We start from the raw sequence: 71,750 nt of genomic DNA on the forward strand, positions 1-71,750 counted from the left end.
AACATGTAATCTAGTTCAGAGCGAACCTGGCTATTGAACTTAAATTTTTATAGAAATCGTCACGTAGGGGCGATAAATCTTCAATTTCCTTAAATATAAATCATGTCAGAGAGAGTTATAATGCAGGAAATAACTAGTCAGTGACAGAACGTGTACATATTTTGTGCAGAATTTGTATTTCACATATCCAAGAGGTTTCAGTCATTTCCACCATTGATGTGAATCGTGCTTCAGTGCTGTTTTAGTGCTGGAGAACCTGGTTGTTGGACTTCCTATAGTTTCACCAGTGGCTCTGGGCACAGTTCATACCAGACATTGATGGTCTCTCATAGTGGTATTGGAATTTTAATGGCACTGGAGGATCCACCGTGCTGCCACTAATCACAAAGGGCTGGTTACCTGTTTCCAGGTAGGAGTAAGAGGACTTTGCCATTGACTTTTCTTTGTGATCTTTCTTATACTTCATACGACGGTTTTGGAACCAGATTTTAATCTGGCGGTCAGTGAGCTTCAGCAGCGCAGCCATTTCAAGTCTCCGGTTGCGGCACAGGTAAGCGCTGAAGTGAAACTCCTTCTCCAGCTCCAGCAGCTGGGAGGAGGTGAATGCTGCACGTGCCCGTTTGCTATTAGAACAGCTGCTATCCTGTACTTCACCACTGCTGTACCTGGAATCACCTGGAAAATATGCAGATATATAGAAATGTTAAAGTACATCAGGTTTAAGATCTGTCAAGGTTTATATAGTGAACAGAACTCTCTTCCGAAAGTATTAACCATGTTGCATAGCATAATGCGAGAGCAAATCTCTCTGATGCCTAAACTGTGATGATGAAAATGTAGCATGACTTCCTTGAATATGCTCAGCTGCAAGTTTAAACCCCCAGTGATAAATCAGTGTACTGAGAATCCAGCACACTGTCTGTGGGCAGACCACTGTTGGTAGACTAATCACTAAGTTAATTATGCATTTCATATGATTTCTACAGTGGTTAGATTCCTAATGATTGTGTCTGTATTTTTTTTCACCCATTGTTCTTCCTATCAACAAAAGTTCTTCAAGAAGTGACCTCTCAATGCCATAATGTTATTACTGCACATATAAGCTGAAAATCACCAAATATTATATATACCACATATATAACATGTCATTAATTGTTGTATATGTGGAGAATGTTCACTAGTGTACGATTTTGCTTAGGTTAAAACAAGTGAAGCAGTCTTATCTGTGTGACCCAGAAAAGCATAGGCTCAGATAATATAAAAATTTCACTGTAAGCTTTTTTTTTATTATTCCGCTCCTTAGTAAAAGTTTAAACTTAATCAAGTTCACAGAACAACTGGCTGTCTCTAGAAAATATTACTTTTCTTAGAAGTTCTCTTCTTTCTTTTTTTTCCCTTTTATGCAGCTTATGCATATTTAACTTGAGAAGAACATATTTTCTCACAGTGTAAGTGCTGTTAGACAAAAATTACTATACTTAAAATATATACATTGTAATTGTTCAATTATCAATAAGCAAAAAACAAAAAATAATACATCCTTCATCTTTTTTTTTTTTTTTTTTTGTTTTTTTTTTTTCATTTATGTTTCCACATTGATCTTGATGGACTGGACTGATTAAAAAATATATGAATTAATTACCTTAACTGAACACAATAAAACTTTAGTTTGAGACACATTTGGTTTCTTCTTACATGGATGATTACTGGAAATGTGCAGTCTTTTTTAGTCAAGATTGAAATGTTGCCTGTAATTAGGGGTTCATTTTCTATTTAAGAAGGAAGGAAAACACTAGTTATTGATTAATAACTGTAGTAACAAATCACATTAACATAGAACCAAATCTGACCCAGCTGTTATTCATTATCGACTAAAATATGACTAACATTAGATTAAGTGGTTATTTCTAAGCAATACGAATCAATATCCTCATTTAGTCCAAAAACGAGTTCTCTCACCTGATTCCATGACGTTAATGGAGCTGAAGCTTATAGGTGTATGTGTCTCTCTCATCCAAGGGTACTTCTTGGTTGAAAAGCAGGAAGTTGACAGCTTGCACCCCTCGTCTCTTTCCGTCGCATTCGCCCGGTCCAAGGATTTTGTCGTTTCAATCGCGGAGTGGCTGACACCAGCAGAGGATGAATAGGATGTTGAGAGAGTTTTTGAAAGTTCCACATATGGCCTTCATAATGTTTTGATGAATTTTCTTCAGCATGTTGTCTCCACGCAACACTGCTCTCCTGCAGAACACAAGGGGACAAATGTGGCTCCATAGAACAAACATGAGATTTATTGCAACATATCTTGTTCAAGTAAGCATTGTTAATATGAAATTCGTGAAACGAATTATTGTGCATCTCTAACCGCCCTAATCACTCCGGTTGGATAATTGATCACACAAGGTGTAGGAAAGACATTAAAGTACACTCACTGCCGTCTTTAATTGTTTTCCAACAAGGGTAAACAATGTAGTCACGTGATGGCCTCCTCCAATAGCCTCGCGCATTGGCTGTTTGAGTTGTAAAGTGCTGGAAAGCAACCAAACGAGGATTCCGGTTTCCTCCGCATTCTTCAACTATTTTGCAATTTCGAATGATTATCCTGTGGACAGACGAAAAGCCATGAGCAGGGCGCATACATTACCCTGTTACCGTGCTGACAGAGTTGAGAGAGTGATTTGGGAGGTGGGAGGGAGAAAGAGACCCATTTGGACAGAGAAAAGACATGCATGTCTGGGATCGCTTCTCCTTAGTGTTGCCACAATGGATTGCAGAATACAGACTTCATTTCCGTGATAACGTTTTATAATACAATGTTTGAAACCCTGACTGACTTATCAGTCCTCTTGCGGTAGGTATTATATAATAATCGACTTATTTGCCTTATAAATAACTGTTCCTGTAACGCTTTACAGTTGTAACAACAGCTCCATACATGTATTGATTTTTTATATATATATACCTATATTTTAAATCTTCTTAATCCTTCGTAAAACAGCCATGTAGATGTTTTAGCAGTTCTTTTTATTAATAAAATATTTCAGTAACATACATTGTTTGTCTTTCTCCGTCGTCATGTTTTTTGTAAAAAAACAAACAAAAAAAAACGGATAACAAACAACGTTTCTGAGCTGTAAAAGAAAAATTGCTTCACGCGTTAAATGGATCTGTCGAATACTAATGGCGTTTCTGTACAATTTCCGACGTGTGTTGAGATTTCTGCGCATTTTTACCTGCTGAAAAAGACATCAAGAGAATCAATGGGTGTGGTCAAACAAAGGGATTTTGACTGTCAGTGGTGTTCTGACAATGCACGTCAAAAATAATCTTGAAATGATTTTCGTTTTTCAATTAGCTAACTGGCAGTGTAAGGAAACAGTCGCCGAGATGGTTATTTGCTCGTCTCGGGTAACCAAAGAAATACGTTCAAGTTCATCGCCTGTAGTAGCTAAGAATCGCATTGCCTACTATTTACAACAACGTCCCGATGAACAAAGAGCAGGAACAGCCCGGATTTGGCGTATGCACGACATTTTAGGGCAATGGTGAAGTCTTTAGAAACTTGTTGGAGTCGGGTAACTTGTTGTTTTTAAAGTCATTTTAAATAATTGCAGATTGATCACAAAACCATTTTATTCGCAACAGAATTAGCCTTTGTCCTCTGACGTCATGAAGCTTAGCTGGTGGAGGGAAGAGGGTCATTGATACAAAACGTTATTTAGCGCTCAACCTGTCCAGATCGCTGTTTTTCCCAGACACCTATCGACACAGTAGGATTCGTTTTTAGCCAATTGCTAATTATAACGACTTCTTGCCGATAACATTATACATAAAGCAGTCACGCTGAAGTAAGTTAGTATCCTCAGTCTGAAATGAACATAAAAGACATCACCCTTCCTTTAGGCTACATAAGCTGTGGACAGCGGTTGTCTCGCACTAGTGATTAATTGTGCACAAGGACTAGTCCCTTTTCATTTACTCTCCACAGTGTCTTGTTTGAGTATTTACTCAGACACTCAGTACCGTCAATAACATGTCTAAAGTATTTTTGAAGACAAAGACTGATAGCCTCAACGATTCACTCTTTCTCTTGCAGGGATTTATTTATTTATTTACTTTTTTCAGAGAATGCTTATAATACACAGCTCTCAATTAGTTTCTGAAACGCAAAGAAAGGCCTGCCAGTATGGGCAAGTATGTTTTTGAATAATGGTCGTCTCAGTGCTTACACATGTTATGATAACTTTGGACTGCGTTAATACAATCACGTGTAAAATGGTGGTAAAAATGATAGCAATTTAAAAGCCTTGTATTTCATTTCGGATGGTTTAACTAGTCAAATCATAACCATTCATATACTGTTTATTAAAGAAGAATATCAAGGAGCCATGGGGCTATCCTCTTCGGTTGTGAGGCTAAAATCAATCTTTTCCTAAAAACGATTTGTTATTTTGAGTTCAGTGAATTGCTGTCACAAGCCTTGTCAAATAGAAGCATTCACTATGCATATTACAAGTCCGGCTTCTGCCGAGCTGCAGCGCTATTAACATGAAATATTACTGCGCCCGAGTGTGCAAGGAATGCAAGTGTAGGCCCACTCATTCCATAACCACATATGAATTAGATATTCAATAAATGCTATTTAAACAAATTCTATGCATTTCTATTTCTATTTTATTACTATTAATATTTTGGGAAGTGGTGGTGGAGGCTATAGGGAGGGTTTTATTATTCTTCTGCAGGTTTTATGGTCCCCCTTGTACCTTTCATATATTTCAAACTCTTCCCTTATTGTTTGAAAGTCGCCTGTGATCTTGGGAATTTTCTAATTAAAGTAAGTTTGTTCCCTTGTCTCATGCCGCTGGGTCCATTCACTAAATCTGAAAAGGAATCTTTGATGTAGTGGCTCAGCAAGACCATAACTCAGCGCCTCCGCCGGTACACTACAATTCTCTGTGAACTCTGTTTGAACCACGTTGCTGGCAATAAATCATTTTTCTTTCTCTCACAAAAGCGCGCCGGTCGCTCTGGGTGTCAACCCTTTTATAATTCCTCCCTACCTTCTGCGCTCTTGTGGTTGCTGACACAAACAGCTGCATAAAACATCGATAATAACATCGCTTTAACCATTTCATGCAAAAACAGGCTCTCTAAAGAGGATAAAACGGCAATGAGGCAAATGTTGAAAATAGTAAACAAATTAATGCAATGCACAAAGGGCCATTGCATACAGCTGTCTGTTGCTTTCTCTACCATAACTGCAACTCTTGAAGACATAACCTAACGTTTTTGAGAGAAAAAATATTTTAAAACTTTGTATTGGGGGATTAAAGACAAATATTGATACCTTGTGAATAGTTTTTTTTTTTTTTTTTTTTTTTTTTTTTGTATGTAAGATTTGTTATTGAAATCTATAAGCAGACCTTTTGCATTTCATAAAATCATAATCTTTTCATTGTTTCTGCACAACGCTACGGATTAATTTCTTCAATAAACATTAGTAATATCCTAATGGTTTTAGGCATATAGATAGGAGAGTAAATCCAGGAAAGGATTTTAATGAACAGAGGATGTTGTTGGTTATAACGATGCATACAAATGGCTCTGTCTCTGAAGAGCAAAGACTAGATTTATATCTTCGGTGCCCTGCGTTGCTGTAAACAAATCTGAACCGAAATACAACTATTGAAATTTAGAGAGATCTCTCAAGAGTTCCTGAAACTTAGAAATAAGCTCGATTTAGGTTCGACTGCTCTACAATATGGTTTCATTGTTTCCTTTTAAAGTGGACCAGTGTCATGAAAGGTGAATTCAGTCAACTATTAAAAATATATATAATATTAGAAAACCTGAAATAGGAATACAATTCACACGTGGTACAGTTTATATAAAGTTGCCATGTTGGCAGTGATTTTAGTTTAACTTAATAACTTCCTCGCACCTGTGCCACATTTTGCATACTTCTGTATTCTGTACATTCAAGAAAGATAAAAGGCCAAAATAAAACGATACCTGTTACTATATATGTCTAGAAGTTTTGTTTGCATTTATGTTGAAATGCATAGTTTCATATTTTATTTCTAATGTTTTCATTGCGGGTTATCTTTATGAACGATTGTCTGAAAGTGACTGAACTTTCCTCTTTGTTCCTCTTAAGATACAACTGTCCAGTGTTGCAAGGATAGTTTCATGTTTTTTTTTTTTTCAAACGTTTTCATTGCATTTTAGCTAAACACCCTATGACTAATAGTCAAAAATCATTGGACTTCTTTGTTTCTCCTATGCTAAAGTTTTCTGATTTTGCAAGGATTTAAAAGTCATTCTTTAATTTTTCAACAGGATTTAGTACAATAGAAATGATATTCTATGCCAGTAGAACATGCCTAGTTGAACCACTCACCATATTGTACAGAGAACGTTAATCTACGAATGCCATTTCTCTATAGAGAAGATGACATTAATCATTGCGGCGCAGCGGCACGTCTAGTGACCTCCTCATGACCGCATATGTTTAGACACATTGCAGACACCCCGGAGGACTGGACAAAAGCCTCAATACACAATTGCACATCTATACTGTGACACTGGGAACTTCTCAGTTGCAGCAAGAGAGTCTTTCGTTAAGGCTACAAGGGTATCAACCACTGTGACGTGAGAGTTTGTTTGGTAACTTGTGCAAACTGGTAAACTTTAAAAAGGGTTTGCTTTTGGAAACGTGCGTGACCTGTAATGTTTTAGGACTGTTTTGTGGACGAGGAAAGTTTCTGACTTGTGTGCTTAAGCTCTTCGTTAATTTATCCACCTCCTTAGTAACCTTTATAAACGTTTGCTTCAGATAAGTATGGAAGACTGAGAGAGAATAAGAGAGATAGACAGACAGAAAGCGCTTTATAAATGTAAGGAATTATTATAAAGAGAAACAGAGATGCTCACAGGTGGCCCCTCATCCATATGACGACCATTCTCAGTCTTGCATTCTTAACAAACTGCCCCTGTGCCATTATACGCCGAATTCTTCATTGTAATGAGACTTTATAGACAGATACTGGGTAAAAGACTGCAGGTTAATTCGATAAAAACAGGTTACGCATTGTAGCTTCAATCGGTAACTCGGTAAAATCAGGAACTTTAAGAGATAAAGGATGTTCCATTCAGTGAGTGACTCTCTTAGGTTGTTGCCTGGCAACTTGAACCGATCATAAGATAACTTATCTCTTTTATCAGACACTTATCTATCTTGCCTTTAGTAATCCAGGAAGGAAAAAAATAAAATAAAATAATAATAATAATTATATATATATATATATATATATATTCCACGAATAAAAGGTATCCTATTGTTAAAATAATCTAAATTCTAAATAAAGTTAAGCTTTGCGTTTATTTATTTATTTATTTTTTACCGCCAAGCAATGGGTTGAGGACTCTTTTCAAACCAGCAAGCAGATTGTTCTTTGTTACGCAGAACTTACTTGGCAGCCAGATCCAAAGAACTAATGGGCAAAACTTTCACTAGTAACTCAATAATTTAACACGAAAAAGTGCGAGAACACCGGAAATTGCATATTGACGTTAAAAATGTAAACGGGGTTTTCACGTCATTTACACGGTCTTGTGTTAATGTTTAATTAATTAACTAGCTTTTACATGTTGCATAAATCCTGATATGGAAGTCACATTATGGACTGCTAAAGTGTAGTCATTGTAACTTTGTCTAGTTTAGCTGTAATTTTGCCTTCTCCTGCAGGTGACTTCATGTATTTTCACGATGCTAGTGCTCCGATTTCTCCAGAACACTTGTCGATCTACGACGATTTACATGCTACCATTTACAATACTTTAGGGAAATAACCCGTAATATTAAGATGATTTGTAAGATCGTTTTACGATGCATTTATAGGCCTACCGTGATTTCGGGAAAACACAAAACGCGCCCAAGACTTTTATCATTAAAGGGGTTTCTGAATTTACCACTTATGCTTGTTTGTCTAACACTTAACCAGAAGTTAAGGCGTGTTCTCAATTACCACAAGTTTATGGGCTAGCTAATGGATTTCTAGTTCCCAGCATGCTTTGCGTGTGACTGGATTAGGAGCGTTGTTTATGTGTTTTTTTGCGATAAAGAAGTATTATTAGTAGTTTTTTTTAATGCACAGTTCAGGGGGTGTCTTGATGTTGGTGGATGAACTTATTTAACTTAGGGTATTTTTCTTAATATAAATCACAACCTACACGACGGAGCTATGTCTACCTTTCGATGATGTTTTTAGGTTCAATCAATCATATTTCTGACTTGAATAAAAACAGTTAATTTATTGACAATATTTTGTTGCGTCATCAATCTTTTTTTTCAGTTTCTAGCAAAAAAATTGTTTTGTTAAAAAAATGTTTTTTCTCTCTGTCGTGTAACTTCTCTCGGTCTGCTTTAGTTTGGGTGGCCAGCAGGCATTGCATTTGGGGTCATATTGAGTGTAAAGGTTAAGGGGCAAGACATCAGAACAAAGATTATGGAGATTGTTGAGTGCAATGCAGACACTCTTCTTCGCTCATGTTCTCCGTTTATCATAAAATGTGGCAAAAAAGCACGAAAAGTGCAAAAGTCAAAGCCATGGTTAGACTCTCACATATAGGACACTTGTCTCGGGAGCAAGAGCTGTATTTATGTATTTCATGTATCGAGCGGATATTCAGTGTAAGGACTGCGACATTTCTGGAAAATAACATGGTGACCCCCGTTTCAACTCTGAGCCTTTCTGCATCGTTCACCACTGCTCAGTTTACACAGAGGACCTCGTAACAATGCTAAGAATCTACACCTTTCATCACTAACTTAATTGCTTTGAGAAGACACTTATCTTACAAAAAGAGCTGACAAAAATGCATTTTAGAATAAAAAGCCGAAATAACAATGCCGTCAGTACTTCACAACGTGGCACCATCTTGTAATGCTAATTTCTTATTGTTCATTTAAGTATTTTATATTTCTTTTCATTATTATTATTTTTGATTATGAAAGATGCATATTTTAATGTGTATCGTGTTACAGTAAGACATCGTGAGAAATGCTGTACAAGAAAAGCGCCATTGTTATGGAAATTAGAATAGGTAGGCCTAAACCAATGGGCAAGGCAAAATATTTGCTCAAATAGGCATATAAAAAGTGGTGCATTGTAAAAACTTAATTTAAATCCTACAAGTCAACTACAGGATCAATTCACACAGATGACTTGTTACTAGTATTTAACTACTTCTTTGAAAGAAACAATCAGCTGTTCTCATTATAATTTCATCTGTTGTTAATTAACATGGTAGAACGTGTACGTCTTAACTGGTCAGTGTCAGTGTTAGGTTCAGTATAAACACACGCAAAGTGTAGTTCTTCACTTCTCATTTAGGTGAGGAGTTGTTTCTGGGTCGGTTGCTCCAAAGCAGATTTTAAATCCTATGCAAGGGCTAGTCTACTTTAAAATTAAACTGTGCAACTGCAGTAACTAAATCAATATAAAAGCATAAACAACTGTCACTGTATTCAGAAAAAAATAATGATTTGAAAAATACCTGACAATTTAGAACTACAGACGACAAATTACAATATTAGATAATGTGTATATTTCTTAAACAGTGAATTTGCTACCACACTTATGTTTAACAATAAATAAATTAATTTTTGATAAAGTGTTTGGTAAACGCGCGTTTCTGCAGACAGGTGAGGATCTTCTTGCTCTTCCTGCTTGTCTCTTCCTCCTCTTCTTCCTACAAGGGCAGGTTCAAAAACCTAAGCAAGCAAAACAGATTTTGTGCAGCGTGGCACTCACTACTTGTATTGCAGGGCAAACCCTCAATCATCTTTTTGATTTATGGACGCATACAAAGAAATGTCCACCTCCCTATACGGTACAGTTCTGTGTCCTTCTATGATTTTTATGGCTAGCAAATATAGTGTTATAGGTTAACCACTGCCATATCGCATCTGGTATGATGCTCACATTAATTGAATTATATTATAATTATAATCACTGAATTATTTTCTGAATTCTTATATTTATAATTTGTTACAAGTGACGTAACAAATTATTTAAGTAAATATTATACAATATATATATATTTATACAATATTATATAAATACATATATAGCCTATAAATGTACAACTAATAATCACTCTAAATGATCATATAAATATTAAATAAATAATTTTAAATATAGACATTTTTAAAATAATTCATTCAATTTTTTCTTAATTTACAGCAAGTGCACAACTTCTTTAAAAAACTGCAGACATTTCCATTTTTGTAGTTAGGCTTTTGTCATATTGTAAGGTTGTAATTTAAAGTTGTATTTATATTTTATTTTATAACAAACGAACTATGTGCTGGTTTTGGAAACGGTACACCACCATCATTAAATAATGTACGACAGAAGCGAAGACGATCTTTAGAGGATGATTTGTAACTTTATTGGAAAACAGGGCTTAGTGCAACTGCTGGCGCCATGTTGCTCATTCTGCATGAATTAAGTTATTGGGATCAGTTATGAGGTATTGGAAAAAGCCTACTGCTTTTGCAACTATCGGTGCATTTCTTAACTGCCATCAACAAATATTGTGGGAAAATAATTAATATAATACCGTTCTAACAGCTTAAAAAAGTTAGGATATTTGGAATTATTTGTACTTTTCACCTAATTAGACTACATCTTATTTAGCAGCAAAATAAAATAATATGCACTGCAGCACTGAGCACTAAAGTAATGTGCCTGAAGATCATCTTCGTCAAATACCAAAATGATTAAAGTTACAATTAAATAAAATTTTAACGTAACCTTTTTGATATTAGTCAGATAGTGTCTTCTGTAATATATGTTCCAAGGAGCCAACACTCCTTGTAAAAAAAAAAGGTTTAGTAGCTTATATGTCCTTCATGTGGCAACATATAAATTAACTAGTTAAATTGAAGTATATATATATATACATACATACATACATATATATATATATATATATATATATATATATATATATATATATATATATATATATATATATATATATATATATATATATATAATACGACTACGTCAACCACACTAAATTCGGTTAAATGTTAAGGGTCAGATCACGTAGAAGGTGGCTTTTTACAGTGTGTGAATAGCTACTAAATATTGTTTTACATAAAAAAAAAAATTATGCATGTAAAAATGAAACTTATATGAAATCTCCTAAACGTTACAGTTTGTTTGGTTTATGAATGTAAATATTAGTTTAGCAACGCTATCTCACGACCAATTCGTACGTATTTTACAGGGTGGCTAATTCGTACGAATTTGTACGACCTCACTCGTACGATTTCATACGATTTGCCTAGACCCCAGTGAACGGGTAGGTTTAGGGGCGGGGTTGGTGTAGGTAATTCGTACAAATTCATTACGAATGTGCAACTCGTAAAAAACGTACGTTACGATTTGGCAAAAATCGTATGAATTTGTTACGAGTGTGGTCGTACGAATTCGTACGTATCTCCTGTCTCCTAAACGTTACAGTTTGTTTGGTTTATATAGGCTGTATCTCCTGTCTCCTAAACGTTACAGTTTGTTTGGTTTATGAATGTAAATATTAGTTTAGCACATTAGAAGTCAAACGTGATTTATGTGTTATACTCTTTCTTTTAAAATGCTTTTTCGTAACACAAAAGCTGCTTTACATCTGCCGTGGAATGTCAGAAATCTATCAAACAAATGTCAGCAGTATGGCAGCGCTCCCCATGAGTAAAGGATTCTTAAAATTTCACTGCTGTTTGTTTCACGAAAACAGGTTTGTTTTATATGTTTTTAAAAGCTCTCATACCTGTTTGACTAACACAATACCTGCTATTAAATATTTAATAGTCAATAAAAAAAAATCTATTTTTACACGTCTACATGTTCCGGCCATTTTTTTAGATATTTTGTTTAGAACTATATGCCCATTTTGTCTTAATTGTAAAGAATATATATATATATATATATATATATATATATATATATATATATATATATATATATATATATATATATATATATATATAAAGATATATATACTTTTTTTTTCATTTAGGTGAAGGTAGAAACATTACTTAAAGACTGGCCAGCTCTACACAAACAGCTCGAAAATGGATGCACCCTAAAGAAAAAGTTACAAGGTCGCACGCTGCACCGATCTCGTAGGTCATACGGTGCAAAGTAACAAAGGAGAAACACATTCAAATGTCCTTCTTCTTCTGTTTGCACATCAATATAAGCAAAAACCCACAATGAAAGCAAGAGCACCGGTGGAACCCCAGGAAGCCGATGAGGGTGCACACAGAAGGTACACGTTGAGAGAGCCAGTGGGGTCAAGGGGTGGGAGAGGTCGGCCGACCCGGCTGAACCGAACTAATGGGACAGAAAATGTGTCCCCAAATTGAACTCGACTCTTCTTAGTTGCCACAAACTTCAATAAAGTACCTTTTCAGCCTCGCGACACGGAGGCGACAGCATCTCGAAAGAGACTGCCGGGATTCTACAATTTAGGCGTTCACATTCATTTCTCTCTGCTGTTCACTCACATAATGGTCTCTGAATGCAGTTCTGCACCTACTCTTTTCAAGTGCCTTTCCAAAGTCATGGCCAGGCTGAGACGATGGCCAGTGCCTTTCTTCTCATTTAGGTTTGGACAAACTATCCGCTGAAACATATTTTGCAGTGACGCTTTTGTGCACTATTTAGTGCCTGTACAACTTAATACATTAGAAATACAATTGACTATTGCTGCCGGACTTGATTGATGGTCTAAAATGACTCACTCCTTTGTGCTTCTCAGCCCCCCACTTAGAAAGCCGTTGTGTAATCTTCATTCAGGTCAGGCCGATTTACAATTAATCAAACACATTCCTTATTTTCTGTACATGTTTTTTCTTCTTCGAGAATTGATATCAATGGAGACGCTAAGTGTTCTAATATTTAAATTTTAATATATTCTTGTGCATTGAAAAAAACAAAAAACAAAAAAAAAAAAACATCACAATAGAATTTCAACTAATTTGCATGTGGGAGCGTTCTGTGCAGCATTGTAACTGGCAAGATTTTGGCCCTGTGTGTCTAGCTCCTACTATCTGCTTTGGCGATGACGTTGCTTCGAACACGATCTAGCGCCACTTTTTAAAAATAACAATATGGCACACAAAGAGGAGTGGTCTGAATCAGAACTTTCAAAAACCTATGTGGACATAGCTGACCGATATCACATCACATTGGTCTTTTTACACACTAAATACCCAGCTGACCGATATCACAGCCGATGTCTCTTTACATTGGTCTTTTTACACACTAAATACCCATAAAACGAATTTTTGCAATCGTGTTTAGTCACGGATATTTTGTAATAAATCTTATCACACTATATTGCAACTGAACATATCAAGATTAATTAGCTTTTAAATAGTAACGAATTTCGAATTATTTTTATTTAAACTCAACAAAACTAAGCACATTTAATAAATGTTCCATTAAGTCCATAAACTGTTAAACCTATTTTTACATTCTCAATATCTACCAATTCTTCACTGTTTAGTTTATCCACAAAATAAAAAGAATTGCTTGAATTAGTTTCTCAGCTTCATAACGCTTGAAATCAATAGTGGAAAAATAGAAGCAGTGCAGGACAATTTTGAATAGCCTACTGGAATTGATTTTTAGAGACATTTTCAGCCATGTTGAAAACAGTATAATGAATAATAACAAGCCATCCTGTGGAATGAAAAGCAATAAATTCCCTTCTAAAAAGTCCAGAATTATGTGCCACGTTAAAGGCATACGCGAAAAAGTGATGGGTACATAACCCATGCTAACCCACACAAACCAAGCGCTTAAATGTGAGAGACTGCGTTGTAGATATTAGAGGTTGTATTGCAGAAATAAAGTGTCTAATTAATTTTCTGCAAGAACGAATGCTGCAACCCCACTGACACCACGATTTTTTAAATGTACGGATAACACTGTTTTACTTTTGGGCCTACATCTGCATATGCAACTGACTACTAACATGTAAGTCTCTGCATCCGCTGTTAAAATTATAGAGAATTGTTTTCGCTATTTATGCACGGAAATTTAACCTACATTGCATATTAATAAAAGTCACTCAAGTCTAGGTAAAACTAATAGACACTTACGTTTTATTGACCAATATAATTAGCACAAATACACTAAACTGGTTTTATTGCATCTCACAACAATCTGCTGTTAAAAGCCTAAACACAACGCCATCACAACAAAAACTAAATGATAATTTAAAATCTTAACCTCTCCATATGACAGAAAACCCACAGCATGATTTACATTTAAAGAAAACAAAGACGTTTAAGATATTTTTCCCCCTATCGATACCCACGATAGTGTTTTTCATTTACAGTACAAAAAGAAAAAAGAAAAAAAGAAAAAAAACGTACCAGCTCTCTCAAGTGAGAAATAAATAGATTCGTTGTGCACTTCACCTTGGCAGCTGGGCTAAGAAAGGCCCACAAATAACATTTGAATAAAATGTCCATATCCTGCTTCGCCCAAAACATTTCTCTTGGAAAAAAACAAAACAAAACATAAAACAAACAAACATCATATTGATTCAGTTTTAGATAAATTAAACCCTGTTTCGCGTAAAAAATAATCCATAGGTATTCGCAATAATCCATGCTATATAACATGCATTTTATATAACTGTGGACTTAAAGGAACCCCCTTTACGCACAAGATACCTACGAAAACAAAATATATTATATTTTATAAATAATCAGTCATTTGATCTTCCCTTCTCTCCTCGAAATAGTTCTCTTATAACCTTGTAATATCCTCGCCACGCTCGGTTCCGGAGAGGTCCTCGGAGGCTGACATGGTGTTAGTGGTGGAAGCTGCCGCCACAACGCCAGCCGCTGAGCTTGTGTTGGACCCGGAGGAAATGCCCGTGGAGGAAGAGGATCTGACTTTGGTGTTTGGCAGCCTATGGTCTTTTTTCCACTTCATCCTGCGGTTCTGAAACCAAATTTTTATTTGCCTTTCCGAGAGGACCAAGGAATGAGCAATCTCGATACGTCTTCGCCGTGTTAAGTACCGATTATAGTGGAATTCCTTCTCCAATTCTAAGACTTGCTGGCGAGTGTAAGCAGTTCTAGACCGCTTGGGTTCCGCTCCATTGTAACTAGAGTTCACTGGAAAGAGGAGAAGCAAAGGGAAAGAAAGAACAGAATAGAACAGAATAGAAAAGAAAAGAAAAGAAGCAGCGAGGGAAGGATAGGGTAAACAAGCGTGTCTTTCATTGAGAAATGGTGGCGACAGAGGAAATGAGGGTGGGCTAAAATATCTAAAAGTTAGCTTTCTATAATAAGGCTAAACTCACATTGGACTCAGCACTGAATTATTAATGCAACATTATAAAGCTTAGTTTTTCTCTGGTCCCAGATCTCCCTCACTCTCTCGCACACTCATAACAAGAGAAGCCACATGGTGATACGACTGCCCAGAGTATACCTCGGCTATAAAATTTATGGTGGGTGTAATTACCAATGCCTAGTCGTAAATCCGCCTCAATTGTGCCATTTCAAAGGCTTCTATCCTATCGTAGCAGAGGCTGGCCAGGGGATGAGTGTAAAAAGGAGTGAGGCAGACGGAGAGAGAGAGTTAGGATGAGGGGCGAGCTTTATAGTGCTTAAGAGAAATACGCTCAAGTTGCCTACCGGTGCTGACGTGAATTTTCTTCATCCAGGGGTACACTACGGGTTGTTTGGCAGAAGCTGAGCTGTTGGGATGCTCCGGGGTGGCTTGATTGCAGGCGGAGGATGCAGCCGGAGGGGTGGCAGGAGACAGGGGTAACGGAGGGGGCTCACATGAGGCAGATTGCCCTTTTCCGAGCAGGTGCCCCGCGTGAGGCAGTCCATGTCCTCTTTGAGTATCAGGCTCAGGGATGCTTGCACAGTTATACTGACGCTCCTGGTAGCTTGCCCGTGGAGGGTATAACTCCTGGTGGTGATGCTGGTAGCCACTGTCCCTTGCACGGCTGTAATATTCGGGGCTATGTTCGGGAATGTAGCTATTTTGCGAATATTCCTCGCAAGGAGGAAATTTCGGATCGATGTAGTTAGAGTCCATCAAATACGAGCTCATGATCATTAATTTCTGGAGTGGAAAATAATTTTTCTAGCTTTGTCGTTTTTCTGCTCCATAAAGCCCTCCTACTAGCGAGCAACCCTGTAAAGTTACTTTTACCACGTGATACGATGGCCCAATGGCATGGGGCGATGTAGTCCCCGGATAAGGAACCACAGCTTTCGCAAATATACCTTCAATTTTCCGCCATTGTCCGCGAAGTCTTTCAGTCTCTCTGTCCCTCTCTCTCTCTCTCTCTCTCTCTCTCTCTCTCTCTCTCTCTCTCTCTCTCTCTCCTTCTCTCTCCCCCCTTTCTCGCTCTCTCACACACTCATACACAATGGCCAAATCTTCCCGGATCATGCCACAGCACCTAGAGATGTTTCTCAGTTAACTTGTGCATTTGCTGTTACATAAAAGATTTTCGCCAATTACACTGTTTAAAGAATATAACAATTAAATTAAATAAATTTAAACAAAAAAATCCATCACATTTCTACGGCTAAAAATTACAAAACACAAACATATACAAATATATATATATAACTACGGCTAATAATTACACAACACAATCCTGTGCTATTTTACCACGCTTTTTATTACAGCAAGTTAGCCTTAACATGAAGGCAAATAAATATATTAGAATGAGCATATTTTCTCATCTGTATATGCCAGTGCAAAGCAAATTGGCACATAGTCTAATATGTCATTTTCCCTATTATTTATATAGGCTACAGTTAAAAGAAGCAAGTGAAACTTAATTTTTATCCTATACAGTTAACTTATGATTCAACCACTTCAGGCAAAATGTGGAGGTTGAGAGGAGATTTGGTGTTTAATTAAGCTATTAAGGTTTTAAATTAACCGTTTACAGCGATGGTTTATCGTATTTCCGCTTCTGACCTCTACAATTTTGGCTAAGTATGTTTGTCTTCATTCAGTCCTGTTCATTCAAACTACTCTACTTACGATAGTAAGCATGCACACACACGACTTTCATGCAAAGTCACGTGCCTCTGATCGAGATTAATACAAACCCAACTTGGCTTTCGTGGCTTTTACGTCGCCCATGTATTCCTGTAGAGACGTATTTGCGATTTTCATGTTTTGGACACAAATTCGGTTCTACAGGGTACATATAGACGACTACTGACAGGCCTTTCTTCTATTGGAAGTTTTGAAACAGAATTCAACGTAATTGAACAAAAATAAGTCAGGTTAGACTATTAACTCTTCACCATCTTGAATAGGGGCTAAAGCAGTTTCTGTGGAGAGGTTTCTGTTTGGCATCTACAAAATTTGGTCAGAATTAATATCTAGGGAACTGGTACAATAATATATTTTTGGTAATATTCGTTAGTCGTTACTTTATTTTTTTTTAATTGTTTAGTTTTACTTGTTTTAATTTTATTTTTATCTTTTAATTTTTTTTTTTTCAATTGCTCAAAAACAATATGGCAGTAAAACTTGACAATCAGTAGTGAGACCAACAAATTACTTTTTTCTTAAGACGGATTTGGAAATGCTTTTATTTATTTAGAATCACATTTATTTATTTATATTGAACACTTGATTTATAAGCCTTTTCACTTGAAACACATGTACAACTAACACATTCAACAAAAATTGTTTACGTTATGACAGAATTAGTGTCACGACAAATTTATTTATTTATTTTTTCGTTGAGGTTAAATGTGTTTTGACGAGTTCTGATTTTTTCATAGTTTCCATATCACATTTCAACACTCCAATAGGTTAAGTAAATGACATTGAGAACATGAAAGAGTGAGTGGGCATGAGAAGGAAAAACGCGAAATAATTTTACTATCAAATTCTATTAAATCTAGACAACATAGGAGCACCCACTTGAATATTCCGTCTCAAACACGTTGTGCACAAAGCGAACACGTGACAGCACTGATGAAAAATAAGTTTCTTTTGTTCCTTGGGGTTTATTGTGCACGCTCTCACGGCAATTCCTACCGGTAACCTGCAAGACCGTGCCCTGAATTTCTCCCTCCAGTTTAGCTATCTAAAACAGGAACAGATACGAAACAAATAAGGAAACAAACAAATCAAAGAAAAGTAGAATAGCATGAAAGAAATTCTAAACTTTTTAGAATCCATGTAGGCTATATATAAGCAGCAGAGCCCACATTTTCAAATCCAATTTTCAACCCACCAGAGAAAAATAAGTTATTATTTTTTTATTTATATATCTAAACCAAATAAACAGACAGGACATAACTCCTTAACAAATGAAATGCTCGGAAACAGCCGTTTTGTCTTATTTCAAGTATTTTATTTTACTTCGAGACCCTACAGATGTGGTAGGGATTTTTTGTCCACCCCCACCGGCCTGAAAACGCCCACATCCACCCACTCGGCACTGCTCTAGTGTTGCGGACGCATTTTAATATTAGTTAGACAGCCTGACCCGCATTTCACCCCTCTCGTTCGACTCGTTCCAATAGTTCACTGCCAAGGAGTTATTGATGAGCGAAAAGCGATGAATTCCCTCTGCACATAAATGGCCTCAGATCCTGCACCAGCTCAATAACTAGTTACAATGTAGAGGCTTCCAAAAAGCTATAACCGCCGGCAAATTTGCCTGATGATTCATTTGTATATAGGTGATTCCCCCCAGACATAGATAGATAGATAGATAGATAGATAGATAGATAGATAGATAGATAGATAGATAGATAGATAGATAGATAGATAGATTCAGTATGAAATAATTAATTGTAATTCAGTATGAAAATTCTGTATATAAAGAAAGTGTGATTTTAGATGGAAGGATATGCCAGTTGTCCATAACCAGAATCTATTGTGTGTACGCTTGAACGAATGACATTTTAGGCCTATATGATATTTAGTGTATGCCCTTTGCAGTAATTTTGAATGATTCCATTTTTGGGCGCATATTTCTTGTCTTAAATATCGAGTCAATTTTAGTTCAAGTGACCCAAGTTGTTCTACAATATAAAAAGTACAAGGCCTTTTTTATTGTTATAGTTATTATTATTTTTTTAATCTTTTGCACTCTTAAGCATTTAAAGCCTGATTTAAGTTTGTTTTATATGCGTACTCTTCATTATGCAAGTTTTCTTTTTAAGAAATTGTGAATATAATTTTACAGCATTGATTAATTATTGAGGTGGGATGAATTTATGAGTTTGTTTTTCTTCTGTTCTCTGTGAACAAAATAGCCTGGGTCTTTTATTTGTAATTTTTTTTTTTTTACGTTATTTTAAATGACTTTATATTTATATTTTTATATAATTTATTTTTGTTTATTATTATTTTAAGTCTTAACATGCTTAAAACAGGCGAGTCGGATTACACACAGAATTTAGTATTTATATTTTAATGTAGGCTATTTAATAATTTAGTTTTATTTTAATGTAGAAAAAAAATATGGCGTTAGATTACACCATATGTAAATAAATATACAATGTGTATTAACATCTATTGTTATGTCTAGCCTATATATATATATTTTTAAATATTAAAGAGAGCTTATTAGATCACTAACACAAAGCTTAAACTACAGCTCCTTGCCACTGACACATGGGCATATGCTGTAGTTGTTCGCCGCTATTGTCAGGGAACACTGCCCTCTGTGTTTATACGCAGCGAAACAAGACGGGACAAGAATATTATACTAGAGCAAGAAAATAACGGTAAGACTTACCAGTGCAACCACGAGCTCCTCCTTGCCCTCAGGTTCACAATTTCCTCACGCGCTAAAAAGAAAGAAAACAATTTAGAAAATAAAAATATAAAACTTAAATATACTTGTCTTCTCAGCCATGTAAGGATATCCTTTCTAACAGTATAAAGCGTTTGACACAGATTTACAATAATCGAAATGCTGTGATGGAAATCATGCACTCTTTCATTATCCTGGTAAGGATTTAAATTAATATTTGAGTAAATATCTAAAGTTTATTTAATCAGTAAAAAAAAAAAATCATGCATGTACCAAAATTGCAACTCAATACAAAGTTGCATATATTAATCTGACAGCTGCATTTAAATTATTTACTGATAATTATGTTTTCATGTTTTTAGTACAACTTCTCTTTGTCTCTCATTGAGGGTGAACTGTCCAAAGGCATGAACCTTTAAAGTAGGACAAGGCTATGTATTTAGCACAGGTTATTTTCAGAACTATTTCCTTGATGAATGTAGTTATTTTTGCAACAAAAGAAGACCTCAAATGAATTCCAACTTTGTCAGGTTATCATGGCAATGCAGAATATATATATATACATTTTTTATATTTATTTTTATTTTTTTAAGAATGTGCCATGTTTTCTTCTTTCTGGTTTACAGCCTCATAGTATTGAAAAAAATTAACATTATGTAAATGTGGGCATACTCTGAATTCACATACAGTGTTGGGCCACTGTTTGTCATCGAGACGAATGGCAAAAAATAATTAATCTGAATGTTAACCTTAATACTAAAGCAAGGAAAAAAATATAAGAGTAAAGTAATTAATTAACATATGGCAATATTATATACATAGAGAGGAAAATACAGCTGTTTTTATGATGATCAGTATATACTCAATGCTACAATTAACCAAGCTCATAAGGTACACAGAAAGGTACATCTAAACACTATGGTATAATTTCCGCCAAATGTAAACTGTGCATTAAAGTCAAAGTATTTGCTCTAACATACCAATGTTTTATTGTAGCAAATTCAGCTCATGTTGCCATGACCAAAGGTTTCCTCGATAAATCAAAATCTTGACACTGGTTTATTAAGAAAACCACCAGTCCAAGTACCAACTTTAATTTTGTTTTTCATTCATTCACCTCATCCATCACTGAATAAAGAAGAGTTTATCCACAAAGAGAACAAAGGTACTGTTTTCTATTTTTAAAATGCCTGTCCAAACAGGAACTGTCTACAAACAGAATGTGAATTGTTCCAAAATTGAAAGCATTGCCTTGTTTAGATACTCTGCATGCCGTGGCATGATTTCCAACTCTGTCATTTACTCATTCTTTCTGAAGGTATCTATGTATTGAATGAAACTGCTGCCGTTTTCCATGTATGGGTAGTTACATAGTAATCTGGTAGAAATCAAAAGAATATGTTTAACCCAGAGCAACCTGCACTGGGAGAGAGAAAACAGAGGAATATAAAACTATTGCCCCCTATTGGCAGTTAATGTTTTGACACAGTATTCAAAGACTTAATAATAATATAAAAAGTTTATGTTTATCTTTTTCATAACAGTGGACATTTACTGAATGTGTTTGTGATGGTTGGTTGTACCACAGTATACACCACATGACCCATTTATTCTCTGAATAACTCATCATTTTCCAAACCATCACAAAAATGTTGTGTAAAATGCAGTATATTTAACATTATATTGATTGATATTCTAGTTAGTGTACAATAGGGAATATTATCCACCTCAGTCGACCTTTGAGTGAGTAAAACCTGCACTCTGAGCCAAAAATGGTACCAACAGATAACAGCTATACATTTCTGCTTGGATGTGATTGAAACAGTGGAGTACATTCATGTGATGTCATTGTCAGCATGGTTATTCTTAGATAACTGAATAAACACATAAATATGAACACAACATAATCTGAGAAAGGCATCTATGTAAAATAATAATAATAAAGCAACAATTAAAAATGTTTATATTTCTCATATGCAATTGTTTAAATGTTTCTAGATTTCTGATTTATAGGAAATATGGATATTAAAAATTTAAGATATTAATGGAAATGTATACAAATGGACTTTTAAAGTGATGTCTAACATTCTTGAATATATTATAAACATTCATATATGTGTGTATAATTCACAACGATAATGATTGATTACCGCCAATGGATTGGTAAGCATTGATCATTTAATCTATGTCTTTGTTATATCAAATAAGATAGACTTACACTTAGACTAAGCTATTTCTTGCTTATACAAGTAACTTTATCAACTTCAACTTAATACCAACTTTAACTTAATACTAGCTGAAGTTCTATCAAATTCAATATTTTACAAATGACACTTGATATCAGCTAAAACACTCCTACTGCTTTTAATAAATTGGAAAAAAACACAAAACAAAAAGGCATTTCTTTGAGCCTGGAGGAAAGAACTTTGGCAAGCCATGGAATTTACAACTCAGCATTATTTACAACCAGACACAGCCTTACAAGACAGAACTAGGTCTGGTCTTTACACTCTATTGTTTGGATACCACAAAATGCAATCAGTGATTGATAGTGAAACTGTGCAAATAATTTTGTTTTCCCTTATCATATTAAATTTTTTTTTCAAAATAATGTCTCTCTCTCTCTCTCTCTCTGCCTCTCTCTCTGTCTCTCTCTCTCTCTCTCTCTCTCTCTTTCTTTTGATGTTTAAAACAAGGTAAACTGAACTGAAATGGTAAAAGACATAAAATGAGGGTACATTAATTGCGATCCACAGTATCCTTATAACATTTTTTTTTTTCATTTCTCAGCTGCATGGCTACAAAAAAAAAAAAAAAAAAAAAAAACTACATTTCAGACCCTCATAAACCAATCAGTGTTATATCTGTATTTTCAACTCAAATGTCCTTTCCTTAAACATATTTTTTATGTATTGTATTGTACAAGTATAACCCTTGCGCATCAAAATGAGGCATTGGTTCTTTTTATTTAAATTAAGTTTTCAAAATATATCACAGGCCTCCACAGAATAGAAACAGCAGTATGAAGATGGCAGTGGAGTTTCCTCTCAGCAAATGTCACAGTGCACAGATTAAAGAGAACATTGTGGATGAACAGAGCACTCTGACTTCTTCTGTTTCCAAGCACAACATCATAAAGTAAGATATGGCTTAAACTTTTCATACCATGATTATAATGGTCAAGTGGAGCCTCATCTGTCAAATAAAGACCAGAATAATCGGTGTTGAAAACGACAAATAACAGTGGTAAAAAAACGTCACATGCTTTTTATGAAATATACTTTCTCATTGAACAATTTAGACTCATTTCAGTTGTTTTTTGTTTTGTTTTGTTTGGTTAATCATGTGACTCTACTTCACCATCCTCATTGCCCTGTACATGACCCCACCACACAACACCACATCTTCTCTGCCCTGCACATGACCCCACATTATGTCCGATCTAAAGATTCATGTTCTGCCCCTCATCTGCAAACCAATACAAGACCACTTAGCTTCTCACAGTCCTTCACCTTCACTTTTAACACAACATACACATCCTAGGCACAAATTAAGCACTTTTCGACATGCAAAATTGGGGTATTTTTATATACGCACATTCTGTGATACCAGATCGCAAATACTTCCAAGGATCCAAGGAAAAAGTTTTTACACGTGTACAATGCTTTTAAGATAGTTATTTGAGTACATAAGAATCATGATATACAGAATTAGATTTGAAGCTCTTGCCATAACAATAATTCTATATCAATGCCAAATTAACAGTAATATACAAATGCACAAACGTACACTCTAGACCTTTGAAATTGATCAAAACTGAACAGATGAGGACACATTTGCGCATCACTTGACACAATTTCTCCATGAACGATTGAATTACATCCTTGATTAATTCCCGGGGGTGTTGCGGAGGAAAGTACATATTTAATTAAATAGAGGAAAACAAGATTATTAACTTACTGCAACCACCTGGGATCCATTTGGGAGAGTCGAACTTCTACAGACCCTGACGCGAGTAACCCACACTAACAGCCTCTAAGCCGTTCTCTCAGAGATAAGACTAGCCAACAGCTGCGATTACGGACAGTTAACATTATATATGATGTAAATATATTGAGGGTTTGTCAGGTCTTGCAGGCCATAAAACCCACTTTAATGACCCCACGTGCTCTTCCTGCACCACTCACTGGTCCTGCTTTGGGCAATTGGCATAAATAACCTTCAAAACTTCAAAATACGTGGCAAGAGAGCAAAAAAAAAGAGGGGTTTGTGTAAAAAGCAACATAGTAACCACAGTAACTCGCAATGTGGCCCATTCGGTCAAGATAGCGAATGTAGAAATTGAAAGAAGCGTGGAAATTTACATTGAATCTCCAATATAGGTGAGTGAGACGATTCTAAAATGAAAGCACTTTTGCAACTTGACTAGCTGCCTGTTTTTATTTTGAGATTAGTGTGTATATAATGTTAAAAGTCATACATAATCATTAGTAATACATAGATTAAAATGTTCCGTAACATTTCAAATAAGTTACATCGAGCGCGGAGAAGGAATTAGTTAAAAATTAAAATATGTCAAATACACAGGAAAGGAGCCTGAGTGAAGAACGAGCCAGTAGAAAATTTGCATTTTGTACATGCAGGCAATGCTCTCGTGTCCTTTGTTTGACACGGGCCTGGATTACATGATTTCGGCTCATAGGGTGACTGACATCATATGTCTCATTATCTAAATGACAAATTTCAACAATAATGTAGTAGCATGAGCAATTCACTCTTAACGTCTTTAATTATGTGCTTCACACGATGGCCGATTAATAACGCTGTTGTATCATACTGCAAATGCATTTTCGAAAAATATTTCGTGTATTCATAATTAAGTTGGATAATATTTGATTAAGTGTGCAAACGATCTTATTGTTTTTATGAGTTCTGTGTACCAAAACGTCACTTTGAAATGTTTGTGTAAACTTCCGCCGATCTGTTAAAAAAGGAAACAGTTGTCAGTGTCTGATGGGTGAGAGGAAGTGCTGTAAAAGTTTATTGGGGTCATAAAGTTTTATGTGCCTCCGTTTAAGGGCTACTGTAAATAAGTGACCACAGCGTTAAGGTTCAATCATGTCTCATCAGTGGAAGTATACACATTCAGACTTGGTCCTCGATGGACGCACGAATATTTATCAAAATCATATTAAATTCGCGCAGAACGATTTCCTCTCTGAACTCCTTTATCAAATAGGCCTTGAGTGCAAAAATGCATTGTGTAAAGAAGACTCTTTTTTTTGTTCCTGTTGCTTCAACAGACAAAAAATAATGTTAACAATAGGACATTCTTTACGGTTAATCAAGTTTATTTACAATGATACCACATTGGACGCTTTATTGGACACAGATGGCTTTTAACCCAGAACTGAGGAAACTTTCTGATATGTTGCCACTATTGACAATTTAATCTTATTACTGTTATAATACATTACTGACTGGAAAATTATCGATGTGGCTTAGCAGTGAAACTTCGGAAACAAACGGTTGGAATAACAGAAATAATGGATCATAGAATAAATGCGGTTCACACAAAAGTAGGTCGTGTAGCTTGTTTGGCATTAGAGGTATCAATAAGCCACTCCTTACAGTCCTTACAGGATGCCCTATATATGCTCCTCAAATGTAGAGTGTATAGAAACGTCAAGGTAAAAAAAGTCAATGTACCTGTCTGAAAAAAAAGTCCCCAAAAACACAGTAAAAGAGCAAAATGTTCTGATTGCACAGTATTTAAACAGACATAATCGTTAAGAGAAAATGACCATTTGGCTGCTGGCTGACAGACAACATGATACACAGCGGTTAATATGACACTATAGTTGTTGCACTGTCATCACGTGCGGTTTACCATCCTTATTGTGTGGATATTATAGTTGTATAGAATTTACAGAAAGTACAATGAATAAAAGACCCATCGAAATGCAATGGGCAAATTGATGAATGTTCAAGCAAAGCACCACATTATTTGCACTTACATTTAAATCAACGTAACTGCATGCAGGCCTTGGTATATTATGCAGGTTATTGATACAAGTGATTTTAGTAAAGCATATTCAAATAAAGTTTAAGCTCATACATTATTCAAATAAGCACCCCCGCACTCTGGGGAGGGAGCATTATCAATAAATATTGAAAGTATGGACATATTCACATAACAACATGATATTGTAGACAAATGAAAGACATCAACTGCTGTCAGCAAGAAAATCTATTTTAAATCGTTTGTTGCTTCAGTACAACTTTACACTGCCTTTATTTTCAAGCTGAAGCCGTACACCACATTATTATAGTCCTCCTTTCACTTTCAACTTTGAGTCCTTCTTCCACTTCATGCGACGGTTCTGGAACCAAATTTTAATTTGGCGCTCGTTCAAGCAGAGGTTATTGGCAATCTCGATACGTCTGCGACGTGTGAGGTATCGGTTGAAATGGAACTCTTTCTCCAACTCCAGAGTCTGGTACCGGGTGTAACTGGTTCGTGACCTTTTACCATCAGATTCTGAGGTGGCATCAGAAAGATATTAGGTTACCTATTTGTAAAAATTTTATCGAATGTCGTCCTCATGCATATTATAATATAATTAATTTTCATAATAATTGATGAAGTTGCCACCAAACACAGTCCATAGAATGTAATATGAAAACATCAAGCATTATGCAATCCAAAATGAAAACAGTGGACAGGTGTGTATGACGCTAATATTTATTTATTCTGAAATAAGAAAGTATCATGCACAGAAATAACACAAACGTAATGAAACAATCATGACTGTGAGAAGGCCACGAGCATAATGACACAAAATATTGTAAAAGCTAATCAGAAAAGACACTGCGATTGCAATGCCTCACTATTTAGAGAATGCAAATTGACATAATAGTTTTGCTGTACTTTACTACTCCAGCGGTGAAGAGTGCAACTAACCGGAAACAAAATGCATGTGTATGCAAAGATTCGTTTGAAATCCCAACTTCACTTAGACTAAATAAAATGCAAACTCTCTTTTATTCTTAAAGCAAGACATAATACGTAAATTTACATGTTATGATTTTTTTTATCTTTTATTTTTTTTGCTTTTCTTAACCAATTATTTCTCCATAAATTTGACCGGAGATCACCTTTTCACAGTAACAGGACAGGTTTACGAGCAATAGATGCCTTTGTCATAAAATTTACGGCCGCTAGTTTTATTATTTCCTGCGTTTGGCCTATAAAACTCAGGAGGAAAAATATGGAGCGACAAAACAGGGTAGGAAGGAGATGCAATGACGAGGATGAGATGCGTGCAGTTTTCCTCTCTTCTAAAACAAACTTGAAACGTAACTTTACCGTGGCTCATGTGTAGCTTTGTCATCCACGGATATATCTGCGGCTGCGACTGGCTCTGACGCTGAGTCGAATTAGTTTGTTGCTTTATCGCTGAAGTAGTCTCCATTTTGATATCGTCTGTGCGGCTCTTGCCGCTGGGCTTCTCCATAACTTCCATATTCCCCTCGGCTTTTTGGCTCAACAGTCCGTGACTGAGGGGGTTGTACCCGTGAGTGCTTACAAAGCTACGAGAGCCCAGAGCTGAACAGGACTGTGTTCGCTGAACTGCTGCACTGCTCCTTGCACGGTCGGTTGTGTTTATCGCCTCCCGTTTCAAAGAGTTGGAGGGGATTTGAGAACTGAACGATCCACCGAGATCAAGTCCTTCGTACGCGTAATGGGACTCGTGGAACTCCGAGTGAGCTCCATAGTTGCCAAAAGTGTGCATTCTACAAGAGGCGTCTTGCGTTTGATTAGAAAAAGACTTTCCAACGTATGAGCTCATTCTGTTTCCAAAACAATATAACCTTGGAGAGATTCACAAAAAGCACTCGGTCACGGCAGAGACGGAATCAGCTAATAAAGTATACATAAGTTGTTTAGAAGTTTTATTTGTTTATTGGGCTTTATTTGTATTTCTAGAGGACGTTAGGTTTGTCCTAAAAAAAGAGCAGGATTTATAGGTGGAGGAAATCATTTTCTTTTTTTTCTTGATACGACGTGTAATGCCCAAATATGGAATGCTTAAATAGAATCACGTGCAGCTCCTGGCCACTCATAAATTGGCTTGATCCCCAGGAGGTTATTGATAGACAGGGAAACGTGTCCGATAACTTCTCGGTATGGAAATCATCTAAGGGTCTGGGCTAAAAAGGGCGAGACCGTTAGACAAGAGCGTCATCTGGCGTCTAATACTGGACAGAGCGACCTCACACACGCGTGCACGCGCGCACACACACAGACTTGTGCAAACAAGATGATGGACAAGATACGATGCGATACGATGTCATGACACATCAAATGACATGGCAATATGACAATTATGGAGTATACTATTATCACATTAGTTACATATATGACAAATGTGTCTATCTCCAGTTTCACAATAATGTCTTGGGTTTTTGAGTGTTTTGTGTGTGTGTGTGTGTGTGTGTGTGTGTGTGTGAGTGTGTGTTACTTTTTTCATCATAATTTGAGAAGTTATGTCTATTGTGATCACAAGAGAACTTTACACTGCGTCAAAACATGTGCATTTTAGCAGCGGCATCCCAAAACCCACATCATTTTTTATCGCAGAACAACCGATTCAGCGTAATGCCACTATATCCAAAGCAAACGTGGTTAGAAAGGTTTTTGTCAATCAAGCATTGTCTCTGTATCATGAAATAAGCAATGCTTTATTTATTAAATGAAACTTGTTAAGTCGTCACATACATTAATCACTAGGTATATTAACAATAATTAGGTGCATTATTCCATTCATATAATTGGAGTTTGGACAAATTAAATTGTAGTTAAATGAGTACAATTACAGAATAAACCAAACTCCGATGTAACTGTGAATTTTATTTGTTAATGTAGACTTGAACCAAAAACGTACAGAAATATGTGGGCCTAAAAGTTCACAAATAAAAACTTCTTCAAAACGAAAAAGTGTATAAAGCCTTATATTTTTTTACTCAGTTCAGAAACCCTTTATGTGAAGAGCGCAAAGATGGAGTCAAAATTAAAACAATAGTTTTTTGTTTTCAAGAATTTTATTAAATAATACACAGTTTACACAAACAATATAATTGCGTAACAAGGTATATGTTTGTTTTCATATGGGTGTGATTCTCACTTTAAGACAAGTTTATATGCATACAACTACAAATATGATGAAATGTATTTTTTTGAAATTCTCTCAATAGTTAATATGCCAGTACAGCGGCATTTTGAACAACAGAACACTGACAGGGCAAAGGCAATATTAAGGGGGAAAAAAAGAAAAGAAATTGCATTAAGGATTTAGGTAGTATAGTTCATCCCGTCAGTGCTTGTTTCATTGTACAAATATGCATCCACAAAAAAAAAAAAAAAAAACTCCTGAATGTGCATATAAGAAGTTTCCTTCACTTCTGGAATGCTTAGGGTACTGTTTAGAGGCTTAATAGTTGGGGAGACGTAGCCTACTTATTAAATTCGAATACATTTTCATCTAATGTAATTTCTACTAGCCTATAGCAACATGATAATACTAGAACCACACAAATAGTTCATCTGTGGCATTGTCACCACGCAGGAGCTATTTTTAATACAAAGAGAAGTGAATTACATTATGGTGGATAACATGTGCGTCTTTCTCTCTCTTAATCTCTCCATTTGTTTCAACGTGTGTGTATATGTTAGTGGCGTGGTGGTTGTTGTAGAGCTTGTGTATGGTATTCAGGTCGGAGGAGGAGGGGGCAGTCAAAGGAATAGCAGAGTATACAGTCCATGCATTAATATTTGCAAATTCTCAGAGTTTAGGTAGTTACGTTGCAGTTAACAGGCGTTCAAGAACGAGAAATGGATTTCCTAATCTTTTTTTTTAGCTTCCTCGGTTTCCTCCTCGGTCTCCTTCTCGGTCTCTTGAGGAGTACCCGTTGATTCGCTCCCCGGTACGGTAGAAGTTAGATTGCTCTCTTTCTTCCATTTCATGCGCCTATTCTGGAACCAGATTTTGATTTGACGCTCGGTTAGGCACAGAGCGTTGGCGATCTCGATGCGTCTGCGTCTGGTTAGATACCGATTGAAGTGAAATTCTTTTTCCAGTTCCAAGGTTTGGTATCTGGAGTAAATCTGGCGACCTCTCCTTCTGTCTGACCCGTACCCAACTCCTGTTGTGGAGAAAAGTTAAAATAAATTAAATAGTTCACACAGAGAGAAATTCTTAATTATAAATGCTATTTAAAACACACATTTCAAATCCTGTTGGAATATTTTACTTTATGCGTATTTAATTTTTTTTTATTTATTTAATTTATAACATTACTAATATAACAATTTGGCGAAATAATGTATTTACACAGCACTTGACCCATATTACAGTCACAAAGCAACGCGAAACGTTAACATTTCGATTTTCAGTGTTTCTAAAACATTTCTTTCAACTAACTTTGCTATCGTGTTTTTCTTTTCAAACTACATCTGACGAGCAAAGTTACATTTTAACATACTAGTGCATGCTCTTAAAATGGTACAAAATGTACTTTTTGTTGTATATTTTTCTAACGCACTCACACTTATTGCACAAGTTTTTGAAATAATTTTGGCACTCGAGTATTAAAGGAAGTAGCCAAATGGGATTCCCCTCTCTGGAAAAGGGGGCTTTTATAGTCTGATGATTTAGTAGTGGTTTATGAGGCCATAAAATGTAGCTACTCTGTTGATAGGACGTATCGTAAAACAGACCAATTCCAGGAGGGTATGTCCCAAGTCGCAGTAAAAACTCACCGCTGTGCGAGTTCATGCGCTGCATCCACGGGAAAATCTGAATGTTGTTCCCTTTCTGTTCCTGTGTTCCTGCACGAGCTTGTTCCAGGTTGTACTCCTGGGCAACGTGGCTCTGCGCATTGAGTCCCATACTAGTTTGCCTGCAACTGGGAAGCACATCCTTATCTTGTAGAAACACGTTAGATCCATACTCGTACGGTCCTCGACTTGATCCAAACACAACGTTATCTTGAGGTGAATAGAAAGGGGACGCATAAATCCGGTTTTGGGTCACTGTGGTGCCATAAGACGAAAAATGTCTGACTGAATCATATGTGGTCGTGTTCAGTGGCATGTTGGGCAAAACCTCTTGCCCACCAGATAAATGGCACGAGAGCGACGGGTTCGCGAAATACGAATTCATACCTTTCCTATCGCCCTCTCATCAACTCACCCTCCTATCTTATTTCCCCTCTCTTAATCGCACACTTTCTTTCTCTGTGCTTTGGGGTCTGCTTCCTTCTGTCACATACACACGTCTCCCGCCTCCCGCCTGCTTTCCTAACTCTCTTTCAAATGAACTTCAGAATGATTTCAATAATATTAATTTCCAGTCTCCGGTTAAGACGCGCAAAGCAAGTGTTATAGCCAAGGCTTGGCTCATGGAAGGACAATATGACAGCGTCACCTGACCACTTTCAGCCAAATCAAACCGCAATACACACATAAATATCGAGCTTATAGCTTCTTATCCTTGTGGCTTCAGTTGATGATGTTTAAGTAAACACACAAAAATACAGAATAGGCACTCACACGAACAATCAATTATGCCTTTTTGGGCATTAATCACCGAGTTTCCACGTGCTAGTGTGAAGATAAATCTACACTTGCGTTTTACAACGAGTTAAATTTCTTCTCAGTAAATTACATGTAAGATCACATTTACAGTTGATTGTTGTCGGCTGACTTACACAAAGCTGTATATATTTATATTTTATAATACGACAATACTAATCATAACTATATGTAACCTATTTCTTCTCGACAGCAACAACTTTTTTACTTCATTACAACTACTCGATGAATCATGTAACTCAAATTTTAACCTCTAAATAGAACCCTTTGTTTTAAAAAAGAAAATGACCAAGGGCTAATTGCTGCAAGGCTGTTTACGCCTTATCTACACAGATATTGTTTACCCTCCCTTTTCAAGATGAATTTCACAACTTCATTAAAAACAGTTGTGACTAAATCTGCTGATGCACATTTCATATCATATTATTAGAAATATTCGCGGCATTGTCGTCTGTCAACAAGTTAAAGGACTACACTATTCTTTGTGTTATTCAGTAGATATTTCCCTATAACGTTTGTTTCTCTCTCCGATTTCCTCGGGCTTTTATTGCGCTGAAGGGGAAACGTCTGTTCTTTTCCTTTCCCCATTTGTAATGTATTGATAATTTCAATGGTAAAAAGAACCTGAGTAAGGAGGGGGGAAGGGGCATCTTACTAAAGAATGCGTCAAACGCGCCTTGGTGCCATAAAAGTCACAAAACCAACTGAGGACTTCCAGCTCTGAGGCAATTATCCCTTTGAATGTATGGGGGCTGTTCACAAAATCTAATTACTTTTGAACATAAATCTAATCATTTTTTTTAGTATGTAACTTTGTAGGGTATGCAAAATGATTATGAGTAAAAATAATACTATGAGACATCTTTACAAAATTTAAGTACTTTTGACTATTCATTTAATTTATATGGTTTACTTTTTTACAGAATTTCTTACAGTGATCATTTAAGCAAACGATCGTTTGAACAAGAACAAATATAACTGTTCTGCTTTATTAAATACTTGCAGTTACATTAATGGAAAGCTCAATTTATGTTACCATGTTCAGTGGTGGGAAAAGGACTAGTTTTAACCGAATGGTTACGGTATGCTCCATGACCTTAATGCAGGCCACATGACGGAACGTGTGAGGCCAAAAACAGTGGTTTAGAAAGAGGTGCGCAAAACACGAGATTGACAGAACAGTAAAATTTACTTCCAGCAAGACAGAGAGAAAAGGCATTTAGCAGCTATAAAACAGGCTAATCTGCTTAACGACTGATTAAATGCATACAATATTTCTTTATATCCTAACGTAGCCTACCTAAACCCGGGATCAATCAATATCAAGGATTAATGTTTTTGATGGGTTGTCATATTTTGGACAAAATTTAACAGCGACAAAATGTAACCCTTCTAGGCAAATCTCTACTAGGAAAATATCTAAACATCAATATGGTAAGTGCTATTTCATCAGTTTTTGACAGCTGCATACGAATATGATTAAATATCTTCCGAAGTTAATTAATTGACGTTTATACTATATAGCTAGTAGTAGTAGTTGTAATAATAATAATAAGAAGAAGAATTTTAACAGGGCTGCGATAAAAGTAATAAAAAATAAAAATAAATAAATTACTGGCCGCAAAATAAATAGGCTACACTAAATGGCTAGTAGTCATTATGGCGGTGTGGACCATAACGTATTACTATGATTTAATTCATACAATATTACACCATGTATACTGTGGAAAGAAACTAATTAAAGTAATATATAAGTGTAATAAAAATATTTCTTGCGTGAAATACGCGTTTCATTCATAGCCTTTTTAAGACTGTGGAAACTGAACAGTTGCCATTTCAAATATTTGAAATGCTATAAACTTTTTTACAGCAATAATTATATTTGTAATTATTATTATTTTTTTAAATATAATTTAATTAGGCCTACATTTTCATTACGCTAGTACGATATGACATTGCATTTAGACTACAGGAAAGCACGCTGCTAAAAGCAAACTAAAAAAGCATTGTCAATTCGGAAATCATTTAATTGTTTAAGTAAATGACCAGAATACTTCGACGTCTAGTTTTGCGGAATTGAGATCAGATGTAGGTTGTATCTATATATCAGACTCTTTGATGTTCAATATTGGTTCAACGGCTTTGATCTGAAAGCCTTTGATGGGGAGATTTTTAATATTGTGATCTATTTTACAGCATCAGTCTTGTGAATGAAGTAGCGAGTAAAACACACCACACTTAGTCTGCAGTTGCTATGTTGATGTGACTGAGAGAAAGAGCTTTAAGTGTTTTATTGCAGCCCTTAAGACAAATCGCACGGTTGTGTTTTAGCGTTTGAAGAGGCAATAAATAGACATCCCGTTTGGCCTGTATTCTCTTTACACTCGACGAAACTACGCACTAATGTGCGCCAAAATCGTACTTACTTCTAATGCGTAATATACTGATATGATGATCTGGAAAAAAGCAAGCAATGCACATCCTAACTGTGCTCGGTAATGGCCTAGTCTGCACATTCTCGAGAGTTAAATGAATGTTATCATTGTCTTATTTATTTGTAACGGATTTTCACAATTGCAAATTCCATCGATGAGTCTTATAGCTTTCTTTTCCAAGCCCAACTTTCCTACCCTGTCATCTATGTCGATGTATCTATGCAAAAACAAAATCCATAATAGTAACGTGACAGCTGTAACAGAGCTTCATGTGCAGCTAAGCACTTATAACAACACACGATCCGAAGGGGCATGGTTTTTAACTAGCACAAGATAATTCTGTGAAATTATGTGGCCGCGTAATGACCTCCATGAATAAGATGTTTTGAAGTATAGAGCGAACTCGCATTGCCCTGCGGTTCTTGTAAGGAAATGTTTGGAATTGAAAGTTCGCCTGGAATTTGTTTTAATTTTTCGTGGCAACTCTGAATTATGCCATACTATGATTCAAATTCAATAGCGGTGGCAGACACGAGACTGGCTCAAAGTTTACACAAATGATAGTCAGATGGTAATAAATGTGTCAATTTCATAAACCTGTTTAGAACATTGCTATTAACCTTAAGAATAACTGTAATACACAAGTGAATAAATCTTATGCACCTTATATACGTACAAGCACAAGGATTAGTTAAATAGACTCCATTTTAATGGCAAACAAAAGACAGTCATTATTTCGAGGTAAAGAGGAGACTCAGTAGAAAAACCCCGCCCTCCACTCGCTCTCTCTCTCACTTACACACATGCACATCGACGAACCATATGCAAGCCCACACAGAAACATTCTGCCTTAATAAATTACATCTCAAGCTTAAAAAAAAGAGAAAATGAGTGCACACACACTTAGCATTAAATGAGACGATCTTTCTTTACTATTAAAAAAAATTGCCGTTCTTAACACTTCTAATGTTACAAATACACAGAACACACACACACACACAGAAGTTATTTTTAACAATTCCATTACTAAAAAATGTCTTTACCAGCAGCAGATGCATGTCCATAATAACTGGTTTTATTGCTGACATTTTTTTGTTTCCCCCCATTGCAGCCTCATATGTGGATTTCAAGAGGCCCATGATGGAAGATCGCAGCTCTAATTTTTTGATTCAGCGGAGTACCAACGGATTTTAGTAACATTCAATCCCATACTAACATAGCTCATTGGCTATTCAATCTAAAGCTTCATGTTTATCAGTATTGTTTTATTATCATGACATAAGATGGCAATAAAACTTATTAAAAAAGTAAATGGACTGTGTTTCTGTAATTGTGTTTTGAAATTGTATTATTTAATAATAATTAATTTATCAATAATATTAATTAAGTAAAAAGCCACCATACTCACATAAGAAATAATATCAATATTTTCTTTAAATATTTTTTCAAATGAACATATTAATATTGATCTACATGATGAGAACTCTATTAAAGCAAAGCTTTTGATACAAATGTATGATGCAGTTTCTATTAAAGACACCTTTTGCATACATAGCCATACCAGCAAATGCCAAACACATTCCAACATGAAAATTAAGATCTGAATTCAGCCTCTTCCTGACTTTAGGCTCTGTATAATGCTTTGCATATGGAGCAGGCACAAAGTTTCATTTTTCTTTTATTTATTCCTCAAAGAAAGACAGAGATAGATAAATAAACACATATGCGTGTGTGTGTGTGTGTGAGAGAGAGAGAGAGAGAGAGAGAGAGAGAGAGAGAGAGACAGAGAGTGGGAGAGAGAGATTGTTGATCCTGATTGCGTAAAAATTAAGATACGTCTATATCGTTTAATGAGTTGTTTGGTATGTACCACAAGGTCTTAATGCTTTATAGGTATGTGAGTAGGTGATCAAGTGTAAATTATTCACTCTTTTGTCATTAAAACTCGGACACAACCATGATACATCATTCTGAATAAAAGTCAACTAGAATAGTTACAGTTTTGTCCTGTCTTTCAACATATAACTCACTCATTAATATCTCACTCATAAATAATTAACATTTTCCAATTACTTATAGCGATGAATTATGACTACACTAAAATGTAATCTAGAAAGAAAAAAGTCTATGACAGAATACCCATAGCCCGACGAGTGCAAGCCATAGTCCCATTAAATGGGCTGAACACAGTTTTTGGTAAAAGGCCCGATATTCATCAGTGTATTCTGTGTATCTAATTTGCACATATTTATAAAGATATACCCTACTATTAAGTCATGCAGAGTAAACAAATGCAAGCTCAAGTATCCAGTAGCCTACACCCGTATAACCACAATCAAATACAAAACCTGACCAAGCTATATTTGACTATTTAAAATCAAGCTCACAACCACACCCGTTTGGACAACTTCACTTAAAAATATTATATTCATTGTCGCCGAGACAAATAAAAGTCAACAATAGGACCAGAGAGCAACAACACAAGTCGCTTGTCAACGAGACTGTCCGTTCACAAGCAATAAAGTATCAAGGGAAACGCCACATTATAAGTACGTTTACATATATTGCATGCCACTCTTGCACATCTCTTTTGACTAGAACACAGTGCTGTCAAATCTTCGTATTCTGTAGCTGCGGGTCTGTAAGAAGCCAATAAGGAGCGTAGAATCATTTACTTACCAGCTTCGCTGTTGTCTGTGTGACGCACGTTCGGTGGTGTACAGAAACAGATCACACTAGGCAACGGCACTAGGATCCCATTCTCCTGCGCTAAGGAAAAATGTAATCTTTCGAGGAGAAATTGTCATATTTACGCACTAACCCCTCGCGCTCCTGCTATCAGGGCTGTTTTTCCCTCTAGGGAATGAGATAGGAAGAAAGCAGACTGGAGAGGAGGCGACGTCTGAGGACAGTCAGTCATTGCTAGCGATGAAACAGACGAGACAAGATGGTGTTACAGAGCGTTTTAAAAATCCGCCTGAGCTAGCGAGTAAACAGAAAACGGGTAAAATGTCTGGTGCTAAGATCATTTCAACACCACCGCGAGCTCGCAAGTCGATAGATGGGGAGATCCAGGGGAAGACAACAGCACAAAGTTCATGTTCATAGAGTGAGTACCACGTGGTCTGACGCAACCAATGACCGCGTGTATTCAGTCGTAAACTTTTATTACTTAGCTGTAAATTCCCCCTCTAAACAACTAGGAATGTGTTACGTTTCACCCTCTCTCAAAGATCGCACTTCCCATTTTCTTCTTCCTTTTTCCTTTTACTGTCTGCTAGGTTAATGGCACTGATATTATACGTCATATAGCCTATTGTGAATAATTATTTATTAGTCTAATGCTATTAAAGCTTAATGATAAAATTAACATTTTGTAACAGTGGATATTCAGAAATTTGTGGAACAGTACTATAATGGAAAAAAGTATAATGGAAAAAAGTGTAGGCCTATTAGTTGTGTTAACAACTTGTTCAAGCCCTATTTTGAAAATGTGTTAATAAAAAAAGGAAATACACAGTGCCTTGTATACTCATAACTCAATTTTGCTAAAATAAATAAATAATTAAGATTACTATTCAAAATTAAACGTCTAAAAATCGAATACAGCAAATATTTAATTTATTTATTTATTTTTAACCATGGGGATGTTTCCTTATTTACCCCATTTGACCCTTTAGAGATTTTGTTTTGGGCTCATCGTTCCCAGAAGCTGGCTGAGTTTATGTCTCTCGGAGCACATTAAAGCATGACTCAGAATCACTGGGATACAGATAATTCTCATAATAGGCACTTGTTTAAGATACAAATGAAAATAATCACATAATTTCAAAAAGCATTTATAAGAACATGATAATTATAAAGATCACACCGATTACGTTTATTACATTTCACAAAATTATCATTTAGCCTACAACCGGATGTATTCATTGTGTATAGAAGCACTTGTAAAAGAGAACAAAATAAAGTTAAAATAGTTGCTCAGTATTGCAGTTCTTTTTTATTTTATGTATTTACAAAAATACTTTTGACATGTTTAAAAGAACCGCAAAGGTTTGACTGCTCTTGTGCTGTCAAATATACACTCTTAAAAATAAAGGTGCTTTAAAGGTTCTTCACAGCGATGCCACAGAAGAACCATTTTTGGTTCCACAAAGAACCATTCAGTCAAAGATTCTTTATAGAACCATCTCTTTCTTACCTTTTTATAATCTAAAGAACATTCTTTCGTCACAAAGAACCTTTTGTGTAACAGAAAGGTTCATCAGATGTTAAAGGTTCTTTAATGGAATAACCATTTAGACAAAAATGGGCTTCTATGGCATCTTGAAGCACCTTTATTTTGTGTATGCACTGAACAAATAATGCTATTAATTTTAAAAAATACGCCTGTGCGTCAGACAGCAGTGCTATATTATCATTGTTGTCAAATCATATATATATATATATATATATATATATATATATATATATATATATATATATATATATATATATATATATATACAGCTTCAGCATAGGTTCAGTTTAGTTTAATTATATGAATTAATGAATTATATTTAAAAAAGAATATTAACAGGTTCAAGACTGTAATAGTTCTGAAATTGACATGTCTGACCATTTTAAAGTTCAGAAATGCACACTGAACTATGGTGCAGGCAAATCAGACACATTGTTTTGCTGAGGCTTTACCTTATTTTTCAGTGACTAACGCTATTTATCAACGTAGTTGCTGGTCATTTGCTTTCCATAAACGAAATTCGTTAGATGATCTTGAGTGGTTCATTGAATGGTATTAGAATCATTAATTGCAAGTTGGTAGCATTTAAAAAAATATCTTCGCCTTAAACATTCTTCAAGTAGTTAATTGTAACATGTAATGCATTGTAACCGAGCAAAAACAATAGCAAAACAAAACGCCAAGTCTATTTTATGACATTGATAGCTTTAACTTAGAGATTTCAAAGCTTAACCAGTCGACAAAAGTTAATAAAGTCCATGTAAGCCATATAAGTTTCTCCTCAAATTAATTTCTTTTCACTACTTTATTTCACCCTATGTCTTTTTAGTTTTAAATAATAAAATAAAAAAAAAAAACAAAAAAATAAAAAATAATAAAAAAAATAATGAACAATAATAAAAAATAATAATAATAATAATAATAATAATAATAATAATAATAATGGGGGAAAAAATAGCACAATTATTTAACTGAAGAGCATGACCAAGAGCCGGGCAAGTTTCCCTTTAATTAATCCATTTTCACTATTAGTTTCCTATTTTTATGGCACAACAACCACAAACAGAGTAAATATGCGTACATATGGCAACTTTCACTATTACAAAAGTTAAATAAATAATAAAATACATGGCAAACATATACATGCACCCATGCATACATACACTTAAAGCAGTCCCACGTCCACGTTGCTTTCCTTGTGTCTTGTTCTAGCCTGTCTGCACTGCACAGAAATCAAAAGGCAAAAACGTCTGCCCGGATGCGACACTGTCGGGTTTACACCACCAATAAAGTTTACTGCAGGTATAGTAAAGCCCTCATTTGGAATGTAACAGCAGTGCAATACAAAGGCAAGGCGGATGGACAATGACCACTACAATTGTCACTACCACAGGAACTTCCTGAAAAGGTCTACGCCTGAACTAAAAATACTTTTTTTTTTTTTTTTTTTTTTTTTACAACAGGGGACAATCCAACACTATAACAACAAAAGGAGAGCGAAATGAACAATTACACTCAAAATGGTACCTTACAATTGTTAATATCCCTGTTAACTTGTTTTATTCAAGTAAAAAATATTATTTAACATAACTGAATCAACCTAAATACGTTAATTTTTACCACCAAAAGTCATTTTATGGATTAAACGAAGTAGAAAAAGTTCTTTAATGTAACAATTGCAGGTTACCACTTTTTACAGCGTACGTTATTTATTACTATCAGTATTAGATTATTGCATACATGCAAATCTGCACTTAAAAAAATGTAAAAGTATCGTTGTATCAGTATTTGCAGATGTCGCTTATATCGAGATTTTAAGCGATGTAGCTACACTTCAATCATTCGTATCGATTTATGTTTTGAGATACAGAATTGTAATATTCGTTTGTAAATATCTCCCATTTGAGTACCTTACTTGGCTGTGCTTTGGCACTTTGCAAGCTATTTGCTTATAATACCCAGTAAATCTCACTGGTATTAAAAATGAATTCTGATATTCTATTATTATATCCATATTCTGTTTATATTAGCCTCGTCTTTGTTATGTCATCGACTGGCCTAATTGTGGCTGCTTTATTGCGCACTACACTTCTGTTATGACCTGCCATTAAAAGTTGTAAAAGAGACAACACGTTTCAACACTCACGCGTAAGGTATAGGCCACACCAGGATTTTCTAATATTTGAATATATTTATGAACATTTAAATGTCAACACATTACCATGAACGTGGATTAAAGACATGTTCGTAGCTATTGGAAATCTCCTGTTCCCACGGCACATTCTGTCATATTTTTGTTGTCTGATAAATAAATGCAATGTTAGGCAAATGCAAATATTGCTTATGGGTCCTCTCGTCTTTGAATATGACAGGCATTGACATTGACAATATTCTAGCTCATCTGTCCTTTAGAAGGCGCCTTCAGTAAACATCCAAACTTGCGCTAAATAAGTATTTCAATTCTGCGTTTTTGTATATAAACATGTGTAAAGCGTTCCACGGCCATGGAACGTGAAGTTTATGCTTTGTTAGACAACAGTTTGGTCTGTATGCTGGACAAGAGACATGTAAAAAGAGTAGCCTGTATTTGTGAGAATATTTACAGGATTTTAGTAACATTCATCAGTTATCCATTATAGAAGACCAGCACAGGTGAAGAACAATGAGATTCCTTCAATGTCTCCTAGCAAGGCCGAGACCTGCGACCTGTCCGTTCATATGTTTCCCAGTGCTGTTATTTTACTTCGAGTAAAGCCTCTTACGAGAGAAGCCAAAGTGTACTTACGAAAAAGATTATTCACATTTGACACATTTTTATATTACTTTTTTATATTTAAGTGTTATTATTTTGTGCTATTATTTGGAACTGTTACTGGTACTGACGTAACGATTTTTGTTATATAAATATATACGTTGTCGCGTGATTGTGATTGAAATTAAAATAATTGAGAGAAAATTAATTTTATGCATTATTATGTTGAAATTGTGTGTACTAAGTACTTGAAACCAAAACTGAATACTAAAAGCATGATATTCTGCACAATTTGATCTGTTTTAAATTATGTATTTCATCTTACTGGAATTGATCACGCCATTTTGCTTTAATAATATTTGTCATTAAACGGGGAATTCAAATGTCATCCCTTGAAACCCCTAATAATAGCAGTTGACTAGGCTATTTGTAATTGTATTATTATTTTTTTCTTTTGTAATGTGGAGACAAACTTTCAAAGCTACAAATAATACTCTAATAATGCCCAGCGTAGTTTTTAATTATAAAAACATCATAATGTTTAATTATTTTTGGCTGCATTTGCCATTTCACTACACTACACAGACATGGAATATAGGCTATAGCTACTAGAAAAAGATCTTGAGATTTTGAGTCGTGCATTTGTAGTAGCCTATTTAACATTAATTTAAACGAAGAAATGCAGCTTTGGGGTATTTTGTAACCAGTGTCTTGTCAACAAGTGCAACAAAAAAAGAGACGTGAGAGAATGAGCCATCTTGTTTATTCTTCTGTTGATTTCAACAACAATGGCGTGGACACACACGAATTTGTCTATATTCACACGAGGAACACAATTAAAACGAGCATATTGATAACAGCAAGATATTACAAGACGTACATGAAGGTTATACTCAGTGCAATTCAAAATCTACGCTATAACACCAGCACGATAAATGACTCTCTTTCCTTAGGTAAGGTAGGGTAGTAATTAGCGTGTTTATTCATCTACACATAAATGTGCATTTCCTATAGGCAGTTTAAGTTGTTGGGGGAAATGTCTAAATATTTTCAACAAAGCAGCATGTAGAATAAATTAATTCATTCTTGCTAGCAAAACTTTGTTTTTAGGTAGTGCCGTACAATCTTTTAAAATAGTTAAGATTGGCTTCGAGCTATTCATGTCTTCCGCAGACTTCGAAGAGCTCGATAATCATAATAAGTGTTTAAAGGGTAAATTACATAATTTATGTGTAATATACAAAACAAGAGTCTATGAAATCTCTAGGTAGAAATGTATATTGCAAATTTCCCATGATTAGGTAGCTTCTTTCGAGATTTTCTTACGATTGCAATCTCTAGTGAGTCCGATAAAATAATCGAAAAAATACCAACTGTAACCTCGCCCACTCACATAGAATAACAATAAAGAACAGTTAAGTAATCGATAAAGTATGTAATACAGAACGCGTTCTCTACACTTGCCATCCCATTTCTCCATACACATGGCACTAATGCAATATTGCCATATTCGGATCGCAGAAATAGTGTTAAACTGAACACATAATCTATTCTTCTGTCAATTTGATTCGTAATGTCAGCATGTTGTGGCCTGATTTTATATACAAGACCAATCGTTTTTAAAAGTGTCAAGCTGATGCAATTATTTCGGTATTTCAATTGGTTGCATCTTGGTCAATTTTATCCCCCAAACATCCTCATCAAGTATGAAATAAATGTTTAATTCCGTTAAATGCTTCTCATGCTGATTACATTTCCCTAAGTAAAACGATGGGTTATTGTGTTGCTGTTAATCTTTCTCTTTGAGCAATTTGTCAAATACACAGATCCACTTTTCGCTAATGGTAAAAGTCCTCGCGTGTTGGTAAAAAAACGTTTTTCTTTTGGCAGGTTTTAGGGTACTTTTGTATAGAGGGGGATTTTCTCACTTTTTGACCCAACTGTTTGTAATAAAATTGGCGCGTCTTCTCTTTCATTGCCCATTCAATATCTGCCATATAACCATAAAAAAGACCATAAAATCACTCCTTGCTTTCCTCTTTCTCTTCCGTTTCCTTGTCTTCTCCTTCCTCCACCTCGCCGTCCTCGTTGCCCTCTTCTTCGGCCTCGGCCTCAGCCTCAGCCTCTCCTCTCTGCCCCGGAAATTTGTCTTTGTTATTTTCTTTTTTCCACTTCATTCGACGATTCTGAAACCAGATCTTCACCTGCCGTTCAGTTAAGCTCAGCGCATGGGACACTTCAATGCGGCGCTTGCGTGTGAGGTATGGGTTGAAGAGGAACTCTTTCTCCAGCTCAAGGGTCTGGTAACGGCTGTATGTCTGCCTTCCATTGCGTCTCCCAGGAGCTTTGGAGTGAAACAAAAATATCTGTCAATTACATGTCTTCATTGCTTCTTTCTCTTTCCATTTACATATTCTGGGAGACAGTTACAAAAACATTAAGGAAACATCAGCAGAAAGCTGCTAGCTACGTCTGTTCACATGTGCAAACAAAAATTATTAAATATTTTAATTTTAGAATTCTTTAAAATTCGAACTTTCTTTCCCCCCCAAAAAATACACACCCACCTCAACTCATTGCTCATTAAAGACAAATACTGGAACAAAATAGAATTTGTTTGCGTCACAGTGTGCCTTATAGTACTATTTGCACCAGAACATATTCAAATATATCAGTTGGTGGCAGACACTGTATTTAGCTAGGGGATATATCCAATATGCTTATATACAGTGGCTTTCCTGTTAGTAGATCTATGTCACATAATTTGATTACTCCAATAAATGTGCCGTTTCTATAACTGACTTAGACCTCAGCTTTATTTCAGATCAGTAACGCACAGAATTTCACTTAACCTGGCGCTAGCGAGCGAGTACGCGCGCGCGCGACACACACACACACACACACACACACACACACACAGACAGACAGACAGACAGACAGACAGACAGACAGACAGACACACACACACACACACACACACACACACACACACACACACAGGTTTTCGTAGTATCCGTCACTCAAACAAAATAAATAGATGGAACACATTTATGTAGCCTACTCATTCAGGTTCATTACGAGTTTGTTTTAAATAAAAGTAGGCTAATACATCTCAGTGAGACTCAAATACACTTGACATTAGTAGGTGTTAAAAAGTTTTCTTTTAGAATATAAATTGATCGGCAGACCGTTTTTTTTTTCTAGATTTTTCGTTTTTTCCCCCTCAACAAGAAGGAAACGCAGACCAATGGAAACAGTCGAACAATGTCAATTTAAATCACACAAACTGAAACGAACTTTTTTCCATTACTGTTTACCACCACACATAACAATCACAAAGCTCTCGACTTTACTTTTAGTCGTTACAAATTTGATAAAACAAGAAAAAATAAGTGGTCATTTAAAACTATGACGAGAATATTCTGAGTTCATCCAGCTCAGTGTCTACACAATCTAGCCAATATCAAAACTAATACATTCGTTTTTACAAATTTTCAATGATCGTCCAGTGAGGTAAACAAATACAAAACTCTGCAATATCTATTAATAGGTACAGTTTCGCAATCTGAAAAGCATAACCCACCTATGTTTTGATCTCTGTTTATGGAAACTGAACGCTACACAAGAATAAGGCTCTTGACACACTGACGCAGTGACACAGACACAGTAAATGGACAGAATGTGAAATAGTAAGAGCTCTAACCGTGAGGCCGCATCCATGGGAACATGAGGCTCGGAGAGGAGTTCTGACTTAAGTGGCCTTGTCCTTCTCCAGGGTTAGTGCTATTGGACGATTTACAGTCTGGGTATTGCGCTAAGCTGGCCTCTTGCTGGGTACCATAAAGCGGTTGCCTCGGAAGAGCTTCATATCCATAAAATTTCGTAGCGTCTCCATGACATGCCAATGCACAAGGGTTCTGCTGATAGCCGGGGTTGGAGATACCTGTGGTTCCGTGATGGAAAAAGTCCTGTACGTGATGCGACGGGTGTTGAAAACCCGGCGCAGCTGCTCCATGTCCGTATACAAGCGTGTGGCTTCGGGCAACGCTCTGTGGAAACCTGCAGTCGTAGTAAGTTGGCTCTAATGTTTCGCCGCCTTTGTACTTGGAAAAAAGAGGGTTAACAAAATAAGAGCTCATGTTTATCTAGCATTAAAAAGAGACAGTCTGTTTGAAAAACAAAAATAATTTCACCTCCCTAGATGGTGGCAACCTATTGTTGCAGTTCCAAATGGCATGCAACGCAGACAGAGCAACCGGAACTAGATGGAGAAATGCTGCCCCTTCGGACAATCTGAGGCAGCTCCCACTTCAAATCCACTCGCTTAGTCTCTCTCTCTCTTCCTATCGCCAGCCTTTTCCTTTTGCAGCCTCAAATCATGGCGTGCACGGTGGATGTGTGTTAAGGTTAAAGCTGGCTAGCTCCGACGGCTCAGTCACAAGCTCGTACTTTTTTTGCCTCCCACCAGCCACCCCCACTACAATGAACCCCCCCCCCCAACCCCTTGTCCCCTACTACCCCACCCTTTGGCTCCTCATCTTTCCAGAGCGTCCTTGAAGGGGGAAACGCAGTTGTCTGTTTTTATTTTTATTTTTATTTTTATTATCATTGAATAACATCGGCTGCACGTATTAAATGAAGCAATCATTTAAGTTTTTAATGTCTGCTTTAGAACATAACCGCAGGTTGCGGCGGCTTCATAATGGTCGTACTGGTCATTTTAGACCTGCGGTCACGTTGAAACAATTTGTCTGGTAATTTCATTTATGATATAACTAGGTATCATTTTCTTTTAAAAGACCATATACGCTCCGGCCATTACACATCCATTCTGAAGCGTTTATAAGGTTGTGTATCGAGCCATAACCCACAGGGTCAACACTGGGCTATTCAAGTTTACGAACATTACGAAGAAACTGCTACAACGATTGACACAGCATACCAGCTAACTAAAAACAAATTACAATAATAATGCCAATGGAAAATATGTAACATTTTAAGCCTGTTATTAATTAATATTATGATTTATTATTGCTGCCGCCGCTGCTGCTGCTATTATTAAAGTTGTGACAATTAATTGTGACGCCTACTTTGATTATTTTTGTTAGACTGCTAACACACACACAAAGAAAGCTGAACACGCAAGCCTCTCTTGGCCCTCCTAAACCATACTAAAAAGTTGTAAATCTGCCGCACTGACACAATAAAATTGCGCAATATATGCCTCGTTATTTTACTAGACACATTAATGGCATGTTGTTTATTTCAGCTTTGCTCATTTAAAGTCCTTCCCAAAATATGAGCATGTGGTTTTGTGTCGTTACTTGACCATTTTTACACTTCGTTGTTAAACGAGAAAGGCACACACAGGAAATTTATAGACATCTCACAGTCTATAAAGATGCAGATTCTGTGTCATTGTCTCAGTTACAGGAACATAGCTACCATGGAGTATTTAATTTTGTTTGCAACGAAAAAAAAAAAAAGTAATTGGGTAAATAATTTTAATTAAAAAAATGAATGCGTTTTAGTTTAATAATCAATATTATTATTGTTGTTATGTATTTTGTTTTTTATGACAATAATTTATTTACGAATTTTAGTAGGCCCATGTATCACACTGTTGTCTAAAATGGACAATTAAACTAAAATTTAAAGGCCCTGATTAAAAATCAGTGTCATCTTTAAATCATCAAATATGGGAGTGTTGTACAAACATGTGGCACAGACTAACATGCCTTCAAAAATGAAAACAATATCCAAAATAAGCAATAAAGCAAAATAATTTAAAATAAATAAAAAGCATACCCTGTGACATTTGTAAACAAGATCTCGTATGAAACAAAATGGTACGTTTTCCCAGCGCCTTTAATAAATTATGTCAGTAATATACTGAAGCATTAAAACAGAAATGGTGCTTTCTAAAAGCATCTTCGGATTTTGACAAAACAAAAAAAATCATAGCATCATAGCCTCAACATTCGAGACATAAAAACTACATTTAAAAAATAATAAAGCAAACAATTGTTTCAAGAATATGATAAAGATGGTGTGACTGTGAAGTTTATTACTTTAGCGTGTCGACATTTGTTTTTTTTAAAGCCAAAATTGTGATTAATAACAGAGAAGGCCATTCTTTCAGCACTCTTCTTGTAGCACACTCCCAGGCATCAGCGGCCCTAAATGCCCTAACTGTGAGTCAATAGCGCCATCTAGTGTGCTTGGGGGTAACTTTTACAAATGATCATTGACTGGAGGCCAAGGCCACTCAATGTGTACCGCAAAACAGTTATCCAAATAAATTAGGACAATGACAGAAAGCGTATTTGAATGCACCTTTATAGGAAACTTTGGACTGTGAAAACATATAAAAATTTTAGCAGTACCGAATACATGATTTAAAGGTTGCATCACCAGTATGGACACTGTAAATTAGCCTTACAAGCATGTGTTAAGTGAAAACTAAGCTTTTTCGGTTTAGCGTCGTTTAAAGTCTTGGAGTGACTTCTAAATGGATCTTGTGGTGTTGGTGGATTGCTTTTGCCTCTAGTTAGCCCAATGGACTAAATGGCTTTGCAGAGCTCTTTGAGAGGGTCCACCACCAACATCCATTAAACCATAAAGTAATTTAGCCCAGACGTCTAGCCAGTTAGCCAGGTTGGCTTTGTTCGTCTGCATCTGAGACAAACAACACCAAGCTCCAACAGGGTTGTAAAACCAGCATTTTTGTTCTGGGGCGGAAACGTGTTCGATCGGGCTTTTTGAAATAGCCGCATCCTGTTCGTATTGTTAAGGTCCACAAAAAGGCAATTTCAACCCAGTGTAAGGCTAGTGCTAAACATATGAACTTTAATTATATCTATAGCACAGATGCTACTCTTATATAAATGTGCAAAATATTAACATCAGACGATTTTACAATTATGCATGTTGCAGTTACCATGGTGACTTGAAGAGTTTAGTCATAAATTAAAAAAAAAAAAAAAAAAAGCCACAGGCCTCTTTAAAATAATTTAAGTTCAAACAGGCGGATCTTACATGGCTTTCAAACCTCTTTCATTTTACTAAGCCCTCCTCTAATTAAAGCAAGACATTGTTGTTGTAGTTAATGCTTTTGATTTATTTTGAATTTATTTATTTGCTCAAGGTTGTTGACATTTCTGTATTTTGTGGCTCTGACATATCGGTACCACAGATTTAAACAGCGGTTTACTGGCTACTTTTTTTCCCTTTGAAAACTTGTCATATTAATTCTCATAAAACTACAATTACAAACAACAACAACAACAATAATAATAACCTATTTATGTGTTGTATTTAAATGTCAAAATAAAATCGAATTTAAATGAGGAAAAGGGGTTTCAGTGCTTGGAAACTGGCTTGCAATAAATACCAAAATATGTCAATAAATAAGGCACGGGAGTGAATGAGGCCTACCACAGGCGTTTCGGTATTTGATCTTTGTGGGATGAGCAAATTTGATATTTCGACGGTCACACTAACAGCCTCTTTACAATGACCTTGCCATCGTGCACTTACTCCAACCTCGATACTTTCCACATGAAAACATTGTAAGTGTAGGCCAAACACTGCTATAACTGGATAGCACACATTTAACTCGTTCTTGAAAACTGGATGCCTTCCTTGTGCGGTAAAAATAAATGGAATGAGACACAAAAGTCATATTAACATGGTTGTATATATTTGGATATATCTACAATCTATAATGAAACTCATTTACAGTTTAAAGAATGTAAAATACACAAACAGGTACATCAGAAACAAACTAAGCACATCGACGCAAACATTTTTAACTACAGAATTGTTATTCTTTATAAAACATTCGGCTTTCAAACCTACAAATAATAGAAGCATAGAAAAAAAAACACGTAGAGAGCATAAATTAGGAATTTGAAAATAAAGTAGTTCAAGTATTTTCTCTCTGAAACTTCGGGGCAGCCTCTCTGCAGAGTCCACTTTTGTTTTTGTGAGTAAAGAAATGTTATGTAAATCCAAACTACGTATAGTATTAATATGATTTACATCAGGATGGTAAAATTACACTTACATTAAATCATACTTATATCATCACGTTTTGAAGGACATCCATATATGATAGCCTTTTCGTTTTCTCTGTTCCTGTTATGGGCCGGAGGTGCAAGTGTTAAGACTGATAACGATACTAAATGATGATTTTCCTTCAGTCTTTTTCTAATGAGTGACTTTTGGTCTATTTTTCTTTACTGTCGTTTTTTTCTTTGTTCATTTTCTTCATCTTCATCCGTCGGTTCTGGAACCAGATTTTGACTTGTCGCTCCGTCAGGTTCAGCACCCTTGCTACCTCATACCGCCGGTCTCTTGTGAGGTACATATTGAATAAAAATTCCTTTTCGAGTTCGAGTGTTTGATACTTGGTGTATGGACAACGCTTCTTTCGAGTTGAGCGCGCATGGATCCAGTTTGCCACAGGATTATCTGAAAAACAATGTATAAAAAGTGTGATTAGCTGCTGCTGTAAACAAACACGCTATCCACAATAGACGACTGTCGCATTTTAATGTATTATAGATCCAAGTTTTTTCTTTCTTGCTTATGATAGCCATGTGTATAAAGCTATATATATATATACGTACGAATATAGCGTATATAGACGACTGTCGCATTTTAATGTATTATAGATCCAAAGTTTTTTCTTTCTTGCTTATGATATATATATATATATATATATATATATATATATATATATATATATATATATTATATATTTATTATTTTTTATAAACTGTAGTACCTAACAACACTTCTCATTTTTGATTAGTCTTCAATTAAATGTGCAGGCTTAATACGTGTAAATAGCAGGTAATTTCAAAGGAGGTCCCACTATCTCTGTCTATTTCAAATAGCTTTGCAAACTCTTAAGAGCGAAATGGCGCTGTAAACTGGTGAATGTACCTATTTGCTTTATAGGTCCATAAAAAGCAAAGGCTTGTGACTCAAGCCTTCACAAGTCTACGCTCAAAGTTCTGCTATGCAGTGAATCCCCTGTGAACTTTCCACTAGCTGTTTTTTGATGTAAATGCAATGTTTTATTTATATGTAAATTATATTTAACTGAACATTTTAAAACAACAGCTCCCGGTTTTTACATTTTTAATTTGACACTTCAGTAGTTATGTTGTAATACAGTACACGACAAGTAGCCTATAATTCAAAAAACTAAGTAAATACATAATTTGAAATGTTAATACGCATCCTCCCTTTACAACGGCATGTACTGCTACTGAGCCACAGGTTTTTCTGACATCCTTCTACTGCAGTGCGTTTATCTTATTTTAGTTCACAAAATCTGATTGTAAGTGGTCATACGCAACATTTGTACCCTTTACAACGGCATGTACTGCTACTGAAAATGTTAATACGCATCCTCCCTTTACAACGGCATGTACTGCTACTGAGCCACAGGCTAAATTTATAAATTTGCACATTAAATAAAGCACACTAATATAAGTAGCCTATATCGTACAAAAAATAATTTAAAAAAATACCGATAATGATAATGGAACGGCTATTTGTAAACATCACATGCAGCCTTCTTTGCCATACTTGGCTTTTTAGGAGACCATTTTTATAGCTCACAACCCGTTTTACAACCCAATCCTATGGCGTTTGTCATCAATGGATAGCCCCAAAGCAGACTCAAGTCGGCCGAGAACAGCACAGAGGATGAAAGGGTATAGAACTTGGTTTTACGACGGACAACAGCCAACCAACAAGTGAACGCAATAAACTGGGAAGTATCCCATTCTCGGTTGTAAACAAGAATAGCTCTAACTTACTTGGGTCTAATTCAGCCTTGTCTCTGTGCTTCCCGGAAGACAGACTCTCCGTCTCAGGCGATGGTGTGTTCTGTTGCTTTTCTCGAATGTCGACGGCGGAGCAGTAGAGATAATCCGTGTAAGTGCGTCCGTTCGAGCCCAAACAGTCTCCAGCACGGGGATCCTGGAAGGTGTCGGGCTTCAGCCCGTAGTGCCTGCTATTCCCTGCGTATCCTGGAAAAGACACGGTACCGGGGATAGGCTCCAGCCAAGAGCGAACGTACCTCGAGTCTGTGCCTAGGTGAGGTTGGTGAGTGTATGGATGGTAAACCACTGACGACTGAGAGTGAACAGGGGCCCACGAGGTAGTAAAGACTGGTGGTTTCGGGGCAAAGCTGCAAGACGGGTAATCCGCGCATTCCGGTACCAGGGGCGTCGGGCGTGAACTGGAGGATATCGGACCAGTGGCTGTGAAACGACTCGCCAGAACCTCCTCGCTCTCATGGTTGATCAAGGAATCCACATAATAATTACTTATGGGACCCGTAGCCGACATGGCGATGTTTCCCTTCTCTTTTACATGCATCCGACTATTATATGGAGTGTATGTGTACTTTTTTATCTGACCGTAGAACAATCAAGACAGGTAATTATTTCAGAAAGCTTCCCCAGCTGGGATTGGACGCCTATGGAACACGTGATTGTATTTACCCCCTAAAAAACTGCACAGCAGATCAATGCGCGCGTTCTCCTGGAACAGCAATGCACTTCGATCTTGCAGTAGGTTGCTTAATACTAATATTGTCTTTTTTTGCATCGAGCCTAAATATATGAAGATGGTGTGTTTCTAGTATATTGTGATGCAACTGATTAAGGTTAATAGTTATTTGTAGCTTTACGAAGCAACAGGGTGTGTGTGTTAACGGGCTTAAAAAGGGCACTATTTGTTGGTGTAATCAATCACTGTCGAGAGAATGCTACTGTGCTGTGGCTAGTCTTGTGCGCATCCCTCACTGCACAATGTTATTTATTAAAACAGTTAGAAAAAAAGAATACACTGTTGTATATTTCTTTGTCGGTTTCACTATTAATTCTATATAACTGGAAAGGACCCAATGGAATAATTTTGACAAATATACGGCTCTTGTGTTGTCTAGAGGGCTGCTTTTACGCACTGAAGTCCTATTTTCCACGAGTTTCAAATAAATACAATTGGAATATCCCTCATAAAATGGAGTTTTAAACAAATCGGGGCGGTGGGAATAGTAAGACGCCTGAAAACGCACCACAACTGCAGCTATATTCGTCAAGTAGTCGTACATGCTTTTATGTCCTTCAATAAATTTTTACGAGGACAATTTGATTGTTCATAAACGTGTCGTTAATAAAACTGCAGTTGAGTTCCTGATATAACATAAAACCAACACTAGGCTAGTGAAAGAAGTCTCATCAAACCTTTGTCAAATATAGACCTACGAGAAAACAGACGAGTGACCTATCACATAGCTCTTAAAATTGTATATATGAGATAAAGCTAGGAAAAGGCGTTGTTAGCTTTATCAATTTTATAGCGATATTTTTTTTTAAAAAATGCATCTGCATAACACAATCTACACAAGTTTTGGAAATTCTTTGTACTTCCCGTTCCTTTGCATTTTCTTTTCAATATTTATGTAATTGACCATTTTTGCGATTCTATCGAATTTAATTCCAGTTGTTGTAATACGAGGCAAACACTCTTGTTAACTGAAAATAAAATTCTATAAAACTAAAAATAAAACTATTAATTAAACTTAATTATTGAACTATTTTCTTAATTTTGAATTATTAATGCTGGCTCACACATGAAAATATTTTTTTTCCTACAAATGTTTTAAATAGGCTAATTTAACGCCATGCCATTGTGTAAAAAAATGACACCGCTTGAACATTTTTCACTTAATATGTGACTAACTGTATTTTAGATTACATTTTTATTCTAAGCGTATTGCGATCCTTGGTAATATGTTGATTTTGGTCTGCAGTCATTGTCAGTGTTAGGCCCAGTATGAAATCGGCCACATGAGGTCAGGCTTTTTTCCCCCTTCTGTTTTCTGAGGGAACACTAGACATTATCAAAATATAGACACACCAAATAACAATACGTGGGCAATTCAGACTCTTAATATTACTTTTGTACGGCAAAAAGTTATTAAAACGGTTACAATGTTTAATTAGTTAAATAGTTTACAGTTTACAGAGACTCGACTCAAAGTATGAGTGCCATTATGCCTCTCTTTTCAGTTGTAAAACAGTTTGTTACACAGCTATTTCAAGTTTTTGATTCAGCAAAACAACTAAAAGCAAAAGGAAACAAAGGACACTATATTTGTGCTTTTATGCCGTTTCATTAACTCATTATGTGTTTTAAAGGAAGGCATTACAGCTTTTTGATTGTGGCGTGGGTCTGATTTATCCTTGTAATAGGCCTACAGCGGAAGCAATATAATTTAGATTCTCTGAACAACAGTGAAAACAAAATCTTATCTTACAGTATAAATAATTGATAGCTTTGGTGGGAGGCTGTGGCATACTGTGGGGATCAAATACATCTAATCAAATTGTTAGAATAACTGTGGTATACACAGAACAAACATGTATAACCTTGTTTAATGTTACACATTCCTCAGCAACATCTGTAAATAACTAACACATATACAAAAAAAAAAAAAAAAAAAAAAAAAAAAAAAATAGGCTAAGTGCAGCTAAAGAGCCTTTATCTCTGCTTTTCCGAGGGCGTGGTACCTTGATGCTGAAGTTGTTTCCACCGTCACTGGTTTTCACTTACGTTTATTATTTTTTTTCTATTATTTTTTCTTATTGTTGAGTTCTAATGTTGTTAATGTTAACATGACACATGTACAAATGCAATTTGTTTGATGATATAATGTTGTTATGAAATAAACGACGCATTATTAAAATAAAAAAAAACTGTTAAAGAAAATAAAAATAAAAAATTGTTTGACTGTTTTATGATTGTCTTTGAAAATTCTAACTAAAATTGTAGTCTTTGTCCAGCCTCATTTAATATTTCAGTTTTGTGTGCTATAAAATAAACTATATAGAAATTAAAATTAATTCGGTGACTAGCAAGGATATTTTTCACACCTGATATAAATTTTATAGATAGACAGAATACCAATTTTGTTATGCTCTGTCCCTTGAACAGGGAAGATATAACTTATAATTCGCTATGTGGTCGCATTCATTTATAGGATAACGATCTTGTGCTTAAACTGTACAAATCTATGGCATATAGTACTCGCTGCAGTCTTGGCAGTTAAGCTGTGTAGGGTGACTCAGGATAAAAATGAGACTGCGGTGCACACTGCACATTTACGAGTGCACTGGTGCGAGCTCACTGTTCTGTCCATCCCAACATTATAGCTTCTAGAACATCACACAGTTTATACACATTAGCCTATAACAGACTTTTTTTTTATAAAATACAGAGATTTAAATGTACTTATTATATCTAATGCACATCACTTTCCTCTGTGTGGCTAAAATACAGCAATTTCTTGTTTATACGGTACAAGGAGCTGCTTATTCACCCATGATCCCACTTATGCATTTCTTAGTCTCGTGTGACTAATAAACAATGGAGTTTTATATTATAGCTACACATACCTTTTTTCTTGTATTAGCATACATGAATCCGGCAAATGGGTTTTAAGTTGTCATTAAGAAACATCAGAGTACATTCCATTCTGAGACAACAACAGCATGGCAGTATCATTGCTAATGCACTTTGATTTACGGGAATATATCAACAATAATCTCCAGCGTCTATTACATAAAGTTAGGCTACTCTTTGATCGAAGTATTTGCTTTAATAGTTTAGTACTTTAATACTTTAATAACAAGGAGCAGGTTAAAATTAATATTTTCTTCAATATTTTATTTTTTCTTAATTTATTTCAAGCAATAGCATTTTTATTTGTTTATTTATTTTTGCTTTGAAATATAATGAGGAATGTTTACATCTTGCAGTAAACCTAGACCCATTTTATAGCGCCGTGTTAAAAGACAGATGTCGTACGTGTATCAAGCCAGTATATTGGACTCCAAAATTATTCCACAATTTCATTATGTTATGTGTTAAAAATATAAGGTCCTGTACTTTACTACGTTTTATATTTTATTGTACTTTCAGAAAAATAGCTTTCAGTGTGCCATGGTCAACATGAACATAATGCGCTATACCGTTTCCTTTAATGCATTCTGCTGAATATATAGTAAATTAAAACAAACATTTCTGTTTTTAGCCAATTTGTAATACTGATTTCATATATTTAATTAAAACAAACGATATAAATATGTTGTCTTTGTGTGTGTGTGTGTGTGTGTGTGTTTAGATGTCTTTGTAGCCTATTTATTTACGGAGAGAACAAAAAATGTTCAGAGTTCAATTATATTGTTATAGACAGTCTCATATTATTGCTTGTGGCCTTGGGCGACATTAAGAGAAATACAGCAACAGCGCAAAGGTTCAACCTTTCAGTCAAACAAGTAAGCTGAATTAATATAGCCTAATCAGTTACTTGTAATATCCAATAAAGACACCAGTTAAGATAAAATAATAATAATAATAATAATAATAATAATAATAATAATAATAATAATAATAATAATAATAATAAATACTATTACATTAAATTCATACATGGTGTTGAAAAGCAGCACTGAGCTGACGACAGAGTAAAAATACTTTATAGCAATGTAACTTGCTTTAGATAACAAACCCTTTCATTTAGGTCTAGCTGCAAACAAACTTACTTCCATACAAATGCGTAACTAAATTCAGTGTAAATGGAGAGCAAAATGGGATCCTGTATGAAAGCCCTATAGCTACATAACAAAACGTGATTAATCTGAAAAAATTAATTCGTTTAAAATAACCATGTGTGCTAAAATTGCCTTCAGGTTTGTTCACTAAAAATACAAAGTAAAACAGTGAAGCAAAAGAGCTTAAATTAAAGAACATAAAAAAAATCTTGCCAAATCTACAGTCAAATTATCCTCATTCAAAGCCTTTGAAAACTAACCAGCAATGATAATCTGTGTTAAATTCTCGTCCAGTGTCTGATAGTGAACGTCAGTTCAAATGATTGCATACAAAGGTCTGCACCAAATAGGCCATTGCTAATGCTATTACAGATAGGCCTAAAGCGCCACACATTTGGAAATAGTACTCTATACTTCCGAACGCAAGCAATCATTTCAACCTATATATATATATATATATATATATATATATATATATATATATATATATATATATATATATATATATATATATATATATATATATATACTAAGCAGTAGAAGGTGTTTTGATGTCCACCAATCCTTAGGCTATTTGAGGATATTGCCGCTATATCCGCATGCTAGGCGGCAGTGTCCTGTGGGCTTTTTACGCGTGCTGTAAACTCTTTGTTGGTGACGCATTCCAGAGGAGAACCCCATTCACTCAACTGAATGAAAATGACTTTGGATTCCAGACTGTCTCCTCCCGTCGCAAAACAGCTGAAGGGAGGGGAGGGGTTAAGAAAACATGCATATATGGTTAAATCCAAAGACTTCTCTCCCAGGAAATAAAAGACAAGTCGCTGATGAGGCCCTTTACAACAAACAACTTTACCAATAACATTACCTTAACTAAATTAGCTTATTATTTCCACATATTATACAGCAGATATGGCTTTAGAAGGCATTGTTGTCTCCTTACTACTGTACAGTGTACAGTACACATCTAGACTGATTTGAAATAAACAAATGTATATATATTTAGAAATATTTAACTTAAAAAAATCTGAAGCCACATGTTCTGCAATGCAGAACTAATCAACAAACAAATGAAACAAAATAAACAAAGGCACTATAACTAGAACAAAAAGAACTCTAACTATAACATAAACATATTGTTCCCTATCTCTGCTTTTCTGTATAAGTATATACTAAAAGGTATTACTAATTAATAAATGTAAGTATAGAAAGGACTGTAGAATTTAGAATAGTTTAACATGCTTAGTAGAAATTACAGAAAAAAACAGTATATAAAATTATCTAAAGCTAAAACGTTTCAAGTCGACATTATTGTGTTGATATAAAGAATAGTATATGGAATAAATATACATTAGATTACACTAACGAATTTTTTAAGGTCTGATCCCCCCGAGGAAGCCATACAGGTTCCCTCTTTATAGTGTACAGAAGGTCAAACATTGTCTGCCATGGATACTAGCCACAGTAAGTCTGTTGTGGCAAAGCATTTTTAATGTGGTTTTGCATGTGCTGTTACCTCTAACCACTGCTACTGTTCATGTTGCTGTTATGCAAATATAATTAGTGTTTAAACGGCCATTTACAAATGCAGTTTTACTATTCGAGCCTGACAGGTTAAACAAGTGTGTGGTTGGCCCACATCAATAAAAAGTAGTGTAGCTTTTCAAAATAAAATATGAAGAGTTTAATTTTGTATTTTGTTAGGTCAGGTTTCTAAGAGTAGCCTACAACATCAAAGCCAGACAAGATTTATCAAATTTGTAAAAGTGTTTAGCCTCATACACACGCAAACGCATATGGATTTGACTTATATGGAAAGAATGAATTAATAGCTAATTAATTTTCAATTTATATATATATATATATATATTTATATATATATATATATATATATATATATATATATATATATATATATAAGAAACTACGATTTCTTGCTACCACCCAAGTAACTATCATTTCTAATGTTAAAAAGTGGCTAAAACACTGGAATAAAAGAATGGGCCATAATAAGGAACGGTCTAAGTTTGCCCCATGATGTTAGCAGTCCTTTCCCCCTTTGAGAGTCTAAATTCTCTTTTACAGCCCGACACATAAAGGCGAGCAAAGGAGGAAAAAGAGCCCGCTGTGGCTATAATCGTTCAGTTCATTTACAATGCCATTTGCGGAAACTTCATTGCACAGGGTGTAATTTAACGGCAATTGTCGCCCTTGATGAAGACGAACTGACGTAATCAAGGCAGTTTCTTGTTGTCGAGCCAGGAAGCCAATCCCAACAACATGAAACTACCTAAACCACGCACCAGCCGCGCGTAACGGCGTTATCCACAGGAGGAGACAAACAACAAACTCTGCACAGATAAGTATTTTATTCCATTCCTCAGAGTCTCTAGCGTTAATTTAATCAAACATCGTGTGTGATAGTTCTATTATAATAGATAGATAGTTCTGCTATGCCTGAAAGGCCATAGATTTGGGTAGTTTCGAGAACTGACACAAATTGAACACCAACTGACACTTCTATCAACCAGCATTGCTATTTCAATTCCAACACAAAAAGTCTACGATTCAGGGAGATACACTGACAAATTAGTAACATGCAAATGAGTATAGACCTTCAACAAGAACGACAGTCGAACGTGTTTTCTGTGGCTTTTTGCAGACCAGGAAAGTGATCAATTTATAAAATTTAATTGAAGTAAAAAGAGAATTGTTGTCCTGCAGTGGGACTTCAAATAGCTGATGTTTATTTATAACACAAGTCAGTGTAATTAGATCTCCACAACTTTAACTTGGAAGATGCGGCGCAATTACCACAATAACACTCTCTTATCAACAACTGTCAGAAGCACAAGTCCACATCTCAAGAAATTCGTTCAAATCAAAGCTGTTATCCATGTCAGCGCTTGAGGGTATCCAGAATAGCCTCCCTCGAGCTCAATCGATAAAAAAATAAGGAAAACGTTATCCTACCTTGAACGTTCTGCACACGGTCTGATTAACGGAACTCACGGGATCCACTCATTCATTCACTGCCGCTGTAGGTCCTTCATTCTTCCGTGTTCAGTCCATCGTATCATAGCGTCCCATTACTCCACATTGAAAGCCTACTATTTCAAAAACACCCACTCAAACCACATATCAATTCATCTAGGCCAGCACATTGCAGTTCCGAGTATGTGAATTAGCCCTCCTCCACTCACCTTTTAATGCATCTTTACTGCAGCAGCACATTATATTTGCAGATCATAAAATCCACCCCCAGCGCTTTCCAGGACCGTCATGACATTACAATTTTATGACCTTGACTTACTGTGGTCACCTGGATAATATTTAAATCAACGTTATGGGTCTCCCACTCATACTAAAAGTGCTATGCACTTTCTCCTTCTGCCCCTCTTCCCTGTCTTCACCCAACATTTCTCTGTCAACAGAATACAGGAGAAAATATGCAAGGGGAAGGACATACCAGGACATTATATTTTCCCACCCCCTGTTTTATTTATCACCCGCTTTGAGTTAAACATTAAATTGACAAATACAAGTCAAAGAACAAAGCATGCAAAATACAGAGCGCGCATTGTAGGGCAAGCGCACTGACAGCAAACAAACTAATCTAAGACATCAAACGGACATCTCATTTTTTAAAATTACAAATCTGCCACGAATATTTGCACCAAGCATCCTTTTCTTACTTTACTGGCATAATTACAATTATTATTCTGATCTGTTCAACAATGATAAATTAGGTTCGAATGTAAACTCGATATTGTTTTCAGGATTTTTCAGTCCCTTTGCATTAAAAGTCATGGGCCAGAGCTTTGCTATTCTGTGTTTGTATGTGTGCGTGAGTCTGAGAATGCAAAATGAGAAATCAGAAAAAAGAGAGATTCGATAACAGAGAAGGACTGAACGTGGGAAACGCGAAAGAGCATTCAATTTCTTATTTCTTCCTTTGTCCGTCTAAAGCGCTTAGTTGAAACTATAGCCGGTTAGCTCTCGGACGCGACTTTCTCTGTTGAGCTTCTTTAGCTTCATCCTTCTGTTTTGGAACCAGATCTTGACCTGTCTGTCTGTGAGGTTGATACTCTTGCTGATCTCCAGACGGCGCTCTCGAGTCAAGTACATGTTGAACAAGAACTCCTTCTCTAGCTCAAGTGTCTGATGCTTTGTGTAAGGACATCTCTTCTTTCGTCCACTTTTTGCTTTTAGCCAGTTCCCCGTGGTTTTTTGCAATTTAGCCTCATCTGCAGAAGTAAACAAGAGAGAGAAAAAACTGTTATACCGGAGTATGACTGCAAGATAGAACTGCCTGTGACGTTACAAATGCTCGCTTTACTAAATTATTTAGTTTCTTCCCCACAAAATATTCATATACTTTTTTTTTGTTCATCAGAATAAACATTATGCCGAATTTATCGCACTTAAGAGTCTACAGTATATGATCGAACGGTTTAATTTAAAAATGATATTATTCTTTGTAATATCAAAGCTATGCAGTGATGCCGATTCCCTTTTTTGCTCATTTAACATATCTGATATTTTATTTTACGAATTTCAAATTATTATCTGCACATGTATTATTGTACTTAAAAAATTTCACAATTTTAATTGTGTTATTTTAGTCTCTATTGGTCATCGGCCTGGAATTACTTTTAATTAAAACCGTCATCAACCAAAACAGAAAATAATTTTCTTAAACTAAATAATGATTAATATGCAAATAACATAAAGCTATACGAAACATTTATTCTTTTCATGTTTGACTAATTTGTCATGTTAAATAAAAAAAAAATCGTCCGAGACTTCAAAACAAAGGACGCAACAATTTCAGATGAAACAACTTGTGTATTAATACTGCAGATTTCAGAAAATTTCATACTTAGCCTACCCAACATGTTAAAAACGGGAATTAAACAAGAAAATTAAATTAGAATGATACATTTTAAAAGACAGAATTTAACTACTTAATAATAATAATAGAGCTTAAGCTAAATAAAGACGCCAGAATTGTTTGTATATCCCTCAGTTATATCAGTTACACATTTAGTAAACCACAGGTATTTATTTAATTATTTTAGGACCACACACTGATTTCAAATTTCCTTTATAAGATTTGAATGGAATGGTTTACATTTTAGAAGGACAGATTACAAAAACAATATTACAATATAAGAGCAAAAATGCCTTTTAAATTTTTAAATACACTTTATTTTTTTAAACGCCAATTGTTTTTTCGTTCAATGTCTACAAAATTCTATACAAATATTTACCAATACCATTAAGTAATTATGCAAACTAATGGAATTTCCAATTCCTTATTTAAACTTGTATGAAAAAATAAACAAAACAAAATACTTTGAATTACATATATTTACATGCATTTGTGCGGGTGATGCGGTGAAGACGTCATTTTTATTTCCTTACATGATTGCGGGTATAACTGAATGTGCCTGTAAACAACCAACTGGAGTGCAATAAAAAAAAATAATTCAATAGAATTTAACGGAATAGCGTGTACTGTTTTGTTTTGTTATGCTTGCGTGGATGTTTTAAGAGCGTACTTTAACAGCGTGTTAATCCTATGGTGATCCTGTTAATATCAGTGCCAAGACCTATTTTTATTTTGGTAACGGTGTTAAACGCCGTTTCATTTTTAAGCAGTCCTGATATTGTTTAATTGACTGCTGTTCTGTAAAAACAGACGAACAGCCCATGTGGGCTTGTAAGACATAGTTATGATGCACACAGGGCCCGAATACCGTCGGTTTAACAAGCTAAAAGGTCTTCTATTTTGACGTGCAACTTGCTTGTCATTTCACATGTTGTTGCCTGCATAGAAGGGAGCGCGCTGTTATTGTGTGTGTGTAGTAGTAGTAGCCTAGTAGTAGAGGGAGAGAGAGAAGGAATTAGTTATCACCTTTCAATTCGCTCTCGGAATCATCAGTACAACTGTCTGTTTTTGTGACACTCTCCTCTTTTCTAGTCTGTCTCTGATCCATGTCGTCTTCCTGCGTATTCCCTCCCTTTTCTTCTGGGTCCTGCCTTGCTTTGCTGCTTTTGACATAGGAATCTGCTGCTAGTGCTTCAACAGGCGTTGATATTCTGGCTATTGGGTTAAAGTCCGAACCGAACTCATCTCCATGGTGGCCCCTTTCACTGGCGTACACCTGGCTCCGTCGGAAATAATCGGGGGTGGAGACGGCGCTTTGATTCGGGTGGCTGTTATTGTCTCCCAGACGGATGTAGGTGGATTTCTCGGCGGACTCCTTAGCGCTGTCGATATCAGGCTGGTAAAGACAAGGAATCGCTTCCTCTTTCACATTACTGGCTGGAAACGAACATGGATGCAAAGGCTGGGCAACAGGTTGTGAACCTCTGTAAGTTTTAGAGCCTGCGATCCAAGTGTCCCGCTGCGACAGGTAATGTGAATGCTGGTAACTGCTGAGATGCATCCCAGTCGGTTGCAGATCGTCCCGTTTGGAGAGAGGGCTACCAACAAATCCAAAACTACCCATCATGGAGCAACCATATTCTGCAGACGTTTGCATATACATTCCAGTGTTAGTGGAATAGCTCTCACCTCTGTAAGGAGACGTTCCTCCCACCAGCGAGTCCATCAGGAATGTGTTGGCTGCCACGTTGTTCGGGCATGACATTTTGCTACTTGACTTGTTTTTCTTTTGATTCAAAACAATCTCCTTTATTCCGAAGTGGATAAGGACAGTAGGACGCTGACATCTTTTGGGGGGGCGAAAAATATCAGCAACATAATTATGGATTCAAGGCGCTTTGTCATGTGATTTTCAGACCAATAGGGTTTTGAAAGTGGCCTTGATGCGCCAGACCGTCTTGACGTCACTGGGGTCAAGTTGTTGAATTTATGTGGTACAGCATGGAGCAATGGCGCCATCTAGCCGATTTTCACGGACAAGGAAAGCAACAACAGAACAAAGAACAATTTCTGTCTTCAGATATAGCCTACAGTTACGTGGCTTATGCGTCTGCAAAAGAAAGAGAGAGGCAAGTAAATTAAACACTTCATGGAAATTAAAGAAATTGATTACAAAGTTAATCAAAATAAAGAATGGGGAATACTATACACTTTTATAAGAGTACATGTAGCCTCTGTTTTAAAGTGGACATGCAATTTTATCGAATAAGGACGATGTTGACACATTCTGTCTATTTTCCTCTCACGACACACTATTTAATCAGTTTTTAGTTAATATCGCTATATTGCAAATTCCATTAAGTGGATTAATTACAAATGTGTATATTAAATATATTATACATTGCTGCTTTGCTTTCTTTTTTCTTTGTAAAATGATATTATTGTGTATTATGTTTTCTCATCTTTTTCTGCATAATAAACTGACGTGCTTGATTTTTTTAAATATTTAGGAAAAACATATAAAAAGAGAAAGGTTTATTTATTCTGTCCAAACTGAAACGATAGCTTAATGTTTTATTTTTGATTGTACAGAAATTGTCAAAAAGAACATACATTTAGTTGCGTTTGCAGTGTTTTGATCATTAGCTGTTCATAAATGCATGAAAAGCAAAATGAAAACTTTAAAATAAACTTTAAAATAATTCAGAGTGAATTACATGTAACTGCGTATTCCATAGCCTTCACTTTATTTTCCTTGTTGTTAGCGATTCCTTTCTGAGTATTAAGTTAGTATGTAGAATTTTATTATACATTTTTGATTATATAATATATATAAACCCGGCTGCGTGTGAAACAATTTCAATTAGGAAGTTTTCGTCAAACGGATGGAATTTATTTTTCTGGTTCCTACGGTAGCCTATTCCCTTGTATGCGCTCTACATAAATGTGGTTTTCGATTTTAGTAGGCCTACAGATTTCAAAATTGTGAAAGGTAAAATGACACGCTTCGTCTTCAATTAGGTTTCATATTATGAAATATGTTCATATTTTCCCAAGTTGCATTGATTAGCTAGATGAATGGCAATACACAATGTACAAGAGGAAAAAAAAAACGTAGCCTAAAGCTTACGTATTTTCATGTACTATGCTTGGGTCATTTTTGCTATTGCTTACAATAATTTATATAATTTGTATTTGTATTACCCCTTGGACTTGAATGATCTTTTCTGTGTTTGCTGGCCAATCCATTTCTCAACGAGGTCAGCGCCTGTGACCCAGCTTGAGACATGGGGGATTGTTTTGATTGGTCTGTTCTCTTGTCTATCACTCAGCCTTTTAAGACAAACAAATATAATTTCATAATAGAATATGAACATATAGACTTTGAGGTTTTAGATCTCATCCACACTTTTCTTATTCAGTATATTGCATGATTTGTTGTGCACACCAATATTTTTTAACGTTTTATTGTACGATTTATTATTAAATGAACAAGTTAACAATTTCAATGTGAAATTCACATTATTCAAAGGGATTAATATGAAAAAAATGTGTTTATCAAAGTGTGTGTGCACACACACACACACACACACACACACACATACACGTGCTCTCTATCTACAATGGCGCAGTTACTTTCCAGATGTGAGTACAATGAAAACGTATTTCAGAGATATATTTACATATTAAATTGCTGTAAACATTGTTCACTGTAATATCATGTTCTGCTGGAAATTATATGTATAGAAACAACGAAAAAGAGCCCAATGAAAACATTAAAAATGTCTCTACATTATGTATATGGATGAATATAATCTTTAAATGTAATAATTTACATTTAAGTAACGAAAGTACGTTATTGAACAAATTACTGTGCATGTATTATTAAAGTGTATTTACTATTGAATTAAAGGCTTATATGTCATTGTTTCTCACTGTAAATAAAAATCGTGTTACCAACTTTTCTTTTGTTTCTTTTTTCAAAGCAATTTATTTCATAGGATGAAAACAACAAATTGTAACAAACAAAACTAAAAACAAATTGGTGGAATCTTACTCGGTCTGAATTATTTATTTCTCTGTTCGTCCTTGCATGCCGAAAAGAAAACATGAAAAGGCTCTAAGCCTTTGTAACAGCATATTTTTAAAACATTCCCTTCTCTTCGAGTGAAGGTTGTGTTACTATTAAAAGTCGACATGCAGCTGTTACTGTTAAACAGAGTAAGCTAATTCCTTTTTCATTGGGGGATCAAAGATCTATCACACAGAATATTGAATTGCACCACATTCGGGTTGTACAAAACATTATATATATATATATATATCACAAGAATTAGACATTTTATATTTGGTTCTTCCAGATGGCTGTTTTCCTGCGAAGGTAATGTTTTTTTTTTTTTTTTTACCAGGTACTGATTTCTGATATTTTTTAAGGTTCGTTACATGCAGTGTGATGTAAACTGTGCAAAAAGTGCAATTAAAAGAATAATTAAAAAAAAAAGTCGTCAAAACGACTTTGAAAAGTGAAACACAAGATGTCCTGTTTAACCGCGTAGGCCTCTATAGTCTATTGGCTTTGGAACGCGTAAAAACAGGGCAGGGGATTAAATGGGTATTTCGTGCCTTTTTGGGAACTTAAACCACCATAAAACATATTTCCAATTTAAAGCGACCCGCTTCTTAACCGTTTTCCCTCACCAAACAGGCGTCCACCCGCAGAGGTCTATGGAAATTTATGCTTGATGCATGTAACGTTTTAAAGACATTTATAAATCAGAGAGTGGTAATCGCAAAGCACATCAGCATTATATTAAAATTTAATAACACGAAAGACCATACAAATGACTAGTGGGCACCAGTGGCGATTGTATTTACAGCTTTTCATCACGTACAGGAGTGCGGAAGTAAGTATAAGCGTACAAAGAGTGTTAATAGGCTCTGTCCAAATTCCGCAACTGTACAGCATGAAGTACAAAAAGCGATGCACAACTGAATCTTTCAGACCACACACACTGTAAAATTCTATAGGCTATGTCTTCTCAATTCCAACTTTACAATATTTTATAAAATCTGATATGAAAAAAACGTGTCTGATTTGTATTTTTGATGTTATTGGAATAGTGAAAATGATTTGCCGAATGGGACAAGTATAGGCCTAATAGAAATCTCGACATTCTCTTGATATTTTGAATGCAACTATGTTAGAGTAACCTTGTAAGTCTTGTTTTTAACAGATATTTTGAAAATGTTCTATTGAATTATACTGACTTCTACGTAAAAATGAAATCCAGATTGTATTTACATCCAAGTTCACAGTCTTTATGCTGACGTCTCCGCCATTTTCCTTGTTGTCAGCTAAGAGCTCATTCGAAAGAGTTCCATTTCACCCTTGCTTTCGTTTTGCAGATATAACTATACTATTCTACTCGGAATAAATAGGATAGCCACATAATGAAAAACGTCTTACAACAAACAAACTGTTTGTTTAGGAAAGCCTCATGTATGAATTAAATCAACCCCACGGCAAGAAATGCATATTTTATGACCATTGTTCATAAGTCTAAGAGCTGATTGCTTCGGTTTGGTGGCGACAGTATCTCCGGCGTTTGATAGGTGGACGTTCCAAGTTCTTGCTCCTCAGTGTGACGAAGCAAGAGAGAGGAATTCAGCAAATTAACTACGTCACTGAGCCAGGGCCAAGTTTGGTGGGTGTGACAAGAAGACAAGCCTTCCAGCCTTGATCCCTATGCCCCTCTTCCCCTCCCCACCCGCCATTTCTCTCCCACAGTTCTACAAGCAAAGATCACTGGCAATGAATCCGCTGCACTAACACATCACACACACACGTCTCTATTTTCGGAATTTACAAAGGAACGCATGTGTTGTGTTTCAATACAGCTTACTGTTTTTAAATCTCAGCAATAAATCAGTACCCTAATTCAGCGCGCAAGGACCTCCCCTCCTTTTCTATTCGCGTTCCTGCATCAATGCATATATAGGCTACTCCGATCTCTGTTTTAAACCCGTCAGAAATCTACTTCCTGTTACCCGGGAAAAGTCACAACCAAGCAATCTTTAATGGTCAAGAACATGCCAAAATGTCATAAAATATTTCACGCATGGAAAATATTACATTTTACAGAGACAATAAACTGTATTTAATGGGAGTGCTAAAACGGGAAAAGTTACCTGCTGTAGTTTAATGCGAGAGGTCAAAGTGTTGCTTCTTAGGCATTCCTTGGTCCTTTCCCACTTGCGCTGATTGGTTCTGTTCTGTTCACCAAGTTTCCTGACAAAAGGGGCTCCTTGATTCCGCTTTATTGCAATAGGTTAAAGGTGAAGGCCTTGACATTATTGAAGTTCAAAGACAACTTTTAATTATATCTTTTACTTCATACCCCTTAAGTGCCAATAGCACACTTGCACGCCTTATGAGCCCACGTGTTGTGACAAAATTCGTGTAGCCTGATCACGTATAAAACTGCACATGGGGACAACATGCAATACCCCCAACCCCTGTGAGCATACACCGCAAAATAAATATCTCACTTCTGCTCTGTTTGTCTCTTAGAATGCAAGATGCGCGCAGCTCAGCTTCTTCTGAAGAGATGATTCCATGTGAACGGACTACACTCAGCGATATCATTTGATAGGTTTCTTGCACCTATAGGCAATAAGTGTTCGTTTTTAAACGTATTAGTTTTTGTACTAGCAGCCGGACTTTCTTGTTTACTATTTACTGCGGAAGCGAACACCATTCCTCTCGAACAGACGGTGCAATTAAGTCGGAAAAAAGGCAATTTAGGGCTCTGGCTTTATTGCAGTGTCTAGACTACAAGAGAGGCGATTCCATTTAGAAGGTACTAAAAGACGTTACCGAAATGCTCTCTAAATTTTTGACGTGTTTCATGCATCCCTTTCCTGGTCATCATCATTATCAGAATTTTCTAATTTTGATAAAACTATAACATAACTATAGCATTCCTAAAATTCTGCAAAAAAAAAAAAAAAAAAAAAACAAAAAAAAAGGAGAGACTTGAACTAACAATTATTAGACTTGAACTAACGTGTGAGAGGGAGACGACGAACTGGGAGAGATAGAGAGAGAGAGATAGAGAGTTTTCATTACTTGGCAGTGGTCAGTTTATTATATCTTCTCTTAGATCTCTGTTTTCACTGCAGTGTAGTTATACACATTCACAATTTTACTTCACCATAGATTACCTTATGATTTTTTTTTAAATCAAGTCACAGTTGACATATATCAGCTTACCTTTATTTGTGTTTATTTTGGATTAATATGTAGTACACAGGCCAAATCGGATCGCTGAGCTATCCCTCTGAAATAAATGAGAACTTTGGGCGTACAGCAAATAATTTAAATAATCGAACGACAAAGCTCACAAGGCTGCAAAGGCAATGTAAAGAAAAATAGCAGCAGGGATAGGGTAAGGATACTCAAAATAACATTATATTTACATTCACTAATGCACAATGCATAATCTCTGTACAAGGAATACAATATTACAGATTGTACAAGTCACAGTTCTAAATGTTGAAAACATAAAAAAGTATGACATCTCCAGATTCGAACCAGAGTCGAGTGTATGTGTTTTAATGTACATATATACAACCATAAAAGGATAGAGGGTACAATTTTATAATATATTATAGTAGGCTATTTTGTGACTATTTTTAAAGTGAAGATTTGTAACATTTCACTTAAAAGATGTGTCACATACATAAAAAAAGCTAAAAAAAAAAAAAAAAAAAAAAAAAAACTAAACTAAACTTGTTAGGTGTACGTTTTAGTTTGTGAATCACAAACTAGAAATGTCGGTTTAATTTGTCATTAAACAAATTTGCATTCTTTCTCCCCACCCTCAGCCATTACAATCAATCCAGTCTAACAGTTTTTTAGTACAGTTGCTGGCCGTAACAAACATTTTTTCTAATGTTTTAATTAGCTCGATGGGCATTTTTAGACATACATAATTTTAGTTTGCAGAGATATTAAATAAAAGGCAACGCCATTTCAACAATTACAACAACGGATTCCCAGAGAAATACTGCAAGCGATCTCTGCTTAATTTCTTTTCTTTCATTCTACGATTTTGAAACCATATTTTGACTTGTCTGTCAGTAAGGTTTAACATTCTGGACAGCTGCAGCCTTTTCTCCTTGTTGATGTAAACGTTAAAGAAAAATTCTCGTTCCAGTTCACGAATCTGAAACTTGGAGTATGGACATCTCTTCTTCTTGTGCGCGGGATACCTGGGATAATCAAAAGAGACACTTTAAATGATCACATTATAAAACAATTTTTTTCTGCAATAACACAATGAGATGTTTATAAATGCACAACACGTTTAATTGTATTTTGTATTTTCGACGAATTTGTAATTTCCAGTGTGTGATTTCATCTAAGGTTATAGATGTGATGCGCAGACCAAGCTATGCATGTCACTCCGATGCAAAACTATAACCGTGGGTAAATAGTAGAAAAACTGTAATTATACTCTAACATTTTTAAACTATAAAAACTCTGTAAAACTATAAAGAAACAAAGTATTATCAATAGATAAAAGGCAACTTTTTTAGTACTTGGAACTAATTATATTTACTGTATATGTTTTTTCTAATTAATAAATGTGTTTCGCAAATTATAGAACCCTTGACACGTAATGTGTTATTTTTTTTAAACTACAAACATATACTGTGGGCCTGGGGTAGTGTCTCCTGTGAATGATCGTAAATGCTAGCTTCTCTTCTGCAAACTATACTTACAGTTTAAAAAGCGCCGTAATGACAAAACAGCAAAAATCTAAAATATCTAGTGGTGTTTTCTGAAAGGTAATTAGACAGTTATGATTGGCCTTCATGTTTAGGCTACATTTGGCAAACTTTACATTGCAACATATTTCCAAAAGGTGAAATGCCTCTTTAAAAAATTATTTCATTTATAGATATATAGATAGATAGCTAGATAAACAGATCTGACAGTCATTAGCACCGGGCAAGCACTAACATTGTTTGGCCATTGACTATGTTGGCTACATCAACCCCGCCGTAACTCAAGTCACAGCACGTTTAAAAGCTAATAAGGACTTAGCTAGTTTACATTCGCGCTGCTAAAACAAAATTCACAGTATGCCAAAAGTAATGTTCTGCCCAATTGGTTTTTACTCCCGACAGCTAAACGAGAAAATCCCTTGCAATGCTTAACGCAAGTTCATGATCAAAGTTAGCATTTGTCACAATAGCGCGCTCTTAAAATTTCACAGACTCTGGGATAGTAGCGTCTGTGTATAACATCCTCTTTTTTCAAAGCGCTTTCCCATCGTAAAAATTCTTTTAGTTGGAGGAAAGAGCTTTGTAGGTTATAATAAAATCCTTTGAATGCTTATAAAACTCCACATAAAATCTGACCGACAAAACACCGGGCTAATCCCTTAACCTTTCACCATTTACAGTTTCGGTACCTACTCGAATGGCTGCTCTTGCTTGCGTTGCCGTCCTTAGTAGCTGCTGAAGTGCACGAGCCCGAATTTGTGTGTTCCTCCTCATCCTCTGCGTCTTTTTCCGGCTCCTGCACTGCGGAAACAGCTGTGGGTTGCTGGGACGAAGTCTCTAATTTGTTCATCTCGCTCTTTTGTAAACAATGTTCTGACTGATTGTCCGTACTACAATAGGCGGTTTCAAAAAAGCGGTCAAAGCCTTGAGGGAGCACGTTGTTTTTCCCTACGCCGGTGTAGAAACCAGTGGACGGGTGGCTAGAGTTCGGATGATGCTGGTGGTGGTGGTGGTGGTGGCTGTACACACTCTCGTTTTTCATGAGCATTTCTGTCATGGTGGATGGCGGAAGACAGTCTCTGTGCACCAGATCTTCTCCTGAGTAGCACGATGCGTAGTTGGTTCTGTGGTGCCACTTGCTGGAGGGGTCCAGACCATAGGAAACATCTCGGACTGGTTGCACTTGAGATAGATTTGTGGAATAGGGGTATGTGATTTGTCGCGAGGGCCCCTGTGGAAGGAACGAAGAGACGGCGGAAAATTCGGGAACGTAGTAGGTGCAGCTGGGGAGGTAGATGTTGGAGGCACAGCCAGTCCTGTCCCCAAACTCGGATGTCCGGTCTTTACGCGTCTGGGAGCAGAAGTTGCCCAGATTAACAGAGTTAAACATCTTTCTCCTGTAGTCCGTACTACAGATATGATGTTTTGGATTCGAGCTGCAGAAGGAGAAAAATTGGGAAGGCGAGATGACGCGCAATCCGTCTAAGTCGCCCCAACACGTGATCGAAAGTAGATATTGTCATATATCAATTTGGAACACATGGATGCGTAGGAGTGGTTCAGCTGGGTAAGATCTGTGAGATTCAAACGATTACTTTTCAAATCATGCAAGACAATGTAAAACAGTAACATCTTTTGGTTGTTGTTTTAAGCGAGTTTTGTAAGAACGAAGAGATGTATTTTCTGTTTATGTGTACGTGTGTTGGAGCCTCTGTAGGTACTGAGTAATGCTGATTTTGGAGTCTGAGACAACACATATTGTTTTCATGTATACTTCAGCATGTATGTTTTAATCTCTGTCTTTTGCATGTAACCAAACTATTAAAACTTTAAAAGAACTACTGTTAAATACGACTGGTAAGATTTATTATTGTGTTGTTGTGTTGATTGCTGCACTGCTTATATTCAATGGTCGAGTTTTACCGCATTGTCAAGTTGCTTTTATTCAACTAGAATTTTTATGACATTACATGTCATATTATATATAAACATATATGCTTTAAATACATAGAGCATATATGTTTATAGGCTACATGGTTTGATACGCACTTGTGCCTTATAGATGTCACGTGTCAGCTCCACCCAGTTCTTGAATATAATAATAGAACATTTGTGAGTTTGTCTTTTTTGTTGAGATGAAAAACGTTTGGAACTTGTGCAGAAAATCATCTATGAATCTACCCGGAAATTTCAGTCATTGCTTGTATAAACACAAAGTTAACACTGATCTATGTTTACGTTTGGATGTGGTTTAATTTTAAAATGGGAAAAACTTTTCTCTTGGTTTTAATCAACGAAACTAAAAAGTAGTGCTATGAATGATGACACCTTTGATTCAAGGTGACTTTATCGTGAATGTAAAACACTGTTCGAATGAAACAAAATAAAAAAATAAAATTTTGTGTAATGTACTATTGTGTTCGAACTTCCTTACACTTAAGCACCACACGTTTTGGCATTTAACATGTGTAAAGTACG

At 35.8% G+C, this 71,750-nt stretch overlaps 7 protein-coding genes and 1 long non-coding RNA gene across 15 annotated transcripts in view; 1 reads left to right on the top strand and 7 right to left on the bottom strand.

Moving 5' to 3' along the window:
- Window positions 1-1,575: 1,575 nt before the first annotated feature.
- On the bottom strand, window positions 1,576-38,083 carry LOC109113340 (homeobox protein Hox-C5a). Of its 4 annotated transcripts, none has more exons than XR_006158184.1 (5): window positions 27,230-28,823; window positions 19,843-19,894; window positions 2,433-2,602; window positions 1,960-2,241; window positions 1,587-1,769 (listed from the first exon to the last, which is right to left on the bottom strand). XR_006158184.1 is itself a non-coding variant. In XM_019126140.2 (2 exons), the coding sequence occupies exons 1-2, from the start codon at window positions 27,711-27,713 to the stop codon at window positions 26,187-26,189; spliced, it is 699 nt and encodes a 232-aa protein (XP_018981685.1). In that variant the 5' UTR covers window positions 27,714-28,823; the 3' UTR covers window positions 24,236-26,186. The 4 variants fall into 4 exon arrangements, 1 of the variants encoding a protein (XP_018981685.1); XR_006158186.1 differs by lacking the exon at window positions 27,230-28,823 and adding an exon at window positions 36,631-38,083 and having other exon boundaries at window positions 1,590-1,769; XR_006158185.1 differs by lacking the exon at window positions 2,433-2,602 and having other exon boundaries at window positions 1,576-1,769.
- LOC122141911 (homeobox protein Hox-C4a) lies at window positions 14,636-16,620 on the bottom strand. The gene is made up of 2 exons (XM_042750611.1): window positions 15,737-16,620; window positions 14,636-15,211 (listed from the first exon to the last, which is right to left on the bottom strand). The coding sequence occupies exons 1-2, from the start codon at window positions 16,167-16,169 to the stop codon at window positions 14,838-14,840; spliced, it is 807 nt and encodes a 268-aa protein (XP_042606545.1). The 5' UTR covers window positions 16,170-16,620; the 3' UTR covers window positions 14,636-14,837.
- Window positions 28,954-31,360, bottom strand: LOC109081934 (homeobox protein Hox-C6a). Its single transcript, XM_019096893.2, has 2 exons — window positions 30,683-31,360; window positions 28,954-30,066 (listed from the first exon to the last, which is right to left on the bottom strand). Exons 1-2 carry the CDS (start codon window positions 31,083-31,085, stop codon window positions 29,765-29,767), a joined length of 705 nt encoding a protein of 234 aa, XP_018952438.2. The 5' UTR covers window positions 31,086-31,360; the 3' UTR covers window positions 28,954-29,764.
- A 3,606-nt stretch (window positions 38,084-41,689) lies between the features above and the next one.
- Window positions 41,690-45,147, bottom strand: LOC109113342 (homeobox protein Hox-C8a-like). The gene is made up of 2 exons (XM_019126133.2): window positions 44,647-45,147; window positions 41,690-43,287 (listed from the first exon to the last, which is right to left on the bottom strand). Exons 1-2 carry the CDS (start codon window positions 45,080-45,082, stop codon window positions 42,965-42,967), a joined length of 759 nt encoding a protein of 252 aa, XP_018981678.1. The 5' UTR covers window positions 45,083-45,147; the 3' UTR covers window positions 41,690-42,964.
- LOC122141912 lies at window positions 44,620-46,020 on the top strand. Its single transcript, XR_006158187.1, has 2 exons — window positions 44,620-45,013; window positions 45,145-46,020. It is a non-coding gene; the product is annotated as an uncharacterized LOC122141912 (long non-coding RNA).
- Window positions 46,021-48,623: 2,603 nt separating this feature from the next.
- On the bottom strand, window positions 48,624-55,368 carry LOC109113338 (homeobox protein Hox-C9a-like). Its single transcript, XM_019126129.2, has 2 exons — window positions 50,780-55,368; window positions 48,624-49,418 (listed from the first exon to the last, which is right to left on the bottom strand). The coding sequence occupies exons 1-2, from the start codon at window positions 51,342-51,344 to the stop codon at window positions 49,174-49,176; spliced, it is 810 nt and encodes a 269-aa protein (XP_018981674.1). The 5' UTR covers window positions 51,345-55,368; the 3' UTR covers window positions 48,624-49,173.
- Window positions 55,369-59,064: 3,696 nt separating this feature from the next.
- Window positions 59,065-71,750, bottom strand: part of LOC109113774 (homeobox protein Hox-C10a-like) — a 50,639-nt gene continuing 37,953 nt past the window's right edge. Inside the window, exons 1-3 of one of the 4 annotated variants that reach the window (XM_042751276.1) lie at window positions 66,669-67,370; window positions 61,506-62,589; window positions 59,065-59,832 (exon numbers count right to left, since the gene is read on the bottom strand). In XM_042751276.1, coding sequence (XP_042607210.1) covers window positions 59,558-59,832; window positions 61,506-62,244 — 1,014 coding nt within the window. In that variant the 5' untranslated portion in view covers window positions 62,245-62,589; window positions 66,669-67,370 and the 3' untranslated portion in view covers window positions 59,065-59,557. Of the gene's footprint in view, window positions 59,833-61,505; window positions 62,643-63,683; window positions 64,165-66,668; window positions 67,371-71,750 lie in introns of those variants that run through there. The other 3 variants (XM_042751277.1, XM_042751275.1, XM_042751278.1) reach the window with 3 other exon arrangements.
- LOC109087830 (homeobox protein Hox-C11a) lies at window positions 67,486-71,176 on the bottom strand. 2 transcript variants are annotated; one of them, XM_042751282.1, is made up of 2 exons: window positions 69,962-71,176; window positions 67,486-68,753 (listed from the first exon to the last, which is right to left on the bottom strand). In XM_042751282.1, exons 1-2 carry the CDS (start codon window positions 70,660-70,662, stop codon window positions 68,522-68,524), a joined length of 933 nt encoding a protein of 310 aa, XP_042607216.1. In that variant the 5' UTR covers window positions 70,663-71,176; the 3' UTR covers window positions 67,486-68,521. The 2 variants fall into 2 exon arrangements, with proteins under 2 accessions (XP_042607216.1, XP_042607215.1); XM_042751281.1 differs by having other exon boundaries at window positions 67,487-68,753; window positions 69,966-71,171.

This window comes from Cyprinus carpio, chromosome B23, assembly GCF_018340385.1.
Source record: "Cyprinus carpio isolate SPL01 chromosome B23, ASM1834038v1, whole genome shotgun sequence".
NCBI classification, from domain to species: domain Eukaryota; kingdom Metazoa; phylum Chordata; class Actinopteri; order Cypriniformes; family Cyprinidae; genus Cyprinus; species Cyprinus carpio.

What these genes read in the sequence shown, in the direction of transcription:
- LOC109081934 (XM_019096893.2), bottom strand. Translation starts at nt 31,085, where the DNA reads ATGAATTCGTATTTCGCGAACCCGTCGCTCTCGTGCCATTTATCTGGT. An exon ending in GCGCATGAACTCGCACAGCG is followed by an intron (nt 30,067 to 30,682) that starts GTGAGTTTTTAC and finishes TCTCCACAACAG; the next exon opens with GAGTTGGGTACGGGTCAGAC.
- LOC109113342 (XM_019126133.2), bottom strand. Translation starts at nt 45,082, where the DNA reads ATGAGCTCTTATTTTGTTAACCCTCTTTTTTCCAAGTACAAAGGCGGC. An exon ending in CCCATGGATGCGGCCTCACG is followed by an intron (nt 43,288 to 44,646) that starts GTTAGAGCTCTT and finishes TTCACTCCAAAG; the next exon opens with CTCCTGGGAGACGCAATGGA.
- LOC109113340 (XM_019126140.2), bottom strand. Translation starts at nt 27,713, where the DNA reads ATGAGCTCATACGTTGGAAAGTCTTTTTCTAATCAAACGCAAGACGCC. An exon ending in AAAGCTACACATGAGCCACG is followed by an intron (nt 26,402 to 27,229) that starts GTAAAGTTACGT and finishes ATGCCACCTCAG; the next exon opens with AATCTGATGGTAAAAGGTCA.
- LOC122141911 (XM_042750611.1), bottom strand. Translation starts at nt 16,169, where the DNA reads ATGATCATGAGCTCGTATTTGATGGACTCTAACTACATCGATCCGAAA. An exon ending in GAAAATTCACGTCAGCACCG is followed by an intron (nt 15,212 to 15,736) that starts GTAGGCAACTTG and finishes TCCTCTTTCCAG; the next exon opens with TGAACTCTAGTTACAATGGA.
- LOC109087830 (XM_042751282.1), bottom strand. Translation starts at nt 70,662, where the DNA reads ATGTTTAACTCTGTTAATCTGGGCAACTTCTGCTCCCAGACGCGTAAA. An exon ending in AAGAGCAGCCATTCGAGTAG is followed by an intron (nt 68,754 to 69,961) that starts GTACCGAAACTG and finishes TGATTATCCCAG; the next exon opens with GTATCCCGCGCACAAGAAGA.
- LOC109113338 (XM_019126129.2), bottom strand. Translation starts at nt 51,344, where the DNA reads ATGCATGTAAAAGAGAAGGGAAACATCGCCATGTCGGCTACGGGTCCC. An exon ending in CAAGGCTGAATTAGACCCAA is followed by an intron (nt 49,419 to 50,779) that starts GTAAGTTAGAGC and finishes ATTGTTTTTCAG; the next exon opens with ATAATCCTGTGGCAAACTGG.